Here is a 72,089-nt window from a genome sequence, read left to right on the forward strand (position 1 = left end):
GAGAGGAGGATCCAGGTCCCCTGCAGTGCTGCTTACCAGCAGCAGGGCTAAAAGAAAGAAAAAAAAAACCAAACACCAAACACCCGTGGATTCCCGGTCGCTGGGACTTTGGAGCCGGCGCAGTTGTGGTCCATCCCGGGGAAACTTTGAACTGTTGTCGCTCAGGGTTCCTTCGACCTATCGTGTTGCTTTTTGGACAGGATATCCTCAGGACCCCGAGCTATCCATCGGCACCACAGGATCGCCACCACTCTTTTGGGATCACCCCGAGAATGACGGCTAAACTGATACGGACATTGCGGGGCTCGGTGCCGGACTGTCTGGGCAGGGCGGGGATATGGGGATGTGATTTATGGCCTTTTTCCCTCTGGAACTGTATATAAGCCCGTGTGTTTTCCCAATAAAGTGTGTATTACTTCCCTGGACGTTAGTCTCGTCTAATGCCTCAGCTCGCTGGATCACTCATTGTCCTTTTCAGGACAATTACAGCAGTGTATTCAGCAACGCCTCTGCAGGCTACACCGAGGAGACTGAGCCAGTTCCTAATCCCTTCCTCGCTAGTATCGGCCAGCGTGAGGAGCAGTTAACCCTTGCGGTTCCGGGAGGAAGGAACAAAGAACTGGCGGGTGTACCCAAGGCCCGTCACAATTTTATTTATTTTACTAATCACATTGTGATTAGAAAGCTGGGCTCCATTCACTTGCATGGTTGAATTAAGTACCTGTATTCAACCTGCAAGGGGAGTTCTTGAATGCCTCGACATAGAGGCATTACAGCAACACTGTTTGGGTGAAGAAAGTGAACACCCGTTTAAATTCATGACGGTCCTGGCATGTCAATCGCCATTAACTGAATGTTGTGTGATGTGCCCGGACATATCTACATATATAGATATGCTGCCATCCCCTGCTTCATCCATGTGCAAGGCTGATCTTACTCCTGAGATGAGCCAACCTACTTCCACTGGAAAAAAAGCCTCTTCCAAAATATTGTCTTCTTCCTCCGAGAAGAATTAACTGCCTGAGAAATATTCTGGATTTGAAGCCACAGAGGACTGGGTATGGTTGAGATTGAGGGAAAGCTTGGTGAAGACTGCAGAAGTGCAGAACTCATAGCTTTTCTTGGGTCTGGTGTCTGTAGGGGTATGTGGAGTCTTATCCCAATACATAAAAAGAATAAAAAAAAAATACAAAAAAAGTCACCACCAAGAGCACTAAAACAGTAAAAAAAATAGGTGTCTCGGCACAAAAATCTCTGTGCAGCACAGGCATCCCATAAAAGCCATCCGCGTAAGCTCTGATGGTTGGTGGTAGTTGGCAAGTGGCAGCAAGTAGAGGAACTAATATGGGGGCATAGCAAACGAAAACACTCCTGAGGACCAAGGGTTGGTCTCGCTCCTACCTGCAGTTAGGACAGAAAGAACATTGGATATGTGGGAGAGGAGGTCTTTTTTTATTGTCCTGCTTTAGATGGGAAGAGACTAGATGGGCTAGATGAAGTATATACAGGGATATAGTTATAGCTTATTGATCCAGTGAGAGTTTATACCAGAAAATCCTGAAGTAGAACGCCCAGCCTTTTAGTTTGTGATGTAATGTTCAAGCATAATTGGGTGAAGTGTCTCTAAATGATTAAAAGTTAAAAATATTAAGGTTTGCAGTGGCCTACTCAGAGTACTGACTTGAATCCAAATGACATGCTACACCTTTAAAAAGGCAGTTAATACTCGAAAACTTTCCGTTGTGGCTGAATTAAAACAATTCTGCCAAGAAGATTCTGCCCAAATTCCTCCTCAGCAATGTAAAAGACTCATTGCTCAAATCGTAAACGTTTGATCCAAGTGTGGCAAAACTATTTATTAAGTTTAGGAGGGAATTATTCTTCACATAGGTTATATAGGTTTTGATTAACTCTTTACCTTTAAAATTGATTATTTAAAAGCTGTGTTGGGTATACTCACACTTTCTTTCTGCCAATATTATATTATATTAAAATTAGTTGGATGCACTGAAACATTTCAATGTGCCTCATTTGGGTTATATTGCAAAGCAGTCCCACTGATCCAGCTTCTTGGTAAGTAATATAGCCTCACCAAACTTGTGGTACTTTGACATAGTGGTGGGCTAAGCAATATATATGGCCATATGGTGTAACAAAATCACCAATAATTACATCTTAGATAAGTGTTTTTTGAATGTATTACCTGGGTATGTGTTGAATTCTTGCTTTGTTTTGTGTACTTATTAGTCATTATTGCTCTAGCAGCAACCCGTGAATCTGAATGTTTATGCTTTTTATTTTGTGCACCCCCCTATTTTGTACTGCACATATTTGCAGGTACTGATCAAACCTTAGGGTCATCCCTAAGGTTTGGTTAGTACCTGCAAATATGTCTCTCCTGCCACACAAGAGCCTCATTAATGGTGCCCAGACAAGGTTAAAATGCAAAGCAGTCCAACTGATTCAGCTCTTAGGTAAGCAATATAGCCATGAAAAATTACCTTTTTTAGTTTACCATACCAGACAAGACAGAATTCTTGAAGATCAAAAGCAATAAATGTGTCTTCCTGGCTAGGTTCGCGGGTACCCAGGAAAACAAACCATGTGACTATTTTAGCGTTATTTAGCAGTTTTATCACCTTGTCCTATGTCAGCCTTCACATGATTGCTGCAAGAGTTTTGTAGCAATACTTTGCAAACCCTCAGAAGATTGTAGACGGGTCTGGAACCCTATGGCAGAGGGCAACTGTAAAAGTCAGAAGGCATCAAAATCCAAGAAGGGGCAAGCAGCAAGGAATCACAGGTCCGTAGGAAAATGGGAAAAACACTGGGCTTCTGTGGATGAGGCAACAGAATAACCTGGCAATGAATTGCAGATGTGTTGGGCATAATAGCCCCAGCTACTCCGTTGCTAGGTGGGGCTATACCCTTCCCAGAGTCTTGGAGGGCGTGTCCTCGCCATCCTCCTGAGATGGGCATCACGGAATGTGTGCACACCATGCCCCTAGTGGCTCTGAGCGCCTGCCGGATCGACCACTGCTAGCAGTGCTGATAGCAGCGCAAGTGAGTCTGCTTGCACAGGGCAAGTGGCTGCACCCCTTGCTGCAGGTGTCAGGTGCCGTGACAATGTGGCTACTACAGACCGCTGCTGTGGTTTACCCTGACAAAACAACAGAGCTCCAGTCGCCAGAGGAAGCAGACCAGACATATACATATTCAGAGGTTGAATATTGCAAATTAAAGTACTTACAAATTACTGCATGGGACATTAAACTGTCCCTTTAATTGTTCTTTCATTGGTAAGCTTACCGTATGTCTAGCCAGTAATCAGTTAATACTGGTTTATATGCAGTTTCCGTAAAGAAAGGAACAGAACAGAAAACATGTGAAGGGCCGTGACACAATATGAAAGGAAAAGCAGAGCATACATAAGGGGAAACAAAAAAAAAACAGAAATACAGCACTTACAGATTTCACAGTGATGCTTGGAAAAAATCCATTGATAACAATGTGGAGAGAATCCTGCAGCAAACAGGTCCGGAACTTTTCTATCAGGTTCCTTTTAGAACCCAGGCCAAAGAGGACAATGTTGAATCCTAGGCTGAATGGTAAGACAACAAAATATTTTTTATTACCGTATGTATTACATTTTCTAGAAATTAGATAAAGGTATGAGTCCCAATATCTTCCGAGTTCCTTTCAATGTATTAAACAGGCCTTCAATCAAAATGTTTTAATTTCCACATAAGAATAAAAAAAAATTCCAATTTGAACCAATATATTATGTGGGTTGTGAATTATCTATAGGATAACAAAAGAAAAATGGATAAAAAAAAAGAAACTAGCAAAATTATCTTTTTTCTTCACTACCCAAATAACTTACTGTAGCTGCAGCATCCATTTATAGAACAAAGCTTCATGCTGCTCACTTAACATGTTGATTCCACCAGCAAATGGTGTGGGTGACACATCCAGAAGCTTGTGCAGTGTTACCTATTTGGAGAGACTTCTGAATTAATTGAATGGCCTTGTAATGTACAAGGCGTCTTGCAAACAGCTCCATGGCATCTGCGACGCAGCTCTCTCCCAGCTCAAATTCAACGTTTAATGTCTCTTCTATGGCACTTGTTTCTATGTGCCTTTTGGCTTGCTTTGGGGTCACTAGCCTCCACTAGCTACACCTCATCTCTTGTTTAGATACCACTACCACCTCTATGCTGATGACATGCTGCCTTTGCCAGACTACTAAGCTTACCCTATTGGTCTTAATTAGCTGAAACTTAAACTCCTACTCATCCCAAAACACTGCACACTGTATATCTCTGCTCTGCTTGTACCTGTTGGTACTTTTTCTCTAGGATTACCTGCATCATTCCCTCAACTTTTAAGATTTTACTGACTCCTCCATTGTAACAATCAAATCTTTCTCACCCAAGCAATCCCTCACCTTTGTCTCATCCCCCCTTCAACCTCATAATAGACTTTAAGCTAACAAGAGCGGGACAGACTTTTCCTTGTGTACCAGTATGTGTCTTAGCACACATTATTCATTTTGTATATTGTCTGCTTTTATTAGCAGTTTTGCATTCTCTCTTTTTCCAATGGGGCTATGGAATACACTGGTGCTCTGGATATGTAATAATATTAATACCTGATCTAATGTTGGAGTCTGCAGCCTCTGTAATGTTCTGTCTGAAGTGTAAACCTTTGAACTGCTGTGAGCCTCAAAATATTCTTCCACCAGGATGTTCTGCAAAAGGCATGGAATGGGTATTTACAAAGAGAAAAACACAAACAGATATATCCCAATTTGTCCCAGGGTGAGCCTCTGTTAAATACCCTTGCCTACTTCACGGTGTTTGGGTGGTACTTTTCTGATCTGTCAGAATCAGACCCTAAAAGGACAACAGCCGGTACTTGAGGCGTGGAGAACGAACAAGGGGAAGACTGAGGCATGTTGGCTGTCATTTTAGAAATCAATGTTTCCACAGAACTTGAAAATTTTGATTCCACAGAGCGCTGTAAAGCAGCTCTCCTTCGGATGGACCATCGTTTGGCGCAGTTGGGTTCCAAGGACCTAAGGGCAGTGGCTCCTTCATCAAGGAGTTGAACAGGCATGTCTCCCTTGCCTGATCCCCTTGATAACCTCTTGGAATAAGACAAAGCTGTCCATAAGGAAGGTGTTCCAGACAGGCCGTTTTTCCTTTAGGACTGAACTACAGCGGGGGCAGATCTCCACCTGTTCATCTTTCCAAGGCCCCAGGAGCTTTCCACAGGCGCAGACATCCCATAGAGGACCTTTCCAGCAAGCCGGGGAAGTAGAGGCAGAGGTTTTTCCAGCTTCCCTAGGGGCTGCTCTGGTATCGGTAAGCCCTGATGTTTCCTCTCTTTCTTCCCCTTCAAAATTGGGAGTGGGACTATCTGATGGACTTCATCTCCCCTCCTCAGCAGGTAAGGAGGCCTCTCTCCATGCGCAGGTCGGCCGCCGATCAGGCACTGGTGGAAGAAGAGCTGCAGCCCCTGTTCATAAAAGGGGCTATTCAGACCAATAGATTTCCTCAGCTCCATCTTCTTAGTCGGGAAGCGGGGGGGGTTCCGTCCAGTTATCAACTTACAGGCTCTGAACACTTGCTGGGCTGGGGAGCGGCCTCCATCACAGAAGAGACCAGGTTGCTTTGGTCCTGAGTGTCACAGTCCTGGGTCCCGGCCGGCACAGGCAAGTTATTGCCCGTACACGGCAAAATCCAGGATCCCGGGCTGCATCCTCAGGTCCCGGCAGACACAGGCAGACTGATGCCTGTGAACGCCGGGCTCCGGGGTCGCGTGTCACAGACTCGGATCCCCGCAGACGCAGGCAAGCTGATGCCTGTGAACCACCGAGCTACGGGACGTATAGGGCTTTCTCCGGAGTCAGAGACTTACCTGATCATGGATCCTTTCTCGCGGCGCTGACAGGAGCTTTTCGTTGCCACGTAACTGGAGGCGTGGTTTGGACGGCCGGCTGGAGCTTCAGCGGTGACGTCATCCTGGGGCGGGGTTAGGTTCTGGCGCCAGATTTAAAAGTCAGGAAGTGCTCTAGCCAGTTACCCTGTTGTGGTCTTTGCGTTCAGTTGTGTTTCAAGTTGCTTCCAGTTATTTTTGACCCTTTGCTTGCCTGACATCTCTTTGCCTGCCGATTTTGTACTGTTGCCTTGCTGTTCCTATTGCGGAACCTTGCTTGTCTGACTACCCTCTCTGGATCTCGACCACGGCGTGCCTGACTACCCTCTCTGGATATCGACCACGGCTTGCCTGACTACCCTCTCTGGATCTCGACCACGGCTTGCCTGACTACCCTCTCTGGATCTCGACCACGGCTTGCCTGACTACCCTCTCTGGATCTCGACCACGGCTTGTATAGTTCCTGTGTCCGTGTCCTGACTCGGCTATCCTGTCTTTGCTTAGCCTTTCACCTTGTACTGCCAACTCCGTTCCTACTACCTATACCTACCTTATCTGGCCTCCTTGCTGTTGGGATCATCTAAATCCTGGGGTGCTGCTGCCAGGGGCTCCTCCTTTGGTTGTAGTATTCCAGGTGGAATAACTTCCACGGTGAGTGCCAGTGTAAGGGGGGTCGTGACACTGAGAGGAGCGTACCTGCAGTAAGGTATATCACCCGTTTAGGAGGCAAGAGCTCCAAATGCCTTACAGAGGTGACAAGGGAGATACTCAAGTTTGCATCATCATGCTACAGGTGGAGTATTTTCTGGGGGAGGAAAACCTCATGGTAGACTGGTTTTCGAGGCATTGGAGGGATGGGAGCGTCTGGAGACTTTACAGCTGGGTCCTTTAGAAGATTCACCGCTAGAGGGGGGCCTTTACATTGGGACGTATTTGTGTCCAGAACAAATCACCAGACAAAGGTCTTCTTCAGCTGGCTACTAGATCAGGAAGCTCTAGCGACGGATGCCTTCATCCAGATATGGCTGGCGTCCAGAGCCTATGCTTTCCCTCAGTTTGCTCTTATCTCAAGGGTCACTCACTACCTCCGAAGATCCAGAAAGTCCCTGGTTCTAGTGACCTCGCTAAGGCACTAATAATGATGGTTTCCGGCACTGCTGGAAGTGTTGGTTCAGGATCCGCTAGCCCTGCAGTCGTTTTAAGGGCTCTATTCAGGCCCCACAAAGGCACACCCTTTGCCAGGCTTAAACAACGCTCATAGAATCTTGGGCTCCTGGCACCCATAAGTCTTACCGATCAGCCTGGAGAATTTGGAATTCTTGGTGTGTGGGACAACAGGTTGATCCTCATTCGACCCGTATAGCCTATGTTCTCAACTTCCTAGCGCGGTTGTTCGAAGCGTGCAAGTCCGCTATTTTCCTATGGCCATATGGGATTTTCAGGTGAGTCTATGGGAAGAGCTCCTTTCGTCTGTTGTCTGTTGCATGGCATCCGCCTTTCTAGACCTTCGGCTTTGCGTTATCATACCCTGTGGGATGTGGCGGTGGTCCCGGATTTTCTTCAGGCTTGGCTGGTTCGCTAGAATCTTTCCACGAGACAACTGTCAGCTAAACTCACCTTGCAACTTCGTCTCTGGACCTGTCGCCGGGTTTCGGAGGTCCGGGCCCTCGACGTTAATGTCATCAATTTCTCCCCTATGGGGATACTATTCCAGATCCATAGACAGACCAAATCTCCGTCAACTTCAGTTTTCTACCTGTACCTTCAGGATGACGATAAACTCTGTGTCGCCAGGCGCGTTTGTATGTACTGGCCTGGTTCTTTGAACTAACTCCTTATCTTTTATGTCAGGCCCACGTTAGCTAGGTGGGTGCACTGGCTACTTTCCCTGGCAGGCATCGATGCTTCATTCAGAGCCCATTTGGTTAGGGGGCTGCCTCCGGTGCCCTGACAGCAGGGGAGCCTTAGGAGACTTTCTCCGGGTGGCAGATTGGTCCACCTTCTTTACCTTTTATTTTCAACCTTTGTCGTCAGTGGCATTGGCGTTTCTGAGCATTAAAAACGCAAAATAGCAGCCTCCTGTCTTGTCTTAAAATTAGAAATTATTTTAGACTTGGCGACTGAATAATGAAAACAGGAGGCAAGTATTTTCCCTCCCTTCCCTTTTTAAGTTCTGTGATATTGTCATACTGAGGAGTGTGTGGCTAGGGAGGGGTTGGGAGGGAGGGTTGCTTCAATTTTTTTTTTTACCCTTGGGTTTTTTTCTGCCTATATGTGGTCCTGTTATATCTCCTAATTAATTTAAATCTACTCACATCAGAATTTTTCTTTAATTTCTTGGATGGGATCTTAGCAGGTGTCTGAGATACTTTGCTTGGCGTTTTGGACAAAGAGTCTTTTTCCTCTCCTTCTTCATCTGAGCTGGAGGCAGAGTATTCACTCTCTGTATCAGACCTTGGATTAGGCACTGTGAATTAGACCAGACCGTCATTTAATGAGAACTAGCTGAATTACAATGAAGTAGGGCTGCAACAACGAATCAATAAAATCGTTAATAATCGATTATGAAAATCGTTGTCAACGATTTTCATTATCGATTAGCTGAATCAATTTTTATCAATAATAAAATGCGCCCCCCCTTCTATAATCCAACCTCAAAGAGAGTTCGGATTATAACTCTAGAATCCACATCCCCCAGAAGCCCCAGTGGAAGTGAAGGGGAGAAGCGGAGGTTGTCTGCGTGCATTGCACAGACCCCCACCGGCTGCCAGAGAGGACCCAGGTCCTTAGTTGCAGCCCTACAATGAAGTGCATTTATTTACAGCATGAAGATGAAGTGTGAAATTGAAAGTTCACCATATTTTCTGAATCTTAAAGTATGTAAGATGCCTGCACATAGTTACCATAAGACTTCTAAAGATATTTCTTGCAAGGGGATGCAGAGTTTAAAAGAATGTTTACGATGTGCTTCATGACACCAAAAGACATATAAATTGTTTGGTTTTGTTAATGTTAAAAAAAAAAATCCACTTTCTTGTACCTCTATGGGAGGTTTGGTTGGCCTATATAGCAATAGCACTGAGGACTGATTTTTAATGTCACGTATACACATACTGTACCTGAAAGTCTCTTCCTTAATCGGTGAGGTGTCGTGGAGATAAATTCATTTTTTCTACCCTCAAAACACAAACATAAAAATACTTATTCCTGGCCTAAAAACAATTTTCTTGTTGTGAGCGCCAACGTAAATATTAGTTCTTGCCACACAGATGCACCTTACACAAAACACAACTCCATATGCTGTTTGCTTCATTATTTGCACTAATGGAATGGTTTTTTCTCTCTATTTACAAAGTATTATTTGAATATCCCAAAAAGGCAAATGAAATAGCATTGCTTGCAAAATGTTGTATGAGACTGGGACATACAACAATCTTTTATGCACATCTAAATCATTATCCATCTGAGTATTCCAGGACACAGAAAAACTTTTAGCAAGGGATTTGTTTCAATCTTAACTGAACTATGTTTTATACAGGGCCAGCTCAGCCATTCATGCTGGTGGAAACTGGTAGTCCAGGACACTGTTGATGTTATTTTGGAAATAATATCACTGTGAGATGCATGGACATCATCTCATCTATCCTTCAAAGTTCAGTTGTAATGGGTGGAGAAACAGTCTTCCCTTGTAATCGATGAATCTAAGCAATCTTATAAATTCATTTTTTGTATATGGGGTGGTTTCTGATATTGCCAGCATCCTCCTTTTGTCTTCTTGCCCAAGAAAAAAAATATTCAAAAGGCACCTGCCAATAATAATAATAATAATAAAAAACCACAAAAACAGTCAGTTACCAACCAATGCCATTACGTGCCTGGCAGGTCATGGCATTGATAAAGCTTAGAAAGGGATCTAAGGTCATTTATTTGCTTAAACAGTGTTGCCGATATGCTTCGATGTCGAGGTACACAGCAACAGCAAGATCTGCATCAGGGGCCCCGTGTGGCCAATCCCCAGATGTCAACCTCCACCACACACATGCATGGAAAGGGTTACAATACCAGCATTTGAAATACCTTGGGGTGTCTATTTTTCAAAAATACATGGTTTGATGGAGGTAGATTGCACATTGGCCAGCTTCAAAGATGTCCCAAAGAGCACATGAGACAGAATGACCATATTTGGAAAACAAATGGTTTTGAATTTGCAAAACACTACTTGTATTTATTGCTCTATAACCTGTAAAAAAAAAAAAACCAAAAAACAAAACAAACATTGGGTATTTCTCAGGACAAATAGTAGAATCTATTTAGCAGGCTTTTTCATTAGCTTTTGTAGAAGAGTAAAATATTTTTCAAATAAAAAGTGAGAAAAGAAGTTACATTTTTCATCATATTTTATTTTTATGATAAAAAAACATATATATAACTTGTGTGGTTACACTAAATGGGAGAGGAGGAAATTACAGCTAAACACGAGAAGTGCAAAAGAGTTAAAAAAAGGTTTGGTCACGAAGGATGTAAAAAATAAAAGGTCCTTAAGGAGTTAACATGAAAAAAACATTGTCCTTATTTCAATGTGCTGTAATTGCCACAGAACCTAAAATAACAGATTATACATGGGACATTTTTTCAGTGCTGCACTACCGACATATAGTGGATACAAAAGGGTTTCTGTTTACCTTAGATGGGGTTTTGCTTGCTGATGATTGCCCTGTTGACACAATAAAATAATAAACGTGCGGAAAGTTTATATTTCATGGACAACCGTAAATGTGTATTACATACTGTTGTTGCTTGCAGGAGGACTGATTATTTCCTTAGGAGTATGTGAAGTTGAGAACGTCACACTCTTCCCAGGAGTTTTCGCCATTTCTGAAGCTGGAAAATATTGTATTACTAAAAAGATACACTGTGCAACAGTCACGTTAACTCTGTATCAATAGAGAATATGGAAAGGTAACCAAAAATGTGACAGCAATTCAGCCAGACCAACTGTTCCAGAATATTTTTCTTCATTAAAGTGCTTGATGGTTGATGTGCGTAATCAACAAAATTACTGCAAATCTATACATTTATGAGTTGAGGCACATCAGAAAGATGTGACGGAAAATATACAGTTCTCTAAATAACATGGGTGTCTTACCCACTTGTGCCATCGTGTTTGATCGCTTAATTGTGAGGAAAGAGTACAGTTCACTGCCACCACCACCAGATCCAGGGCCATGTTTTAGAGGATCTACAAATTAGAAAATTCAACAAATCTGCCTAAAAAAACTGGAGCAGGCTCATATGAAATAAGCAAAAAACAAAATACTGTCTGCGCTTCTCACCCTAATAAAGTTGGCAACAAATATATAAACATAATATAAATGAGAGGTTTTGGTTATATGAATTGGCCAAAGCATAATTAAGCTCACCCGCCACGTCAAGGCACACTCTCAATAGGGCGAGATCCTACTCTCACCTCCTACATAGTGGGCACACAAAGCAGTTTATACTGCTACCAAAACCTTATTAATGTGTTGGGGGAGGTGCAATTAAACCTCCTCCCATTTGACCCCTGGACAGCAAGCTGCAACCAGACTGATGAGGAGCCAACAACCTCAATTATGTGCAAACAGGGAAAAGAAAAAATGTTGGTGCGCTAAGCTAGTCTCAGGCTCAAATAATACAAATATATAATATAAGGCCTACCAAACAGTGTGAGCATGCTGCAAATACAGTGTGTTGGCTGTACAATGTATACAAAAAACAAAATACTGTCTGCGCTTCTCACCCTAATAAAGTTGGCAACAAATATATAAACATAATATAAATGAGAGGTTTTGAAGTCATATGAAGTAAGAACAGAAAACAGAAAGAGAATGGTGCTACCTTCAATATCTACACCCAACACATCTACATAATCCTGTTCTTTCCACACATCTGATAGATCATCATTGAAGTCAGCCTTCTTAAATAACTTCTTAACACTGGCCATACGCTGAGTTGCAGCAGTATTTCTCACTTTTACTCCTAAGAAAAACCAAGACAAAAAGAGAGAGAGAACTGCCCCTTTAATAGTTCATAACATTAATAATACATTGTCTGTCACGTCATTCTTTTGTTGTGGAAATGAAAAATGTGATGACCACCAGACTTTGAATATGAAAGTTTACTTTAGATACTAGATACAAATTCACACAATACATAAGTACAGATTGATACAAAGGAAATTAACGTACACACAGCTAACAATTTAAACCTACATAAACATTAATATGTAAAACATAAGTGGGTTTCACCAATTTATATACCCTATGTCCTGAAGGTGACACTAGCACAAAAACAAAAAATATAGCCTCTCATTACTCAATTAACTTGGTGCATGTATAGCCCTCGCACACCCGGTAGGATCCATTAAATATTACATAGATCTATGAATCTTAACAGTTTGTCCATAACCAAACATCCTTTTCCCATATAAAACAACATACAAATTTACACATGACTCCTACAGAACAGGATGATTAAAACAATGTTATGTAAAGGTTTGGAGGCACTAGTCTTAACAAAAATTCCTCTATTTGCATATGATATTCTTCATTTGACACAATCTGCAGTTATTCTAGCAGTATTAGCCTCTTGTATTCCAGAAGGATAAGGACGCTGAATTACAACAAGGTCAAAACTGATAAAATAGGTAATGGAAACTAGGAATTGGTACATAGTTTGTATACCTCCCAACCCCTGGTGAATCAGGGAATTCTGTTTATGTGCAGACCCTGGATAACCAAATCACGGACACGGGATTTGCGGTCACAAATCGTGCTGTCCCGCAGAGGTTTAGCTCTGTGAGACAGCAGGATTGCGTGGCAAAAACAGGATAGTTAGGAGGTATGGTTTGATTATAAAACACCACCATTCCATCAAAATAATAGAAACATAGAGAGTGATGGGAGATAAGAACCATATGGACCATTTAGTCTGCCCAACAACAAAAAAATAATAAAAATAATTATGCAGCGATGTCACCATTAGGGGAACTATTCAGTTCCAGCAAAATGTATCATTATGAGCAAGTGCTAAAAGTGCTAGCAATGTGTCTTCCCACAAATCCTGACATTGAAAGAGTTAGAATAAAGCATTTCAAATACCCAAGGGGTATCTACTTTAAAAAAAATGAATGGTTTGATGGGGGTAAATTAGAGTGCCCGGGTTCAAAGATAGGGCATAGGCACAGACTGACCAAAATGGAAAAAAGTGCACTTACCAATTGTGGTCTTTTAGCCCCCAAACAACCAGACAAACCCATGCATGGGGGTATCACTGTAATCAAAAGATGTTGCTGAACACATACTTCAGTGTTTGACAGTGACATATACCAGGAGCTGTAAATTCACACCTGGAGTACAATTTGTGTGAAAAAGGGTTAAAATACCAGCATTTGAAATACCTTAGTGTGACTAGTTTTCAAAACTAAATGGTTTGATGGGGTGAATTGAATTAGCCGGCTTCAAAGATGACCCAATTAGGACATGGGGGCAGTAGAACCAGATGTCAAAGTTCTAAGTTAAAAAATGTGCACTTCCCAAATGTGGCATTTTACCTCCAAAACAATCTGCCAAACCCATGCATGAGGGTATCACTGTACTCAGGAAATGTTGCTGAACACATATTGGGGTGTTTGACAATGGCATATACCAGGAGATGTAATACTACCACTTCAGGTATGGAGTAATTAATGCATGGAAAGGGCATTTGACATACCTTGGGATGTCTAGTTTTCAAAAATATATAGTTTGATGTAGGTAGGTTGTGCATTGGCTGGCTTCAAAGTTGTCCCAAATAGCATATGAAATAGCAAACGCTACCTGTACTTATTGCACAATAACTTTCGGAAAAAAATCAAAAACATTTTAACACACAGCAAAGGCCCCTGGGAATCAGCGTAGCTAAATGGACAGACAGCATGTATGTGTGTGGGTGAGTGCATGCTTGGGGCATGTGTGTTTTGGATTGGGGTATGTAAATGTAGGGGCGGGAGTCCCTAGGGGATAAAGGGTGCCCTCTGGGTGACCCCGGTCACTGTCACTTCAGAGACGGCTAACACTTTACCTGCTTGAGCTTTGGTGTATCCTCTACGGCCTGGAGTATGGACGTTGATTCGATCCTCGCTGCTCTCAGGGCCGGTGTGGACAAGGATGGTGGCAGGGCAGTTCGTGAGAAGTTTGGCGGGTGCGGGGGCTCTTTACCAGAGCAGGAGACCACTGACACAATACTTTTATAAATAAATACAGGTTTAATCTTCATTGTCCCCAGGATTTAGATTCCCCTTAGTTTGCACCTTTACATCTAACTGCACCTTAAGTTAACCTTATTAAATTAATTAAATACCGCAAAGCATTTTGAATTAGAGAGCTGAATACTCTTAGTCCAAAAGGGTTAAATTTTGATTATGATGTGGCATCTCTCATTTGAATAGTGATGAGTTTTATATTTTTTAGTGAACTTATTGATATTTTTGATAGTAATTAACTTAACCTTTTTATGTTTTTCACAGATTCTTTGATGAAAATTGGTGCTGGTTCACTTTTAGAACATCACACACTCACCTTCGAGCAATAATATGCTTTTCCATTTAGTATTAAGATTTCTTATACATTTTTATAAGTTTTAATTTTATACACTTGCCAAATTTGGTTCACTTTAATACACTGTCACTTTAAATGTGTAACATAGTACACATTATCACTTTATATGTATGATGTAATATAGGGATATTAAGAGGTATAAGAGGACACATGTCTAGCTATTTATATTTGTCTATTTTACATGATTTTTATACTTTCATATATATGTGATTTAATATTTTCCAATCATTTTTTTTGTAGAAAATGTTATACCCCTTTATTAATTGTATTTTTTGATAAACTGCACTTTTTTTAATTCATATGTTTAATATTTTAATACACTTAAATCTGCACTTTGTTCAGAATATGGACTAATTTGGGTATAGGGCAGTATGGGATGTGCTTAATACTTTAATTGCATATTTACTCGTAGTATTTCTATTTTTTCTCCCCATTTTACTTTATTGTTGTGGCTCTTTAATGTTATTAAATGATTGTGTCTACATTATATGTACTTGGTCGTCCTGATGACGGTTCTGCCGATACACCTTCTTCCCCCTTTTTGGGAGATTTGATGACATACGTTTTTAGGCAATACCATCCTGAATGTGCCTGATCTCATCTGATCTCAGAAGCTAAACAGGATTGGGCCTGGTTAGTACCTGGATGGGAGACCGCCTGGGAATACCTAATCTTTTTGTTTTTGTTTCTTTGGCATGATGTCATCATGCAATCATATGGTTTGGTCTGGTCACATGATCAGACATTGGCAGAAGGGCAACAGGAAGGGATTAAGCTATGGAGACACAAGGTATTTACTTAGGATTCATTTAGTATGTGCTATTAATGTCTGATTATTTGTAATATACTGTATAATGTAGATGTAAACATTTTAATTATTTGATGTTTTTAAGTCCCCTCTATACCCGCCCCCCGACTTACCGGACCTTTATTACCCACCCATGCTTCCCTCTCCTCCCATGCCTCCTAGTCTCGTCTCCTCAGAGGCTGAACCCATGCAGATTGGGTTCACCCGTCTCTCGGTAGAGGAGAGGGCTATGCCTGTACTGCGGTAAGCAGGGCCACCCACTGAAGTCTTGCCCTATACGGCCGGGAAAGCGCTTGCACCCAGGGTCCTGTCAAGGACAGATCTTGGGTGGGCTTTCCTCGTCCCCAGAACCTCAGATAGATAAACCTGTCATTACGGTTGCCCTCTCTTGGGTCGGTTCCTCGATAGTCACCCAGGCCCTGGTTGACTCAGGTGCTGCGGGCTATTTTGAGAGTGGCATCCCATTGCAGCCTCGCTCCTCACTATGGTCTATAGAGGTAATTGACGGCAGACCTATACAACCAGTTCTGGTTACCCATGAAACTGCCTCCTTGTCCATGAAAGTGGGGCTCTTCACCATGAAACCCTCCAATTTCAGGTGATCACATCCCTGCACTTTTCTGTGATCCTCGGATACCCCTGGTTGCGTTCCCATAATCCGGTTTTTGATTGGCACTAATCCTTTCATGGTTTCCTCAGTGTGCGGCCACATGTCTCAGTAAGCCAGTTGAACTACTTTGCACTGAATCCCCTGCCTCACTTCTTGTGCAATACCAGGAGTTGTTATGTATTTGATAAGGTAAAGGCAGGTACCTTACCGCCTCATAGATTTTATGATTGTGCCATTGACCTTCAGCCAGGGGCTATTCCTCCTAAGGGCCGCACCTACCCCTTGTCTGTGGCAGAGAAGAAAAACGGGGGGGAAAGTTAAGGCCTTGTATTGATTACAGGGGTCTTAATTGTCTTAGTTAAAAATGCTTATCCCATTCCACTAATCACCAAACTGTTTGACTGCCTCAGAAGAGCTACGGTCTTTACTAAATTGGATTTGAGGGGTTTATAATCTCGTTAGGATTAAGGAGGGCCACGAGTGGAAAACAGCCTTCAAAACCAGAAGTGGACATTAAGAATATGGAGTTATGCCCTTTGGGCTATGTAATGCCCCGGCCGTTTTCCAGGAGCTAATTAACAATGTCCTACGAGATTATTTGCAACAGTCTGTGGCGGACTATTTGGATGATAGTCTGATTCATTCTCCTTCTCTTAAGACTCACTGCTCTGATGTTACCAGCGTCCTACAGAAGCTCAGAGAGAATGGGTTATTTTGCAAGCTGGAGAAGTGCGAGTTCCATATGCAGCAAGTAACCTTTTTAGGATACGTTATTTCGGATAAATGGTTTGCCATGGACCCACAAAAATTGTCTGCAGTTTTGTAATGGCCACGTCCACTGGGGCTGCGTTCCATTCAGCGATTCTTGGGCTTCACCAATTACAATAGGAAGTTTATCAAAAACCTTTCCTCTGTTGTAAAGCCCATCACGGACATGACCCGGTAAGAGGGTAACCCGAACTGTTGGTCCTCTGTTGTCGCCAGGGCATTCGAGTTACTAAAAACCACATTCGCCTCAGCTCCTATTCTGATACACCCCAACCCTGCACTGCCTTTTGTACTGGAGGTCGATGCATCTGAGACAGGAGTAGGCGCCCTTCTGTTTCAACGTCCTAACCCGGAGAGTACCCTGCACCCTTGTGGGTTCTTTTCTAAGAAATTTTCGCTGGCAGAATGCAATTATGAAATTGGGGATAGGGAGTTGTTGGGCATCATTCTGGCCCACAAGGAATGGAGACACTTATTGGAGGGTACCAGTGTTCCAGTCCTCATCCTGACAGACCATAAAAACCTAATGTATCTCTCTGAGGCCAAGAGGTTACCCATTGACATAGTCTCGGATTGCAGGAGCCAGTTTATATACAGGTTTTGGCATACCTTTTGCGCTCAACTAGGCATCAAACTGTACTTCTCCTCAGTCTACCACCCACAGTCCAACGGGGCTGCGGAGCAGTCTAACCAACCTTTGGAGCAATTCTTGGGGTTATGTGTCTGATGTCTCTGATGTTCACACCTCTGCTCTCCGCAAGGGGTTCCACTCTGAGTACCCTCTCCCACGGGGGATGGATTTTTAAGGGGGGGGGGGTACTGTCAGGGTTTCCACCCTACCCCCGATACACTTGCTTCTCACATTTGTTCTTAATTACTTCTCTGGTTTCATGTTCATTGGGCAGCCCCTCCCTGCTAGAGTCCGGCTATTTAAACAGCAGTACTTTAGTGTCTCATTGCCCTTATGTTGGTCTCAGACTCTCTAAGTGCATTCTCCAGTGTTCCTGCAGTTTCCTGTGTATGACTCCTGGCTTGGCTGATTTCCTCTCCGGTTCCCGAATCCTGCTTTCATCCCTGACTCAGTTTGACCACTGGTATCCTGACCTCGGCTTGTTTGACTTCCTGATTTGGCCCCCGACCCCTGGCTTGGATTTTTGACTACGTTTTTATGGACATTATATTTTCTGCACTTTATTATTTTTTGTATTTTGAATAAAGACGATTGCACCGCATTTCTGTCTCCATCTGGTTTGTGGTTCCTGACAAACAATCAGTGCTGCAAATGCAAATACGCCTACCTTGAACATTGCTTACTCACCTGCCCCAAGAAGGTGAGCCTATTGATAGGTGACATGTTAGGTCACAACCCCCTTATTATAACTTTCAAATCTTTGATGGGAGTGTATGATGCATTTAACATTAAGGAGAAATATAAACTCAACTTAATAGATCACTTAATTCTCATAGCAGTCAAAACTATTTTAGACCACTGGCTAAATGCTTCCGTTCTTCCCTTACATCCTGGAAAAACCAAGTCACGAAAACACTGCTTCTGGAATGAATCTTAGTCCTACAAGATAAGGAGAAGCAAGGAGAAAAATTCTTTGACATTTGGGAACCGTACATAAACACACTTTCCCCTAGATTACACTAACAAATTATCTTGGTCTTTACCCACACAGTGTGGTTTTGCTCTCGAGTACTGACATCTTGTTGAGGCTCCTTATGTTAGCTGACGCTTCTCGTAAGGTACCTTCCGTTGGGCAACTCTCTAATCAAACCAGCTACTTAAGGTTTTACGTGAAAATCAAACCAGCGCTTGATGATGTGTGATTTTCTCGGTCACTTTAGTTATGATTTATTGTTACAATTACAACATCCTACCAGTGTTTATCTCTACTACACTGTCAGGTTACCTCAATGGGTGGGAGGCACACACATGCGATGGAATGGTGACAGTCACTTTATGGTTATAACTTGCTCTATTTCATCGCTTTGTTTCTTTTTTTTATTGTTTTGTTTCTTACAAATTATAAAAATGGCAAGAAGGCAACTTTAATTTTTTTTTCAAGCAACCCGGTATGATAATGCGGTTTATTAAATATATCTACTGATGTGAGGCTGTCTTACTCATTCTGTATACTGTTTAATTTGAACATGTAACTGTATACCATGAATTACTGATATATTATACATTCTTTTTCTTTGACTTTTTTACAGTCTGTGCAAACTATGTAGGGTAAATAACAAAGCACATGTCCAGTCTTCAAACAATAATGACATTATGCCGAGCTAAAACTCTCATTCTGCCAAAAAAAAGTCTGCTTCTCATCATTACTCTGGGCTCCAGGTGCCACAGACAAGGCTGTGTGCACCAGATTCTTGTCCAACAGGTATTTCTCCAAGGTCTTTAAAACAAAGGCTTGAAGATGACAGCTATGAGTCACAGCCCAAGGCACCACAAGACAATCTGCTGTCAAATCCATCAAGCCTCAGTCTTCTGATTTTAATGTAATGATTTCTGATAACTAGATGGACAATTTGACTCAAGCCAGCATAAGCAGTGTCCTCTCTGTCCCCAGAGGAAAACTTGAGGTAATACCATTATCTCTAGATTGTAAGCTTGTGAGCTGGGCCTATATCTAATGTATCAGTTTGACTTTGTCATTTCTAATTTTTGTCATACTCTTTGAATATATCCACTGTAAGTAACCTTGTGTATATTATTAGGAGTATGGTTAATGGCAATGTTGATTAAAGTTACTTTAATTTTTCACTTTTGTTAGTATAGTCAGTTGATCTGCCACATACAAATGTGCTGAGACCTTCACATATCTACAAAGACAGCAACTCCTTAATGGATCAATGAAACAAAACATGGATAAGAAATTTCCATCACCTTCTTGTTTGTCACTGATGTGTTCCACAACATCTTCATCAGGCACAAAGTGCACATGCAGTCTCTTCCTCTCTCTAACTGTTTCATAGCTCATGTTCACCTTTCTGAAAGAAAAAAAAAACCTAAAGTTTAATAAATTATATAAAAAGATAATACAGGTAGCAGATTTCTTACCATAAATTCTCCCCCTCCGCCAGCAACAGCAACTCCCCAGAAGTAGCAAACTAGACACAACAAAGAGAGGGAATCATGTGCTTCCGCTTAGTGTTGGGTAAAATACATTTACGGTAAGAAATTTTGTCTTTCTTCTTCCCCCAAGCGGAACCATTACTTGGGATGTAGCAAGATAAGTTAAGAAGGGTGGAAAGAGTGCGTAACTACTGCCTGCAAGACCTTGCAATAGAACTAAAAGCAAAAACGAGGACAGTCTGAGATCTCCTTGATATCCCGTTAGTAAAAATTGTAGAATTTGAGGAACTGAAGCTTGTAGAGGGGATATAGCCAAAGGCAAACGACATCTAGAAAACGCTTCCCAAATCCGGTTATAAATAACGGAAGTAGACAGCTTTCGAGACTGCATAAGAATTTCAATGAGATCAGGCAAGATCCACTGATCAGCTGTCAACAACCTATTACACAGAGGACTTCCGGATATTCTAACAGGGGAAGTCTCAGGGCAAAACCTTCCCTCGGATAGAAGGAGAAGATCGGTGAGCAAAACCCTTTGCTGAGCTCCCAGTCTCTTTAGGAGAGAGCCTCTACTCAAACCGTCTGCCAGGATATTGTGATGACCTGCAATGTGAATTAGGCCAGGAAATGTCTTTCTGACCAAGCCATTATTCTTGATCGCAACTGTCCCAGGGAATTGGATCTCGTTCCCCCTTGCTTTGTTAAATAAGCTACAGCTGTAAAATTGTCTGAATGGACCTGCTCCAGAAGGCCTTTGAGAAATGGACTGAACCGCAGAAGAGCCATCCGCACAGCTTTGAATTCCAAAAAAAATGTTGTAACCGGGCCCAAGAGTCATAATATTAAAATGCACTACACTGTGGTAATGTGACACCATAGGTCTTGATGGATGGGCATACCTTTTTTGAGGTGAGCATGCACTAGCCACCAAGGAAGGATGTCCTTGGTATGTGAATAGTCCTTACCAAAGGACTTACCGTGAGGCCGTCTGTCCTAAGACTTTAGGATTACAGTTTGTAGAGGCCGCATGTGAGCATTTGTCCAAGGGAACCCAGGAATGGCAACCACCATAAGGCCCAATACCGTCGTGGCCTTTCAAAAAGAGCAACAGGAACAATGAATTGGGCTCCAGACTTCTTATTTTGTTGTTGGGAAGAAAAAAATTTTACTCACATAGCTAGAAAACAGATCCTCTGGGAAGGAATGAGAGAAGATTTTTTTGAGGTTTCCAAGGAAGCAATGGCTACTGATATATGTAGACTGAGCAAGAAGCTGAAAGAAGCCTTTAATGAACCAATATAATGGGACAATGTAAACACCTAGTGACTGAAGTAGGGCCGTTAAAATCACCACGACTTTTGGGAAGACTAGAAAGGAAGATCCCAAAATTGGAAGTGTAGAATGGAGGATCCTCTCTGAATTGCGAATTTAAAAAAATCTTCTGGAGCAAGGATGAATAAGGAAGCAGAAATTAGTGTCCTTTAAATCCAGAGAGCCCATATAATATTCTTGATCCAAAAGATGAGCCACTGAAGTGTTCCCTTTTCACAAACTTGTTTACTGCAGATAGATCTAGAATAGGTCGAAAAGTCATGTCCATTTCTTGAACCAAGAAGATTCTGGAATATGTGCCTGTGCCTGTTCCTGTTACTACCCATGGTACTTGCTCTACAGCCTTCTTGTCTAGGAGTTTATGAACTTCTAGCACAATGGCAACTTGGTAAACAGATTAACTTCTTTCTAAAATGAGAAAAACTGGAGGAGGAAGCTGAAGATATTCTATTCTGTAACCTTCTGAAATAATCTGACAAACCCAAATGTCTTTCTTAGTCACCAGTCGTGGAAAACCAAAAGCCTTCCTCTAACCTGCAATCGGCAGTCAGAACACTTTCTCCTTACCGACTGTTTTCTCTCTGAATCTTCCAAAATATCTTTTGGAGGAGCACTGCGATGAAGGGGCCTAAAATTGACGAGATGATCTATCCTCTGTCTTGTACCGGTAAGAGGAGCAAAAAAAGTTAGCATTCCTAGACCTCTTCCCATCCTGTGTGCCACATCTGCTGACCAAGCTTTAAACCATAGGGCAACAACCCCATAGATTAAGCAGCTAGATGAGTAGCCTCAGAAAATTACTGGCCAATTTAATATTCTCTGTTTTTTGTTTTTATAAATTAAAAAGTTGGTCACTGGGGCACAGGAAGTCAAAACATCTTCAAGTTGGGCTAACCAGATCTGTTGAACCCTAGCAACTGTGGAAGCCATAAGCAATAGTTTGCACTGAGCACCTAAGGCCTGATAAGTATGTTTTAAGGCACAATCCACTTTTCCTATCCATGGTGTCTTTTGGCCCTGAGGAATCTTCAATAGGGATCGTTGTGCTTTACTTAAACAAGGAGGACGACCTTTTATTCTTCCTTATCCAACAAAAAATAAAGGTTTAAAATGTTTAAAGTCCAAAGCCTTCTTGTCAGGGCATTTCCATTCCAACTGCATAGTTTCTTTAAGCCCTTCAGTCCCAGGGCTTTATTCCCCTTTCCTGCAAATAGTGTACCCATGTAAACTATATCGTTTTTTTCAAGGAAAGAGAGAGGGCTTTTGATATCATAGTTTTCATATCTGAAAATTCAGGATGAGAAATTTAGTTAAAAACGAGCGAAAATTCTCACAAAATTAGATAAAATGATGGAAAATCCCCTCCAAATCAATTCAGGTGTCCTGATTTCAGAAATACCTCATTTATATAGATTTTCCATACTTTCCCAGCACTTACAGGAAACATACTAGAAGGTGTACATTATTCTTTACAAAGCCGTAGAATTTTTTAGACAAGGTATGATGAAATTGCAACAATTTTTAAACAAATAAATCAAAAATACCAACAAAAAGTATATATTTCTGTAAAGCAGAGAACCCAGACTACTATAAGGGATATCTGGGCACTCTTCATGCAGCTCTTTGGCCAACAATCACAATCAAAGGTGGCCGCAGAAATTATTTCCTGCACTTTTTCCACCGACAATTATGTGTTGCTTAGATTCTTTTGCACATGGTATGTCTTATGATAGAGAAACCCGGGCAAAATTGTTTAGCTGCGTCTCCCGATTACGAAATTACCTCACATCCTTAGTTTTCTTTTCTTTCTAGAGGGCCATATCCATCCCTCACATATAGTAACCTATAGGGTAGGATAGGCTCAAAGGGTTTGGGGGTTGTGAACAGGGGAAGGGGATTATATATTTTAGATGTTGTGCTAGGGCAGTGGTTCTCAACCTTCCTAATGCCGCGACCCTTTAATACAGTTCCTCATGCTGTGGTGACCCCCAACCAGTGTTCCCTCTAAGCTGTGCGCTTGTGCGCGCGCACATAGCTTTCAGAAGGCGCGCACACGAACAATAATTGTGCGCACAACCAGTAGCGTACCGAGGGGGGGGGGGTCCGCTACTGGTTGTGCGCACGGCACCCCTCCAGAGATGGACAGTAATGTCCGCCGCTAGAGGAGCAAGCTCGGTTGGGTCCGATCCTGCTCTCTTTCGATGCGCGCAGCAACTGATGCTGTGCCTCGGGATTTGATGTCATATCCCGGCGCACAGCACTGAAGCCACGCCCACCGCCTCCACTGCAAAGGAAGGAGAGGACACAGAAGAGGAAGAACGAAGACGAGGAAAGGTGACAGGTAGGAAAACATTCTGTGAGAGTGAATTAGTAAGTGTGTGAGAGTCATGGGTGTTATGCTGTAGTTTAAACTGAATGTTTGTGAATGAGTGTGTGTGTGATAGCGTGTAAGTGTGTGGGGGGGGTAGCATGGCATAGGGAGGCTGTAATTATATTCCTATCATGCTCAGGTTCCAGCATGGACTGGCTGCCTTAGCATGATAGGATTGCTGTTAGCAATTACATATTTTTTTGTTCAATTTTGGTGTGTTACTTACTTTTAATAAAGGTGTGGTTAACACACCAAAATTGGACAGAAAAATTCGATAATATTAATATATATATGATTGCTAACAGCAATCCCACTCCTATCATGCCCAAGCAACCAGTACATGCTAGAACCTGGGCATGATAGGAGTGTGATTTCTGTTAATCTATATATCTATATAGTTACAGATTTTTTTTGTCTAATTTTGGTGTGTTACTTTTAATAAAAGTGTTTTTGTTTTTCAAGGTGTGTGTGGGGGGGTCATTTTCGGTTTTAGTCAAGTGTGTGCTAAATTTTCAGGTCCAGAATTTTCATTTTGGTGCTCCCCTATATATATATATATATATATATATATATATATATATATATATATATATATATATATATATATATATACATACATATATATATACATACATACATACATACAGATAGATAGATAGATAGATAGATAGATAGATAGATACTAAGCCAGACACTAAAGTGGTAGGCCTACACCACATCAATGTTTGGCTTAGTATATAGTGATAGGTGTTATGTTGTACCACGGTCAATGTGTGCCTCTGTATATAGTGATAGGTGTTATGCTGTACCACCGTCAGTGCGTGCCTCAGTATATAGTGATAGATGTTCTGCTGTACCACCGTCAATGTTTGCCTCTCTATATAATGTTAGCAGTTATGCTGTACCACAGTCAAGGTTTGCCTCAGTATATAATGATAGCAGTTATGCTGTAACACTCTCAATGTCTGCCTCAGTATATAGTGATAGGTGTTATGTTGTACTACCGTCAATGTCTGCCTTAGTAAATAATGATAACTAAGTTATGCTGTACCCCTGTCAATGTTTGCCTAATGATAGAAGCTATGCAGTTTTAAAGTGTGTGTGGGGGTCCCACGTACAGGATCCACCCCAGGTGCCAAATACTCAAAGTACTCCCAGAGATCACTCACATGTATCCTCCTGTTGTCCCAGGAATCACTTCCAGCACCAGCCAGCATGCGCACCTTGGAACCCTGCTATGTGTACCCAATAAGTAGACACAACTACCTTGAACTGAGTACAGCAGGAATGAACAGTTTATTGTTGTAAAACATAGACTGATATAGCCACAGAACTTCATTAACATAAATCAACATTGATAAACAGGTACATGTAGACAACCCAACCTTTAATCCCCTTTAGCAACTGAATATCCCCCTGGTAGCCATCCTGTTAATGGGATTACTTTACACAATGGAGTTCCTGCCTGTTTGGCAGCCAAGCTGGAGCCATCTCTGACTACCTTGGGCTCCTTTATGACAGGTTATTTTGTCACATAGTGTTATTAACCATGAGCGAGCTATACCAAAAATATAGAACAACTGAAATTTAACATTTGCAGAAGCATATTGTGCACACAAAATTTTGGCTCTGGGAAAATATTTGCACAAGAGAAATTTTCTGCGCACACCACCTAAGAAAAATTAGAGGGAACATTGCCCCCAACCATAAAATTATGTAATTATATATTGTGAAATATGTGTTTTCCGATGGTCTTAGGCGACCACTGTGAAAGGGTCATTCGACCCCCAAAGGGGTAGCGACCCACAGGTTTTGAACCACTGTGCTAGGGCAATGGGATGTTATGTTTTTTCTTTTTTAATTATTTTTACCTTTTTAATGTTTTATTTTTATCAGTGCAGTATGGTTAGACGCCCTCTTAGGGACCTTTTGAGCATGTTATTAATGCCAGTGATGTCACAATGACTTCACTTAGCTCATGTAACGGGTTTTTGGGTAGACCCACCAATATCTCTGTGGTCATTTATCCCAGTTACCTCTTTGTGCTCTGCAGGCCAATCCTGAGCCTCCGCTACCTGGGAGTTGGGATACATAACTGTGGCAGTGCATCCACCCAACGGAGCATCCAGGCAGGGCCGGCCCTACAATGGAGCCGACTGGGGCAATTGCCCCAGGCGGCACTTCAGAAGGGGCGGCACTTTGCCGCCCCAAGCGGTTTGTTTTTTTTGTTTTTTTTTGAAGCGGAGGAGAGAGAGAGGGGCACCGAGTGGTTTTCGCTTACCCGCTCGGCGCCCCTCTCTCTCTTCTCTGCGGCGAGTTTCCCTGTTCGGTCTCGGTGCCGGCTTGTAATGCAGAGCGCCGGAAGTGACGGCGCTCAGCATTACAAGCCGGCACCGTGGCAGCAAAGGGAGACTCGCCGCAGGACTGTTTAAGGGTAAGTACCGGTGGGTGTGGGGGGGCAGATAATGCCGCCCCCCCCGGCGTCGGCGGGGGGTGGCATTTTAAACTTCGCCCCAGGCGGCGTTAAGTCTTCGGCCGGCCCTGCATCCAGGGTATGGATATGAGCTCCCGCTGGGAACATAGCTGAGCGATTAATAAAACTGACACAGGGCTAACTTAAAATTAACTTTGTATTGCACAGCAAAACACTATGCATAAATGCAACAGAAAAACATGAAATATAGTAGAAAAAAATATACAATACAAGGTTCACCCACCCACAACAATCACTACGGTCCACCCTAATCTTCGCCCTAGTGGCCGCTGGGTACCTTTAGTTGGTGCACATAACACAGTTGGGGCCCATGAGTAACTTACTCCACAGTATGGGTTGAATTGTATTGGAAACTTCAGTATGTCAGTGGGGCTGGAGATCAAAAGCTTTTATTGGTGTGTGGCTGAATTCAGGGTGCCCTGTTGTGGAGACAGGGGGAGAGGTTTTAGGCTTACCACTCTACCACCTGCAATCAGGGCAGTTCAGCCTTTAACTTCTTCACTGCCAACTCTGCTGCAAACAGCTCTGTATCTCTGTCTGCTGGAAGATTCTGCCAGGATGCTGCAACTCTCCTCCGAGCATGGATTTCAAGCAGGCCTCTGGTCCTAGGCCTCTCTCACTCTCCTTCTCTCTCAGCAAGGGTCCTTCACCTCTGGCATCCAACTCTCAACTCCTCTCTCCAAACTCCAAGGGCCCCTTTTTCACCTCATCCATGTGCTTTGCAGTTCGCCATCTGCTGGTCACTCCATAAGAACTGCAGGTGAGTCAGTGACACAGCAGCAATCACTAAAATCCCTTGAGGGGTTACACTCACTTTATTTATTTTTTTATTTATTGTATTTGTGATTTTTTTTTGTTAAAAAAAAACAAAAACAAAAACATCATCACTAACTTTTTAAAAATCTTTTCAGCTTGTGAGAACTCTCCTCCCTGCGATCCCCCTGTACCGATCACACTGTGATCTACACGCAAGTCTCCATAGACTTGCATTGGGGATCACAGTGTCCGTGATCAGTGCATCATCGGAGCGATCGAATATCCCAGTAGGGTCTAGACAGACCTGCAGGGGATATCCTGTCCTCTGATGACTTTCCGGGGCGACGCCAGCAGTGACGCGACCTGGAAAGGAATGCCCGATACCGCAGGCACTCGCTTTGTGGCACTCGCACCGACAGCCTTTACAGGAGATACTTTAGGAGAGGTTCAGACCAGCCTTATCTCCTGTGCAAGGAAGTTAGGAGGTACCTGAGGGCTTTACTTTACAGGTACGTCTATAGGGGACTGAAGGGGGTTAAACAATGGATGTAAAGGAAATACTTTAAATACAATTTAAAAATTTAAAAACAGCCCTTAATACATTACACAAGGGCAAGTGTATAAATAGCCCAAAAGGCAAACAAATGAACAGAATACAACACAATGGCAAGGAGCATTCCGTTCATCCAAACACAGCACTTTACTGCTTCAGGGATCACCTTTGGCTTGTAAAGTAAAAAAATTTGCACCAAAAATTGTCTGTTGATGTCACCAGGGTGCGCCCACGGGATGCTACAGTTCATGCTACAGAGTCATGCACGACTGCACATGCGCCTGAACTCCACCAACTACATACAAATGGCGGACATCTTCGTTTAAGACGGGAGTGATCAAGGACTCCTCGCTACAATCGCCGGTGTACCGGTGATAGTGTCCCAGCTGTCAGAAGCAGCTGCGGAGACAGGGGGGAAGCGTTCTCTGGTCTCCACATGAGTGTGGAGACCAGCCCCCACCCTGCCCTGCTGCCAGATTGCTCTGTTAAGAGCAATCGTGCAGTGTTAACACCACTGCGGCATTACAGGGGTTAATATTTGTCCCTAAGCTTGTGGGGACTAAATATCAGTCAATGCTGTGCTCCAATGGAGCATCAGCACTGAAAGACTTTTAAAACATGTATTAAAAATATAACAGCACTGACCTGAAAGTCCAGGGTGCTTCCAGGTCAAATGCTGTGGGTTTGGTAACTGCAGCAGTCAAAAGTGGGCTCATGATGACCAGATCACTCCTGGCCAATAGGAGTGATCTGATCATTATGGCAGCCCCTGGATGACCCTGCCCCAGAAAGAGAGAGGGTCATCCAGTATAATTAATTAATAAAAAAATACATAATTACCTGATCACTTGTCAGTGACATTTTAAGTCACTGATCATTGATTAGTCTCCCTGATCGATGTTAGTGGCCTAAACTTGTCATTTACAAGTGATCTGATAAAGAAATATTTTTTTAAAATTGAAATGCACACGTTCCAGTTTTGACTCCACAATATCGGAAAAACATGACCTATCTATGCATGTGGAGTATCGCTGTACTCGGGGGGGGGGGGGGATGCTACTGAACACAAATCAAGACCTATTTTGTTCTTTCACATATCCAATGTTTTTTGGGGGGTTTTTTGTATTTGGAAGGCACGGTGTGAGACAGGCTGCATGGGACATGTCAATATGCCCCTAACTATATTCCTTGAGTTGTCCAGTTTTTGGAAATATATAGTTTTAGGGGGTTAAATTAAATATTTGACGTCTACAGTGTCTCAGATGAGACCAGGACCCAGCAAACTGATCTGTCAAAATTCCATGTTTGAAAACCGTAATGAGCATTGTCACGGACCTGGCTAGTCCGACCGACGGCTTCCGCTGTCTTGTGCTCCCTTAGCCTGGGACAACACACTTTCCCCGGTTCCCCAGTCACTAGCCGAGACTCAGTGTAGGGTAAAACCAAACGAAGACACACATTAACATAAAACAAGATATTGGGACACAAACCGCCCCCTTAATCTGCCTCTCGGAGACAACAGGGGGAGTAACGGGATTGACAATACAATAGGGGGGAGACTGATTTATACAACATTAAACATCAAAGAATGGTGGTCACTCCCTGGTGGCAGATCCTGGCTGTCTGCTGGAGATAATCCCCTCAGCCAGTGATGAGATGATACTGCTGGGGGTAGCCACAGAAGTCTTTACAAACCCAGGGCCCATAGTCAATATGGAGGAGGCTGGCAGTCAGGCTTCTCCAGTGGCCCCAGTGATGGAGGCTTCCGTCACAATTCTCCCCCCTTCGAATTGGACTGACATAGGATGAGACCCCAAACGGGTTGACTCCGTAGTCAGTCAGTTTATTTGGCCCATTAATGCCCGCCCAAAATTGGTGCTCCTGCTGGGGAGATGGGCCGGCTGCGCCATCTCCCGGGTACCGCTGGAGAGTGATGCCGCCTGCATCCCCTCCCTGGTGCTCCTGTTGCCGTTGAGGAGGGAGTTCCGGTTGATCCGGTCCTAGAATTAGGTTCTGCTGCTGGGGAGGCGGGTCGGCCGCTGTATCTCCCTGAATTCCTGCAGCTTTGGTAGGTGCTGGGCAGAGGCCAGCGATGCTCTGCCTGGTTGCCAGCACTTCAGCTGGGGTTAGGGAATCTTGTGGGTCGGCCTGCCGCTGGGGAGGGAGGGCCGGTTCCTCTGCTCCCGGACATGTGAGCTGCCGCTGGGAAGATGGACCGGCTGTCACATCTCTCGGTTCCTCCCACTGCCGCTGGGGAGGAAAAACAAGTTCCTCCGCTCCCGGACATGTGAGCTGCCGCTGGGGAGAAGGGCCGGCTGCCACATCTCCCTGGATCCCTGTAATCATTGCAGGTGTGGGGCAGTAGCCAGCAGCGCTCTGCCCTGTTGCCAGCTCTTCAGCTGGGACTAAGAGATCTGGGCAGACTGCCCAGCATTCTGAGGCCCCCGGTGTGGAGACCGCAGTGTTATCCACCCCTCTTGGGTTAACATCCTCAGATGTAAAATCAGTTAGATCCACAATCTCTGGATCTGGTTGTGGAGCACAGTCGCACAGCTCCAGTATCGGATCTGGATTAGCTGCCCAGTATCCCTCTGACTCAGGGGTGGAGACCGCAGTCCCATCCACCCCGCCTGAGTCAACATCCTCAGGTGACCACGCAATAACATCCACAAAATCCACACAATCCCTGGACACCGGGGCATTCTGTTGAACGCGGTCAAACAGTTTTTTTATACGCCTTTTCCAGTTCCCACTCCTGCGTAATTAAAAAGTCTAAATCACCTTTAAGTCCTAGCGCATCTGGGAGGTCCCACTCCCTGAAATCCCGGATGTCCTCAATCCGCCACTCCGCTGTACTGCCGAAGTCCGGATCCTCCTGAAGACTATCCCATAATAATCCCGGGCCACCAAAGTCATAGCCCTCTGGAGAACAATCTTTCGCAGTTCCCCAATATGCTTGCTCTGTATACCACTGCAGAGCCCTATAGTGATCTTCCAGATCTACCTCCTGTTGGACCAGCTTGTTCAATTCGGATACCCATTGCTCCTGGGGTTGCTGTCCCAGGAAAGACATCCGTAGTTCCCGCTGGTCTCTAATCTTTTGTTCGGAGCTTGGAAGACACTGACCCCGGCGTCTAACAGCCCTCTGCCATACTGACCGTCGAACCACTTGCCTCAGGTTCTGGTATTGTTCTGTAGGCAAAGCAGTGGTGTAGCAGGAGAGGATGACCCGCAGCAGCCCCTGGAATTCTGATACCACATCCATGTCCTTGTCAAGGCGACCGAAGTCTGCCGTCCTGTCGGTCAATCCCGGTAGAAAGTAAGTGTCCCTCAGACTAAGAAGAAATCCCGCCGCTTGCCACCAATGCCACAGACCTGGCTAGTCCGACCGACGGCTTCCGCTGTCTTGTGCTCCCTTAGCCTGGGACAACACACTTTCCCCGGTTCCCCAGTCACTAGCCGAGACTCAGTGTAGGGTAAAACCAAACGAAGACTGATTTATTTTAGACACACAGAGCTGGATATATCCAGCAAAACACACATTAACATAAAACAAGATATTGGGACACAAACCGCCCCCTTAATCTGCCTCTCAGAGACAACAGGGGCAGTAACGGGATTAACAATACACTAGGGGGAGACTGATTTATACAACATTAAACTAGGGCTGCAACAACTAATCGATAAAATCGATAATAATCGATAATGAAAATCGTTGCCAACGAATTTCATTATCGATTAGTTGAATCGATTTTTATCGATTATAAAATGAGGGGTTTTTTCAGAGCAAACGCTCTGAAAAATACCCCTCATTATATAATCCGTTTAGTTTGAGTCACAGCAGCAGCTCCTACTTACCAGTCCCTCCCTGTAATCACTGTGACAACTGGCCCCGCCCCCTTCCTTCTCCCAGAAGGCCAGAACCACATGGCTGTGACACTCATCTAAGTATAAAATTAATATTTGGGCTACTGAAAGTTAGGGGAGGTGGGGTTTAATTTAGGGGCAGTTATGGTTAATGGGGTGTTTAGGGTTCATTTAGGGGCAGTTATGGTTAATGGGGAGTTTAGGGTTAATTAAGGGACAGTTATGGTTAATAGGGTGTTTAGGGTTAATTTAGGGGCAGCTATGGTTAATAGGGTGTTTATGGTTAATTTAGGGGCAGCTATGGTTAATGGTGTGTTTAGGGTTAATTTAGGAGCAGCTGTGGTTAATGGGGTGTTTGGGGTTAATTTGAGGCAGTTTTGGTTAATGGTATGTTTAGGGTTAATTTAGGGGCTGCTGTGATTCATGGGGTCTTTTAGGGTTAATTTAGGGGATGCTGTGGTTGATGGGGTCTTTAGGGTTAATTTAGGGGCAGTTATGGTTAATGGGGTGTTTAGGGTTAATTTAATGATGAGGACTGAGGGTTAATTTTATTAATTTATTAAAGTTAACTTAAGGTGCAGTTAGAGATAAAGGGGGGCAAACTAAGGGGAATCTAAATCCTGGGGGCAGTGAAGATTAACCCAGTACTTATTTATAAAAGTATGGTCTGTGACTCTATGAGGGGACTATGAGATATCTGGGGGGTATAAGGCATATCTGGGGAGGACGGAGTGACATATCTGGGGGTATAAGGCATATAGGGTATATAAGGCATATGTGGGGAGGGCAGTGTGGCATGTCTGGGGAGGACAGAGTGGTATATCAGGGTGTATAAGGCAGATCTGGGGCCACAGTGGCATATCTGGGGGTAGAGTGGAGTGGCTTATCTGGGTGTAGAGTGGAGTGGCATATGTGGGGAGGGCAGTGTGGCATGTCTGGGAGGCAGTGTGGCATGTCTGGGGAGGATGGAGTGGTATGTCTGGGGAGGATGGAGTGGTGTATCGGGGTATAAGGTGTATCGGGCACAGTGGCATACGTGGGGGTAAAGTGGAGTGGCATATGTGGGAGGCAGCGTGGAGTGGTATATTTGGGAGGCAGCGTGGAGTGGCATATGTGGGAGGCAGCGTGGAGTGGCATATGTGGGAGGCAGCGTGGAGTGGCATATGTGGGAGGCAGCGTAGAGTGGCATATGTGGGAGGCAGAGTGGCATATGTGGGAGGCAGCGTGACATGTCTGGGAGGCAGCGTGGCATGTCTGGGAGGCAGCGTGGCAAGCCTGGGCTCAAATGTGCATAAATTGGGGGGGCTGGTTGCAAAATAAAGGCAAGAAATGCATTTTATCAAAGTTTTTTTATTATGCTGTTTGTATTTAATATAATTTATTACATTATTTTAAATAAATGAAAAATTTACATTCATTTTTTTTATCCGATTAATCGATTAATCGAAAAAATAATCGCCCAACTAATCGATTATGAAAATAATCGTTAGTTGCAGTCCTACATTAAACATCAAAGAATGGTGGTCACTCCCTGGCAGATCCTGGCTGTCTGCTGGAGATAATCCACTCAGCCAGTGATGAGATGATACTGCTGGGGGTAGCCACAGAAGTCTTTACAAACCCAGGGCCCATAGTCAATAGGGAGGAGGCTGGCAGTCAGGCTTCTCCAGTGGCCCCAGTGATGGAGGCTTCCGTCACAAGCATGTTCCAATTTTGAACCCACAATGCCAAAGAGACATGCCCTACCCATGCATATGGGGTATTCCCTCGTGGGGGGTGTTTCTCAATACAAATAACAGTTGTTTCAATAATTTCATGTACCCAGGGGAAAAAATTACTGAAATACTGTGTTTGGATAGAATGAGAAATGACATTTTACTGCAATGTTTAGGACAGACTGGCACTTAAATGGTTAAATGAAAAGTGTACAATACTTTGGGATGTCATCTTTCAAAAAATATATACTTTTGTTTAGCAGTTTTTCTTTTTCTGGCCGCTATTGGCCAGCGTACCACATTTTAAAAAAGACAATTTCTTACCGTAAATTTTCTTTTCCCTAGTATAGTGGCAGTACGTATGTGTTGTTCTTTCCCCTCAGGACAAGCTTCTGAAAGACCAATCAAAAAGTTATCTCCTCCCCTCTTACCAATAAAAGCCGGCAAACTGGTAGAGTCCTCAGTAATAACAAGAAATACTACTCACTCCAAAGTATAAGGGAGGGAACTACGTACTGCCACTATACTAGGAAAAAGAAAATTTACGGTAAGAAATTATTGTTTGTTCCTGCGTATAGTGGCAGTACGTATGGGATATAGAAAGATCCCTTACATGGGTGGGATAGAGGCATTGACCGCTTGAAGAACATGAAGGCCAAAGGCAGCTTCCGAAGCTGCAGAAAGGTCTAGCCTATAATGTCTAATATAAGTATTCCATGAAGACCAGGTTGGCGCTTTGCAAACTTCTTCTGGGGAAGCTAAGGCCTTAGCTGCCCAGGAAACGGATATAGCTCTAGTATAGTGCGCATTAATATGAGTCGATACATCCACTTTACAGGATACATAGGCTAAACGAATAGTATCAGCAAGCTATCTAGCCAGAGTAGATTCGGACACCTCCTGGCCCGCAGATTTCCCATGAAACTTAAGAAACAGGTGGTCTGACGCACGAACTGTTGCAGTACGTTGTAAATAGACATTAAGAGCTCTTTCAACATCCAAAGAATGCTATATGAACACTAAAGGCAGGTTAATGTTAGTCCGCGACAAGACAATAGGGAGGAAAGACGGTCGGAGATGCAGTACTACTTTATCCTGATGAAACACAATGAACTCACTGGATGACGAGAGAGCCTGAATTTCACCCGCTCTTCTAGCTGAAGTGATGGCGACCAAAAAAATGCAGTTGTTAGGGAGAGGAGTTTTAAAAATATCTCCTGTAGTGGGTCAAATGACGCAGAACACAAAGCTTGAAGAACTAGAGATAAATCCCAGAGAGGAACAGACGACCTGGAAAGAGCCCTTAGTAGAGTAAAAGCCTAATAAAAGGGATCCAAGGCCAAGTCCAAAGCAAGAAGTGACCGAGGGCAGACACTTGTCCCTTCAGGGTAGCCACCTGGAGACCTGCACTGAACCCCCTCTCGAGAAACTGCAAGATGACTGGAATAGAGGGAAGATAGCTATGGAAATCTTGATCCTGGCACCATTCCAAAAACTTGCTCCAAGTTCTGAGGTCATTCTCTGATGTAGACCTTCTAACCGAATTTAACAACCGACCGGCCATAGCACCGTGAATACCTTCTCCTATAGAATTAGCCTTGCAGCATCCATGCCATTAAGCGAAACATCTGGATGGTGTGTACATGGACATTGCGGTTTCCCAGTAGTAGAGATTCTGGAAGTTCCCAAGAACAAATCGTCATCTGGAGCAGGTCCGAGAACCAGCCCCAGTTTGGCCAGAAGGGAAGGATTGCAAGCACCCTGGCTTTGTCCTTCTTGATCTTCTGGATACGCAGGATCAGAGCTACCGTGGAAACACATAGGCTAGGTTGATTTGCCATATCGCTGTTCGTCTAGAAAATGAGAATAGTCTATTTTGTAGAGAAATGCAAAAAGAGGGGTTTTTTGATTTGTCTTGTAGCCATGAGCTCTACTTCTGTATGCCCAAACTTGACGAGCAACCTGTCGAAAAATAACTGGGCTCAGAGACCACTCTGTCTGAGAACATCTTCCCCTGCTCAGATCGTCTGCCAGTGTATTGAAGCCCCCCTGATATGACATGCCGATAGATCTCTCAGATGATTTTGGGCCCATAACAAAAAAAATCTCCGAACAAAGACATTGAAGCTTCCAAGCCCTTGTGCCTCCTTGTCTGTTGAGGTAAGCTACTACAGTCGCATTGTCTGACTGAAATTTACGTGGGGGAACATAATCCAAGATTTGAACGCCTTTAGGGCTAGAAAAACTGCATTCAGTTCCCTGAAAACAAAGCTATGTGTATCTTAGAATCTAACTCCTCTTGAGACATAGTGGGTATAACAGAGACATGGTTGGATGATAGCTATGACTGGGCGGTTAACATACAGGGGTATAGTCTATTCAGGAAGGATCGGAAAAAACGAAAAGGGGGAGGAGTTTGCCTTTATGTAAAGTCCAGCCTAAAGGCCACAATGCGGGAGAATATATGTGAGGGAAATGATAATGTGGAGTCATTATGGGTAGAAATATATGGAAAGAAAAATAATAAAATACTGATCGGGGTTTGCTATAAGCCACCAAATATAATGGAAGCAGCAGAAGATCAATTATTAAAGCAAATAAACAGGGCAGCTAATCACAATGAGGTGGTTATTATGGGGGACTTTAACTATCCCGACATAAACTGGGAAAGCGAGACCTGTGAATCTCATAAAGGAAACCGGTTTCTGACTATAAGTAAGGATAATTATCTGTCCCAAATGGTACAGGACCCGACCAGAGGGGGCGCCCTACTGGACTTAATATTAACCAACAGACCTGACAGAGTAACTAATGTGCAGGTCAGGGGGCATCTAGGAAATAGTGATCACAATATGATACATTATAACTTGTCCTTCAATAAGGGAACTCTTAGAGGAGCCACAAGAACTATGAACTTTAGGAGGGCAAAGTTTGATCAACTAAGAGAAGCCCTTAACACTGTAAATTGGGAAAATGTCCTCAAAAACAAGAGTAAAGACACTCAATGGGAGATTTTTAAGAATATCTTAAATTCTCACTGTGAAAGGTACATACCGTATGGGAATAAAAGAGTCAGGAACAAGAGAAAACCAATGTGGATAAATAAAAATGTAAAGGGGGCAATAATTGGCAAAAAAAAGGCATTTAAGCTACTAAAACAGGAAGGCAGTGAGGAAGCACTAAAAAGCTATCGGGAAAAAAATAAAATATGTAAAAATCAAATAAAAGCAGCAAAATTGGAGACAGAAAGACTCATTGCCAAAGAGAGTAAAACAAACCCCAAAATGTTCTTTAACTATATAAATAGTAAAAAGGTTAAAAATGAAAGCGTTGGCCCCTTAAAAAGTAATGAGGGAGAAGTTATAGATGGGGATCAGGAAAAAGCTAATCTATTAAATATATTCTTCTCTGCTGTATTCACAGAGGAAAATGAAATGCCAGGTAATATACAGCAGGATGAGATAAATGCCTCAGTACATGTCGCCTGTCTAACGCAGGAAGAAGTGCAGTGCCGCCTAAAAAAAATCAAAATAGACAAATCACCAGGTCCAGATGGCATTCACCCCCGCGTTCTAAGGGAGTTAAGTAATGTAATAGACAGACCCCTATTTCTAATATTCAAGGACTCTATAGTGACAGGGTCTGTTCCCCAGGACTGGCGCATAGCAAATGTTGTGCCAATATTCAAAAAGGGGACAAAAAGTGACCCGGGGAATTATAGGCCTGTTAGTTTAACTTCTGTTGTGTGTAAACTGTTTGAGGGTTTCCTAAGAGATGCTATTTTGGAGTATCTCAATGAAAATAAATGTATGACTCCATATCAGCATGGGTTTACAAGGGATCGGTCCTGTCAAACTAACCTGATCAGCTTTTATGAGGAGGTGAGCTCAAGACTGGATCGGGGTGAATCGCTGGATGTCGTATATCTTGATTTTTCCAAAGCATTTGATACGGTGCCACATAAAAGGCTGGTACATAAAATGAGAATGCTTGGGCTGGGGGAGAATGTGTGTATGTGGGTAAGTAACTGGCTCAGTGATAGGAAACAGAGGGTGGTTATTAATGGTACATACTCTGAGTGGGTGACTGTTGCTAGTGGGGTACCACAGGGGTCAGTTTTGGGTCCTATTCTTTTTAATATATTTATTAATGACCTTGTAGAGGGATTGCATAGTAAAGTATCAATCTTTGCAGACGATACTAAGCTCTGTAACGTGGTTAACACAATAGAGGACAGCGCACGATTACAAATGGATCTGCATAGGTTGGAGGCTTGGGCTGGGATGTGGCAGATGAGGTTCAACACAGATAAATGTAAGGTTATGCACATGGGGAAGAAAAATCCAGGCTGGGAATATGTATTAAACGGGAAAACACTGGGGACGACTGACATGGAAAAGGACTTAGGAGTTTTAGTTAACAGTAAATTTACCTGTAGCGACCAGTGTCAGGCAGCTGCTGCTAAGGCAAATAAAATCATGGGGTGCATCAAAAGGGGCATAGATGCCCACGACAAGGAAATAATTCTACCACTGTACAAGTCACTAGTCTGACCACACATGGAATACTGTGTACAGTACTGGGCACCAGTGTACAAGAAAGATATAGTGGAGCTGGAGAGGGTTCAAAGACGGGCAACCAGAGTAATAAGGGGAATGGGAGGATTACAGTACCCAGAAAGATTATCAGAATTGGGGTTATTTAGTTTGGAAAAAAGACGGCTTAGGGGGGACTTAATAACTATGTATAAATATATAAGGGGGCAGTACAGAGATCACTCCCAGGACCTATTTATACCCAGGACTGTATCTATAACAAGGGGACATCCTCTACGGCTGGAGGAAAGAAGGTTTCTACACCAGCACAGACGGGGGTTCTTTACAGTAAGAGCGGTGAGATTATGGAACTCTCTGCCAGAGGAAGTGGTGATGGTAAACGCAATAAAAGAGTTCAAAAGGAGCCTGGACGTGTTTCTTGAAAGCAATAATAGTACAAGTTATGGATATTAGATTAATGGGGACAGAACGTTGATCCAGGGATTTATTCTGATTGCCATATTTGGAGTCGGGAAGGAATTTTCCCCCTGGTATGGGGCAACTGGCATCTGCTTCATAAGGGTTTTTTGCCTTCCTCTGGATCAACACAGTAGGGACACAATATGTATATAGGTTGAACTTGATGGACTTTGGTCTTTTTTCAACCTTATGAACTATGTTACTATGTTACTATGAGACCTGGACCAGCTGGAAAGGATCTGCTGTGGGAAACGGATATAAGGGCTTCCATTCTGAAATGTTGATAAGCGATACGATTGACAGATGGCCTTTAAATCGAGAAAAATTCGAGAATACACTCCTCTCCATTGATGTTCTGAGGGCACTTGTTCGATGACCTCTTTCACTAACAATTTCAACACATAAGGCTGCTTTAGAGGCTGTATCTGCCTTCCAAGATGTTAACCATACTGCCCGTCTGGCCATAAAGTAATCTTCCATTTTCTATATCAACAGGGCTTGATAACAGCTGCTCCCGCTGAAGCTGCTTTACTCTGAAATGCAGCTGCCTGAAACATTCTCCTAACGGCTGTTTCAGCTCTCTCTCATCCATAGCGTCTCTGAGTCCTGCTATCTCACCTATAGGAACCTTTGGAAGCTCTTGCCATTTAATATCTTCTTGAAACTTGAATTGCTTAAAACGCTTAGAAATAAAAGCTCGATTGCCGGGGTTATTCCACTCCCTCTGCCTCAATTCCACTAATTTGGGAGGAATAGGGGAAACCCTTCTTAGTTGCTCTCGGAAACTGAAGAACACAGTTAACTTCTTTAATAAACTTGTCAATTTCTGGAGGTGGAAAGCCAAATCCGTCCTCTGAATCATAAGAATTAGTCTCAGAAGATGAGTGAGAGCATTCCCTCGAAGAACGGTCAGACGATGCCGCCTTTAATGCCTTTTGCAGGTGACTCATGTACAGGAGATTTAGCCACATCTTTAAATGCTGAAAGGTCTGGGATAAATTATCTTGGAACCAGCATAAGAACGATTGCATGTCTTTTTGCTTTTCTTTTGCCAAGATGTCCGCAGCACACTGTTGGCAAGTCTTTTTTCTGTAGCCGTCCAGGAGCGGCATATTACACTCTGCAGGTTTGTCTTTTTCTGGAGATGAAGGGTTCAACATGTTTAGATAAAACACAAATTAAACCCGCGCATGCTAAGATTGCGCTACAGGATCACAGTTGAACGAATAGCCACCTGGGCGTGCGTTCCACAGCTACACATGCTCCTCCTCCGTAACTAAAAAGGATAGAATGAACGCTGCCTTTGTAAGCCAGTTACGAGGCGCGCAGCACGGAACTTCCACCCGGGAAGTTTAAACCGCAGCCAAACACTCGCCCCCCGGCAACAACCCATGTGCCGCACCATCAGAAGAATCCACGAAGCTGTTCAACCTACGAGGGACAAGAAAGAACTGAGGACTCTACCAGTTTGCCGGCTTTTATTAATAAGAGGGGAGGAGTTTACTTTTTGATTGGTCTTTCAGAAGCCTGTCCTGATGGGAAAGAACAACCCTGCCACTATACGCAGGAAAAATCTTGTTTAGAAACAGCAATGCGCTGTTTATTTAACCCTGTAAGTGCTCCGTCACAGAAGGCCCGGCGGAAGTGCCAGCAGTAGCGGGGGTTGTCTGCGCCCATCGAGCAGACACTGCCAGAGAAGAAACTTCCCCGCACTGCTGCAGGGAATTCTCCTCTCTGGCAGCCGGGGAAGGTATGCGCAATGCGCTTAGACAACTTATGCTGCTGCCCGTGCTATCACCAGCGCTCGGTGATAGAAGCCCCGGTGGAAGTGCCGGCAGCAGCTCAGGTTACCAGACAGGATTCAGGTCCCCTGCAGCGCTGCGGGGGATCTGGCTCTTATTCTCATAGTCAGACCTCTATTTCAGGTCTGATTAGAAGACGACCTCTATTATAAGACGAGGGGTATTTTTCAGAGCATTCGCTCTGAAAAAAACCTTGTCTTATAATTGAGCAAATACGGTATTTAAAGTCTATCATTCTACAGTGAGATACATTATTCAAAAGTGGAAAATATTCAGGAAAGTTGCCAATCTTCCCGGGAGTGGATGTCCAGGAAAATTCACACCAAGGTCAGACCATGCAATGCTCAGAGAAATTGCAAAAAAAAACCAAGAGTTGCATCTACATCTACAGGACTCAGCATGTTAAATGCTAAAATTCATGACAGTACAATTAGAAACAGAAGTATGGTTTGTTTGGAAGGGTTGCCAGCAGAAAGCCTATTCTCGCTAAAAAGAACATGGCAGCACGGCTTAGATTTGCAAAGTTGCACCTGAACAAACCACAACACTTTGGACAGACAAGACCAAAGCGAAGATGTGTGGCTATAATGCACAGCACCATGTTTGTGCTGATATGCTGCATTTGATTTTCACCAAATACCTCATACCAACTGTCAAGCACAGTGATTGAGGGGTGATGATTTTTTCCATTCTACCCTAATGACTTTTTAGTTAAGTTTCTCATGTTTATCATAATCAGCACTGTGGATTTTTGAATATCTCATTTTCAATATATTCTGCTGCATTCAGGGGGAAGTGGAAGCTTCCAGTTAGAACCCTAATATTAGCTATAGAACAGGGATTGTGTTAATTAATAAGCCAGAGAGTATGTCTAACAGTGCATGTTTATAAATTTATCCTGGATAAGTGTAGCTATTGTAGGAAGGAAACCACATTAGACTTTAGTAGATATATCTGAATACATATCTGGGTTTCACTTGTATGTGTTTGGTTTTATTTGTGGATAGGATCAGTTGTATCGTATTTGCTCGATTATAAGACGACAGCCAAAATCTGAATATTAATTTAGAAAAAAGAAAAAAAAAAGCCTGAATATAAGACGACCCTTTAGGAAAAAAGTTTTACTAGTAAATATTAATTCATGTAAAGCATTTTTTCGTATTTAATAAAAGCTATGATTGAGAAAAATATTTTTTTTGCTTTTATTTCCTTTTATTTGCCAACCTTCCCCCCTAAGTTATGCACATCTGCCTCCAGGCTTGCCACTCTGCTTCCCTGATATGCCTTATATCCCCCTATATGCCACTCTGCCTCCAGAAATGCCTTATATCCCTTATATGCCACTCTGCCTCCAGAAATGCCTTATACCCTATATAACCCACTCTGGCATATAGAGCAGGGCTCGACAAATCCCAGGCGCCAGGTCGTGAGCCAAACCGGTGGCCACATCTTCAGTAAAATGCAGAAATAAAAAAAACGGCTGAAAATAATCCCTGCAGGGGCCGAACTGCTTAACTGTGTGTTGCTCTTACTGTGCAAGCTGCGTCTCTTGTGCTGGCCACAGGAAACAGGAAACCAGAGGAGTCACATAAATTCATCTCATGTCACATAACTGCTCCATTCCTCCTCCCAGTGGGCGGGACAAGAGAAGTTCGTGCAGAGAGACAGAGAGAGAGAAGCAGCAGGGCCCCTATGGAAGTCTGCATGTGAGAGATCTGCAGTGTAGGTAAGGGGGTGAAGGAGGGTGTATGAACAAGTATATGAATGAGTGTGGGTGCTCTAAGTAATGTGCAGCATCAATACACAAGGGGGGGCAGCAAGCCAGGTTTCAGCATGTACTCCTACCATGGAAAAGAAAAAATGTCGGTGTGCTAAGCTAGTCTCAGGCTCAAATAATACAAATGAGGCCTACCAAAACAGTGTGAGCATGCTGCAAATACAGTATGTTGGCTGTACAATGTATACAAAAACAAAAACTGTCTGCTCACGAGGCGGGTGAGCTTAATTATGCTTTGGCCAATTCATAACCATAACTCATTTATATTACCGTATTTTCCGGCGTATAAGACGACTGGGCGTATAAGACAACCCCCAACTTTTCCAGTTAAAATATAGAGTTTGGGCTATATTAGCCATATAAGACTACCCCTCTACCCAGTATACAACAACCAGCCAATCACGGCAAGCGATGTACCTTACCGGTGATTGGCTGGTTGTTGTATACAAAGCCTGCTTGGATTGAGTGGGTCAGCTCTCCCTAACATATGCCTGTCCACACACACACACACACACACACACACACACACACACACACACACACACACACACGTATAGACATACACTGCCCTCACACATCCCTTCCTTTACACACATATACACGTACACACCAGCTTACAAACATATATACACATAGTAACATAGTAACATAGTAACATAGTAACATAGTTCATAAGGTTGAAAAAAGACCAAAGTCCATCAACTTCAACCTATATACATATTGTGTCCCTACTGTGTTGATCCAGAGGAAGGCAAAAAACCCTTATGAAGCAGATGCCAATTGCCCCATACCAGGGGGAAAATTCCTTCCCGACTCCAAATATGGCAATCAGAATAAATCCCTGGATCAACGTTCTGTCCCTATTAATCTAATATCCATAACTTGTAATATTATTGCTTTCAAGAAACACGTCCAGGCTCCTTTTGAACTCTTTTATTGAGTTTACCATCACCACTTCCTCTGGCAGAGAGTTCCATAATCTCACCGCTCTTACTGTAAAGAACCCCCGTCTGTGCTGGTGTAGAAACCTTCTTTCCTCCAGCCGTAGAGGATGTCCCCTTGTTATAGATACAGTCCTGGGTATAAATAGGTCCTGGGAGTGATCTCTGTACTGTCCCCTTATATATTTATACATAGTTATTAAGTCCCCCCTAAGCCGTCTTTTTTCCAAACTAAATAACCCCAATTCTGATAATCTTTCTGGGTACTGTAGTCCTCCCATTCCCCTTATTACTCTGGTTGCCCGTCTTTGAACCCTCTCCAGCTCCACTATATCTTTCTTGTACACTGGTGCCCAGTACTGTACACAGTATTCCATGTGTGGTCTGACTAGTGACTTGTACAGGGGTAGAATTATTTCCTTGTCGTGGGCATCTATGCCCCTTTTGATGCACCCCATGATTTTATTTGCCTTAGCAGCAGCTGCCTGACACTGGTCGCTACAGGTAAATTTACTGTTAACTAAAACTCCTAAGTCCTTTTCCATGTCAGTCGTCCCCAGTGTTTTCCCATTTAATACATATTCCCAGCCTGGATTTTTCTTCCCCATGTGCATAACCTTACATTTATCTGTGTTGAACCTCATCTGCCACATCCCAGCCCAAGCCTCCAACCTATGCAGATCCATTTGTAATCGTGCGCTGTCCTCTATTGTGTTAACCACGTTACAGAGCTTAGTATCGTCTGCAAAGATTGATACTTTACTATGCAATCCCTCTACAAGGTCATTAATAAATATATTAAAAAGAATAGGACCTAAAACTGACCCCTGTGGTACCCCACTAGCAACAGTCACCCACTCAGAGTATGCCACATACACTGCCCAAACACAGACATATACATACACTGCCCTTACACACACACACACACATATATATATATATATATATATATATATATATATATATACACACACACACATAAATGTTAACTATTTTTCATATTTAATAAAAACTGAGAAAAAAGCCTTGTTTATATTTTCTTTTATTTACCAAACTGCCCCCAGTTATGCACATCTGACCCCCAGCTTGCCACTCTGCCCCATGTATGCCTTATACCTCATATGCCAGAGATTCCACTGTGCCCCTGATATGCCACTGTGCCCCCGATATGCCTTATACTCGTTATATGCCAGTAATATCCAACTAAGCCCCCGGATATACCTTTTACCCCAGATATGTCTTATGCCCCCCTGATATGCTTTATAACTTCCAATATGCCACTCGCCCCCACTTATGCCTTATACCTCCCTATATGCCACTGTGCACCCTGATATGCCACTCCGCTCCCCATAAATGCCCTGCACCACCCTGAAATTCTCCCTGATTCACCACTCTACCTCCCCTATACACCACTCTAACTCCCCCAGATATGCCATTCTGCCTCCCTGAAATTAATTATACCCCCCATACACCACTCTGACTCCTCCCCCCTCCCATACACCACTCTGCCTCTCTCCCGACTCCCTGGTATTTTGTGAACCTCCGTTGCTGACAGGCACTTACGCTGAGGCTTCTACGAAGCTGCAGTGTAAGTGAAGGGCAGTAACGGAGGCTGTCTGTGCGATGCAGACCCCCACCAGCTGACAGAGAGGATGATCCTCTGCAGGAGACCTCGATTCTCTGTCAGCCGGTGGGGTCTGCATCGCACAGACAGCCTCCGTTACTCACCTTCACTTACACTGAGGCTTCTATGAAGCTGCAGTGAAAGTGCCTGTCAGCAACGGAGGCTCACAAAATATCAGGGAGTCGGGAGAGAGGCAGAGCAGTGTATGGGAGGGGGGAGGAGTCAGAGGGGTGTATGGGAGGGGGAGAGAGACGGAAGTGAGAGGCCGGCCGACAGTGAGGGGAATCCAGGTCCCCTGCAGCGTTGCGGGGGATCTGGATTCTAGTGTTATAATCCGATTTCTGTTTGACGTCGGATTATATAAGGATAAAATCGTTAAAAATCGATTCGACTAATCGATAATGAAAATTGTTGATGATTTTCATTATCGATTAGTTGTTTCAGCCCCACACACACACACACATATATATATATATATATATATATATATATATATATATATACACACACATATGTATGTATGTGTATATATATACACATATGTATGTATATATATATATATATATATATATATATATATATATATATACACACACACACACACACACACACACACACCTACACGGTAGTGAATTAGGGGTAACGACAAATGAGAAGGATTTGGCAATTGTTATAGACAACAAACTAGGCAACAATGTGCAATGTCAGTCTGCGGTTGCTAAGGCCAGTAAGGTATTGTCGTGTATGAAAAGGGGAATCAAGTCGCGGGATAAAAATATAATTTTGCCTCTGTATAAATCAATGGTAAGGCCGCAACTTGAATATGCTATGAAATTTTGGGCACCTATTCTAAAGAAGGATATCATAGCACTAGAAAGGGTGCAGAGGCGGGCTACAAAATTAATAAAAGGGATGGAGCACTATAGTTATGAAGAAGGGTTAACAAATTTAAATCTGTTTAGTTTAGAAAAACGGCGCCTCAGAGGGGATATGATAGCATTATATAAATATATTCGGGGCCAATACAAACCATTGTGTGGAAATCTATTAATAAACAGGACTATGCATAGGACACGTGGTCACGCGTTTAGACTGGAAGAAAGGAGATTTAGTCTAAGGCAGAGGAAAGGGTTTTTTTACAGTAAGGACAATAAGGATGTGGAATTCTCTGCTTGCAGAGGTAGTTTTATCGGAGTCTGTACAGATGTTTAAACAGCAACTGGATGGATACTTGGAAAAACATAATATTCAGGGATATAATTTTTAATTATGGGGAAACAGCTTATTGATCCAAGGAGAAATCTGACTGCCATTTTGGGGTCAAGAAGGAATTTTTTCCCTGGTTAGTGCAAAATTGAAATACCCTGGGGTGTCTTGTCTTCAAAAATATATAGTTTGATGGGGTAAATTGCATTGGCCCACTTCAAACATACCCAAAATGGCACATGGGGGAAGAATTACCAGATTTGGAAAAATGGTTTTGAAATAGCAAAATGCTACTTGTATTTATTGCCCCCTAACGTGCAGAAAAAAGCAAAAAAAAAAAAAACAAACCCATAAAAACTGAGTATTTCTAAACTCAGAACAGTAAAAATGTTCAAGTAAAAGTCAGAAAAAGTCCTTTTTTTCTAAATGTTTCACTGTATTTTATACTTCATGTCATTATTTTGATTGTATCATATCATCTAAAGAAAGCCCTTTTTGTCCTGAAAAAAACAATATATAATTTGTTTGGGTTCAGTAAATGGGAAAGAAGAAAGTTACAGCTAAACACGAGCACCGCAAAAGTGTTAAAACAGCCTCGGTCCCAAAGGGTACGAAAAATAAGTCACTGTCACGAAGGGGTTAAAAGGAGGGTGGTGCTTGAAATTACTGTTCTTCCTCTGTTAACCATGGTTACCTGCAAGGAAACGTGCTTTTATCATTGCTTTGCACAAAAAGGGCTTCAAAGGCAAGGATATTACTGCTAGTAAGATTACACCTAAATCAACCATTTATCGGATCATGAAGAACTTCAAGGAGAGAGATTAAATTGTTGTGACGAATGCATCAGGTCGCTCAAGAAAGTCCTTCAAGCGCCACCAGTGCAGAGTTTGCTCACAAATGGCAGCAGGCAGGAGTGAGTGCATCTGCATGCACAGTGAGGACTTTTGGAGGATGGCGTAGTGTCAAGAAGGGCAACAAAGAAGCCACTTCTCTCCAGGAAAAACATCAGACAGACTGATATTCTGCAAAAGGTTCAGGGATTGGACTGCTGAGGAGTGGGGTAAAGTCATTTTCTCTGATGAATCCCTTTTCCGATTGTTTGGGGCATCCGGAAAAAAGATTATCCGGAGCAGACATCAGTCCTGTGTCATGTGGGGTTGCTTCTCAGCCAAGGGAGTGGGCTCACTCACAATTTTGCCTAAGAACACAGCCATGAATAAAGAATGGTACCAACATATTCTTTAAGAGCAACTTCTCCCAACCATCCAAGAACAGTTTGGTGACGAACAATGTCTTTTCCAGCATGATGGAGCAACCTTGCCCCCCAGACCTTAATCCCATTGAGAACTTGTGGTCAATCCTTAAGAGGGTCGGTTGGACAAACAAAACCTCACAAATTCTGACAAACTCCAATCATTGATTAAGGAAGAATGGGCTACTATCAGTCAGGATGTGGCCCAGAAGTTAATTGACAGCATGCCAGGGCGGACTGCAGAGGTCTTGAAAAAGGAGGGTCAACACTGCAAATGTTGACTCTGCATAAACCTAATGTAATTGTCAATAAAAACCTTTGACACTTACTAAATGCTTCTAATTATACTTCAGTATACCATAGTAACATCTTACAAAAATATCTTAAAACACTGAAACAGCAAACTTTGTTATGTCATTCTCAAAACTTTTGGCCACGACTATACAGTACTGTAATCTAACCCTAACATCTAACCGTACCTATGACTAACAGGACCCTAAAGTTAACTGCTATCCACTAACACCTAGGTATTTTTACTAAACTGTTATGTTTAGGGCTGCAACTAATGATTATTTTAATAATTGATTAGTTGGCCGATTATTTTTTCGATTAATCGATTAATCAGCTAAAAATGATTATTATTTTTATTTAAAATAATGTAATAAAAAAAACTTACAATTTACACTTTCATCTCTTTATCGCAATGGCATTTCTCTATTCACCTTCTTATTTTACTGACATAATAATAAAAGCTACAAGAACCCAAACACAGTGTTTCTCAAACTAGGTTTTAATACAAAGTTATTAGTAAATATTAATTCATATGTTAACTATTTTTCATATTTAATAAAAACTGAGAAAAAAGCCTTGTTTATATTTTCTTTTCTATTTACCAAACTGCCCCCAGTTATGCAGATCTGACCCCCAGCTTGCCACTCTGTCCCCAGATATGCCTTATACCTCCTATATGCCAAAGATTCCACTGTGCCCCCGATATGCCTTATACTCCTTATATGCTAGTGATATGCAACTGAGCCCCCTGATATACCTTTTACCCCCAGATATGTCTTATGCCCCCCTGATATGCCTAATGTCGAAATGCCTTATACAAGGGCTCGACAAATCCCAGGCACCAGGTCGCCATGGCGACTCAGAATTTTGTCCTGGCGCCTAGGTGTTTGTCAGCCTGTGATCGTGGGGCACTGCTGCTGCTGTCTGCCCAGGAGTCTGGGCAGACAGCACAGCCACTCAGAGCCCGCCCCCGAGCCTGAGATCACTCCCACGGAGTGATTCTGTAGGCTGAAACCACAGGCAGCTTCAGGAAAGGGGGTTGAGTGTTGATGACACAACATCCCCCTGCTGCCTGATCGCTCCATGAGAGCGAAAGTGCAGCGTTAACCCGGCATTTTAGGGGTTAATTCCCATTTTGTACGGGGCTATGCTGCTGGTGGTCTGCCGTGTAATGCTGTCACCACCACACATGTGTGGTGTGTCAGGTATCCCAATGTGAAGCACCTATCCCAAAACGTGCATGACATTTGAAAAGATAAAACAAAAACCTCAAACTCCTTTGCTCCCATTACATTTGTGGTTACAGTGGGCCATCTAGAAATATACGTAGGGTGCGATTTTAGGGAATATATAGTTTTATGGGGATAATTTGATATTTTGAAACTCTACTGTGTCTCAAATGAGACATGGGCCCAGTAAAGTAATATGTCAAAATTCTAAGTTTTGAATCCACAATGTCTGAGCAACATGACTTATCCATGCATGTGGGATATTGGTGTACTCGGGGGGGGGGGGGGGTACTGAACACAAATCAATACCTTTTTTGTTATTAAACAGATCAATACAATCCTATGGAAGAACCTCATTCAAGGTAAAAGAAAGAACGGATTTCAACTGCTCACACTCTAAAGGGTATCCACCAATACCTTTAATAAAACAAGTAAATCAGCTGGCGCTTGAGAATTAACAAAATATCAGGATGGAATAAACATGTATAATACTCAGGTGTAGATATCTCCTCAATAGCGAAAAGACAGAGCAGCAGATCGAGTAGGACCAGCTTTTCCCTGCCTCTTCCACGAGTTTGCTACAAGGTGTTATATCCAACTGTTCAAGCTTTTTGGCTGCCTTGTTTATGACTTTTAGGACTCAAATTAAAAGACTATTTATCCTGTTTTTAACAGTTCTTCTTGTTGATCCTCATTTTCATTTATTTATTTATTCTTATTTATCTATCTTTAATATGGCCTAATATATTTTAGTCGGTCTGTGATCTACTGATTTATCCATGGACTACTGATTTATTTATGACCTATTTAGGATTTATGGATTTTTATGTAAAAAACATCACCTAGTTATCTGCTAATCTAACAATCTATTTAAAAACCAATCAATTCATCCACTTAATCAACTCATTTATCTAGCCCCAATTATTACCGCTGCGGGGAATTCTCTCTGACAGTCCGGCGATGGACACAGACAACCCCCACTGCTAACCGCACCTCCTTCCGGCTGCAGCAGAAGTTGCCTACGCGAATCGAGTAGACGTCTACCCGCACAACACACCGGGGAGTCAGAAGCACTGGTAAGTTTTGGGGGGGGGTTAAGGGGGGGGGGCACAAGGCATTTCTGTAGGCAGAGTGCTATATGATATGCCTTTTAACCCCCTTAATGCCACTCTGCCTCCAGATACGCGTTTTAACCCCCTTTATGCCTACTGAAATGCCTTATACCTCCCTATATGCCACTCTGCCCCATAATCTGCCTTTTAACCCCCTAACTACCAGAGTGGCATATAGAGGATTAAAAGGCATATCATGGACACAGTGGCATATAGGGCATATAAGGCATTTCTAGAGTCAGAGTGGCAAGCCTGGGGGAAGATGTGCATAACTGGGGGGCAGGTTGGAAAATAAAAAGGAAATAAAAACAAAAAAATATATATTTTTCTCAATCATAGCTTTTATTAAAAAAAAAAAAAATAGTTTACATGAATTAACATTTACTGGTAAAACATTTTTCCTATAGGGTCGTCTTATATTCAGGCTTTTTCTTTTTTCCTAAATTAATATTCAGATTTGGGGGGGGGGGGGGTCGTCATTAGCAAATACGGTATACACTAATACTCTACTGCATCTCAAATGTGACATGGACCTAGCAAACTGATGTCAAAATTTCATGTTTGAAAACTGTAATGAGCGTGTTCCAATTTTGAACCTGCTGGACCAAAAAGACATGCACTACCCATACTTGTGGGGGTACTCACGTACTCAGGGGCAGGGTCGGCCCAAGGCAAAATGCCGCCTGGGGCGAATTTTTAAATGCCGCCCCCCCTTATCTACCCTTTCTCTCCCTCCATCCCTGCCGCCCCCCCATTATCTACCCTTACCCCCCCCCCCCCCTTGTACTTACCTTTCAGCAGTCCTGCGGCAAGTCTCCCTGTTCGGTCTTGGTGCCGGCTTGTGATACTCAGCAAAAATAGTGGGCAATTGCAGCTGAAAAGAATGTCTCTGGGTCTGGTAAGGATGTCATGGATGTCATGTGGGAGGTGGGAAGAGTCATAGGAGTGATTTATGGTTGATAGATGTGATGGGATTAAGTTGTGTTGTGTGATAAGTGTTATGGGAGTCATGTGCAAAATGTGGTGTATGTGAGGTAGTGGGGTGTAATGTGTGATAGGTGTGAGGGGTTAGCAGTAACATGAAAGTCATATGTCACGGGGTCAGGTAGAGAAGGAGGATCCAACTATGCAGATATGCACTGTAGAGAAGTCCGGTAAACAGTCCGCGGTCAAGGGCAATAGCAGGCAGCGAGGTCAAACGTATCTGAGGTCAAGGCAGGCAGATCTGTAGCAAAACGATTAAACAGGTCCGGGGTCGTAGGCAGGCAGCAAAGATTCGTGGTCAGAAAACAGGCAAAGGTCGGTACACAAGGCAATAGAGAAATAGCAGGAAACAGCACACCCAAAAAGCATAACACTGTGAACGGGTAAAGACAGGGGATTTAAATGTGGTTTAAATAGGAGATGGTACTCACATACAGGCCGCGGCGGTGCGTGCGTGCGTGGCGTGCGTTGCGTACGTCGCATGACGTCATCGCGGCCCGTCGGTGTCCGCAGCGTGTAGGCGCGATCCCGGCCGAGGGTGTGGAGGCGGGGTTGCCCTGCCGGCGGCGGGTCGCGGCGGAGGCGGAGCCGCGACACGGACGCGTGCGCACTGCTTCGGGGGCAGTGATGGAGGTGCCGGAGACAGACGAGCCGACACGAGTGCCAAGGGTACGAGCCGCGGCGGCGCGCGTGACATCATAGCTTGTATATAGTCCAAGATCAGGAACAAAAGTAGAATAGACCAAATGAGACACATTCATTAGTCAATGAGGTGAGTCTGATTACAGGAGATAACAGAACCCAGGCTCTATGAACGAGGGTTGTGTTGGTCCTGCCCGTTTAGAAACACAAGTAACCATTAGCAGAACTGGGAAAACTTTGGGACACACATAAATCCAGCTGAAATGAAACACAACTTGTGAACAAACAGCTCAAGCATGCCCAGGTTTTGTGCAAACATTTAAAGCCACCAATCTTCATCTGATGTCCTCATAGCTACATCCACAATCGTAACAACATGTGGGGTGCGCATACAAGAGTTAAAAATGTAATAGAAACCCTCCTTGTATTTTATGATGTGTAATTATCATGCTGATCAGCAAGCATCACAGATTTCATTCAGATATTTTTCATCTGTCAAAATCTGATCAAGTAATGGTTGACTATTCATGTAGTATGAAAACTTTAAATAGGGTTTCTACCTACTCTATCTATCCTATCTATTCCATCTATGCACAGGGAAAAAAAGTCTTTAATCATGCAAAAATTCACACCCTTTACTTTACCTCCCTTATCACTTTCTACCCTCTCTCCCTTCCCTTTCCCTACTACCCTCTTCCTCAATATCTACCCCCTCTCCCTCCCTTATCAATTTCTAACCCCTCTACCTCCCCTTTCCCTACTCACTATCTACCCTCCCCCCTTTGTAGTTCGCTCACCTTTAGGTCCAGCGACGGGAGCATGAGGCTTCTGTCTTCCTTCTCTGCTCCGGTGCCCGCTGCTTCACTGATGAGCGCCGAAATATGACGTCATATTTCGGCGCTCAGCATGAATGCCGGCACTGCGACGGAGGAGAATGGGGGGCGTCGAGCGGTTGCTAGGCGCCCCTCTCTCTCCTCCGCATTAAAAAAAAAAAAGAGAAAAAAAGAAGGGATCTATCACCTTGGTCTCTAAGGGTCAGTGGAGAAGATAGGTTACAGAGGGTGTGTCCAGCAGAAGGAGGGGGACTTATTGTGTTTAAAAAGTCCTGCTAACTGCCTCTCTCTCTCTGAGTCTGCGATGGAGATGAACAGAAGGGAGTGGTAATTGTATCACATGTTTACAGTCTTGTACTGCTGTTTATTTCCATTCAATCAATGGATAGTTTGTTAACCTCTTAATGACAATTGCCGGTTCTGGCACGACACGTAAAAACAAGTCTAGGGCTGCAACAACTAATCGATAAAATCGATAATAAATCGATAATGAAATTCGTTGCCAACGAATTTCATTATCGATTAGTTGAATCGATTATTATCGATTATAAAATGAGGGTTTTTTCAGAGCAAACGCTCTGAAAAATACCCCTCATTATATAATCCGTTTAGTCTGACTCACAGCAGCAGCTCCTACTTACCAGTCCCTCCCTGTAATCACTGTGACAACTGGCCCCGCCCCCTTCCTTCTCCCAGAAGGCCAGAACCACATGGCTGTGACACTCATCTAACTGTAAGTATAAAATTTTATTTGGGCTGCTGAAAGTTAGGGGAGGTGGGGGTTAATTTAGGGGCAGTTATGGTTAATGGGGTGTTTAGGGTTAATTTAGGGGCAGTTATGGTTAATGGGGTGTTTAGGGGCAGCTATGGTTAATGGGGTGTTTAGGGTTAATTTAGGAGCAGCTGTGGTTAATGGGGTGTTTGGGGTTAATTTGAGGCAGTTGTGGTTAATGGTATGTTTACGGTTAATTTAGGGGTGTTGTGGTTGACAGGGTCTTTAGGGTTAATTTAGGGGATGCTATGGTTAATGGGGTGTTTAGGGTTAATTTAGGGGCAGTTATGGTTAATGGGGTGTTTAGGGTTAATTTAGGGGCAGTTATGGTTAATGGGGTGTTTAGGGTTAATTTAGGGTAGTTGTTTTGATGGGGTGTTTAGGGTTAATTTAATGATGAGGACTGAGGGTTAATTTGATTAATTTAATAAAGTTAACTTAAGGCGAAGTTAGAGATAAAGGGGGGCCAAACTAAGGGGAATCTAAATCCTGGGGGCAGTGAAGATTAACCCAGTACTTATTTCAAAGTATGATGTCAGTGTGATGTGAACGGGTCTGTGACTCTATGAGGGGACTATGAGATATCTGGGGGGTATAAGGCATATCAGGGGAGGACGGAGTGACATATCTAGGGGTATAAGGCATATACATTATATAAGGCATATGTGGGGAGGGCAGTGTGGCATGTCTGGGGAGGACGGAGTGGTGTATCAGGGTGTATAAGGCATATCTGGGGCCACAGTGGCATATCTGGGGGTAGACTGGAGTGGCATATGTGGAGAGGGCAGCGTGGCATGTCTGGGAGGTAGTGTGGCATGTCTGGGGAGGATGGAGTGGTGTATCAGGGGGTATAAGGCGTATCAGGCACAGTGGCATATGTGGGAGGCAGAGTGGCATATGTGGGAGGCAGAGTGGCATATGTGGGAGGCAGCGTGGAGTGGCATATGTGGGAGGCAGCGTGGAATGGCATATGTGGGAGGCAGCGTGGAGTGGCATATGTGGGAGGCAGCGTGGAGTGGCATATGTGGGAGGCAGCGTGGAGTGGCATATGTGGGAGGCAGCGTGGAGTGGCATATGTGGGAGGCAGCGTGGAGTGGCATATGTGGGAGGCAGCGTGGCAAGCCTGGGCTCAAACGTGCATAAATTAGGGGGGGCTGGTTGGGAAATAAAGACAAGAAATGTATTTTATCAAAGTTTTTTTTTATTCTGCTGTTTGTATTTAACAATTTGTTTATTCAATTATTTTAAATAAATGAAAAATTTACATTCATTTTTTTTATCCGATTAATCGAAAAAATAATCGGCCAACTAATCGATTATGAAAATAATCGTTAGTTGCAGCCCTAAAAGTCTTTAAACGGGTGCAGAAAGCGATCTACGTTCGCTTTCTGCACCCAAACGGCGTTGCTGTAATTCCTCGACCTCGAGGCATTCAGCAACGCCACGATCGGCACCAGGGGCCATCTCTGGCCTCTCCCCGGGGCGTCAACAACCGCCATACATTGTATGGTGGCGGACGCCCGTTTTAAAAGCGTTTAGGAGGCGATCAACAATCACCTCCTAAACTTAAATGGTGTCGCTGGAATGCCTCGATCAGGAGGCATCCAGCGACACCAAACACTTACCTCTAGATAGCCGCAGCTGCCGGTGATCTTCGCCATCAGCAAGATGGCGGCGGCCTGGGAAAAAAATAATAAAGATGAAAAAGTTCGCTAGACGGTCTCCAGACCCTCTAGAGAACTCTGGCTCCACTTGCAGGTTGAATACAGGTACTGCATTCAACCATGCAAGTCAATGGAGCCCAGCTTTCTAATCACAGTGTGATTAGTAAAAATAAATTAAAAAATAAAATTAAATTAATAATAATTAGAAAAAAATAGTAAAAAAAACAGTAAAATGTAAAAATAATTTCCCACTGATGTCACTATCAGGGGAACCTTCAAGTTGAAATTTTTTTTTACATTTTTTTTTAAAAAAAAGGAAAAAAAAATTAAATATATATATAAAAAATAGCACATTAGCTTAAAACAATTCTCGCATGGAAAGAGTTAAAATATTGTCATATTAAATACCCATGGGGTGTCTACTTTAAAAAAATGTATGATTTGATGGGGTAAATTGAATTTGCCGGGTTCAACAATGTCCCAATTAACACGGGGGGGAAGGATGGCCACACATTTAATTTCCAATTAGAAAAATGCACACGTACCAAATGTGGCCTTTTAGTTCCCCCAAAAAATGACAAACCCATGCATGTGGGGTATCACTGTACTCAGGAGATGTTGCTGAACACATATTGGGGTGTCGTGTGACAGCGGCATATACCAGGAGCTGTAAATTCATACATTACATAGGTGTGTGGGGGAAAAATACACACAAAAGAATACTACTGCAAACTTTGAAAAAATTCTGGTGGTAACATGTGTGCATGCAAAGAGTTAAAATACCAGCATTTAAAATACCCTGGGTTGCGTCATGACGTAGGAGCGTACCTGCGTGCTCTCTTCTCCCTCCTCCCTTCTTCCTTCTATGTTCCTCTCCTAGCCGCCGACTTCTTCCCGGGGACGCCGCCGACTTCTTCCCGAGGACGCCGCCAACTTCTTCCCGGGGACGCCGCCGACTTCTTCCCGGGGACGCCGCCGACTTCTTCCCGGGGACGCCGCCGAATCTTTACGGGAAACGACGCCTCTGCCACCGACTCTCTCCAGGAGACGACGTCGCTGACCCTTCCTGGGGACGACGCCGCTGAGTCTTTCCGGGACGCCGCTGATTTTTTGGCGCTCCGGCTTGTTCCTGGCGGTGACGGCTGCTCGGTGCCTTGGCCCTCCTGTTCGGCAGTCTGACTGTTTGGCTGGCCGCTTTGTTTTTTTTTTTTATTTTATTTTTTTTGCTGCCTGTCGCTACCTCCTCTGACTGGGTCCTGTCATCCCTGCCTGGCGGAATCCAGCCAAACGGGAGCCCGAGAATCTAGCGGGCCGGTGGTCTAGTGGCTTGGCGGTTTTGCGGGCCTCCCGACGGTGCAGGTGGCCTGGCGGCTCTGCAGTCCAGCGGCCCGGGTGTTCAGCGGTTCGGGAGCCCGGGAGTCCAGCTTTCTAGCGGCCCAGCGGTCCAGCGGTAGTCTTGTGGGTCGGCATAAGACAACCAGAATAACGCTGTTACTGAAGCGCGGTAGGACACTGGATTGTGCACACCATGCTAGGCTGTGCCATGCTCATGCAATATAATATGTAGATGGCTTGATATGCCTGTTTATTAATTTGGTGGTGCTTCAATACTTTATGTTACTCTATAGGCCTTGTACAGTGCCGTGGTACATCGACCTACTGATGAAATAATACGCGGTCTTCTGGGGCCTAGTCTGGAACGATGAACTATATGGCCTGATAGGCCTGTCTATCAATTTGGTGGTGCCTCAATACTTTATATTACTCTACAGGCCTAGTACGGCCTATTGGTGAAATAATACGCGGTCTTCTCGGGCCTAGCCTATTCTGGAATGATGGTTTAGTTAGGTGTCCAAGTTACCTAGTATGCCATTGCTGCGACCTAAACACGGAGGAAATAGTCTTTTGGGCGGTTTGGAGGTTTGATTTGGGGCCACATCGAACTAATTTGAAGAACCCGGAGGAGCTACCCACTAACTTTTTGATTGAGGTTTAACCTTTTTGAACTTTATTTTTAACTATTAAACTCTCCTTGCTGAAGCATAGACATTGGTTGAATATTGGTGATATACATCATTAGGAACACTGATTGGAAACCGCATGGTTGAAGTACTGTATTTTAATATTCTAATTACATCAGTTAAGATCAAAGTAACAGCATTAACATCACTAATTCTTATTAAGACGAGCAAAAGAAGAGGATGCCTCCTAAAAATCTTAATCGGAGATCTGCAGGTATTAGCTCTCCTAAGGGCAATACCACGGCACCTAAAATTGATAAATTTCTGAGGATGTCTCCCGTGGCAACGAAAAGCCGTTCGGCTAAAACTGCCTCAGCATTGGATGGTAGAGTTGATATGGAGGAATTGGTTTCCATACCTTCACAAGTAACGGGTGACCTAGGTGAGGCTCATGGTCGCCAATTCGATTCAGAGCTTCTTGCTAATATCTTTAAAGAAGTACAAAACTCTAATTACGCCTTAACTCAGTTAAATCTCAAAGTGGAATCTTTGTCAACTGAAGTTTCTCTTATTAGAGATGATCTACATAAGATACGGGACAGACTACTTAAGCTTGAAACAAGTATTCCCTCTCTGGATAAGGAAATAATTAAGATAAAATCTAATACAACTTCCCTAACTGTTGATATGGAGAAAATGAAAGCTAAAATCTCTGAGATGGAAGATAGATCCAGACGAAATAACATTCGTATTCTGGGTCTACCAGAAGGAGCGGAGGGATCTGACCCAAAGATGTTTTGCCAGAAATGGCTTAGTGAGATTGTTGGGGCTCAATTACTTTCACCTTTATTTTGTGTGGAAAGGGCCCATAGGGTCCCGGCAAAAACTCCTCCACCTGGTGCTTCACCAAGAACTTTGATGATCAGACTTTTTAATTCCGGTGATCGTGATGTAATCCTGCGACGGGCTAGGGAAATGGGGTCAATTCTATTTAATTCAGTAAAGATTGCCATGTATCCTGATTTCTCTAGGGAAACTCAAATGCAGCGTGTGACCTTTGTTGAAATCAAAAAACGGCTTAGACTTGCTAATATTCGTTATTCTTTGTTGTTTCCTACTAAGCTGCGAGTGCAATATAAGTCTAGTACTTTATTCTTCTTAACCCCGGAGGAAGTGTCTAGGTGGCTTGAAGGAGAGGGGCTTTAATTCATATTGTATAAAGATATGTTTTTTTGAGGTGAGGTTTGGTGAAGGAGTTAGCATGACGATGTTTAAGAGATACGTGTGGACAATGTTCCAGCACGCATCATCAGAGGGAGGGTCAAGGCAATGGTCTGGGGTCTTTTTTATTTTTTTTTTTGATTTTTTTTTTTTTGTGTGTGTTTTGAATGCAAGTTAAAGTTTTATTCTGGAATGTGAGGGGAACTGGAGATCGTCGTAAGAGGGTCGCTATATTTGATCGGCTTCAGAAACATCTCCCGGCTATAATTTGTTTGTGTGAAACACACACAGTAAGAGAGACGCAAAAAAGGTTAATGAGAAGATGGGCTCAGGTGGAATTACATTCCTCTTTCTCCAATTATTCGGCAGGTGTCTCCCTTTTTTTCCATCGGAGGTTCCCGCTAGTAATTTTAAATAAGAAGATTGATGAAAGAGGCAGATTTATTTTTGTACATTTAACAATATATAATCGGGAGATGATTCTTGCCTTTTTTTATGTCCCCCCTCCTTTTACTCCACAGCCAATTAATAGTTTAATACTATTTATACGAGGTAACATCTTCCGCTTTTTTTGTTTGGGGACTTTAATTGTATTTTGGACCCCGAGAAGGATATGGTACGGGTGGTTAATAAATGTCACCTAAATGTAAATAATCAGTCCCCTTTGTTGAGAATAATTCAAGAATTTGGATGGAATGACCCATGGCGGTTAATGAATCCTTATTCCCAGAGATATTCATGTTATTCTGCCACGTATCAAACTGCATCTAGGATTGACTTAGTAATTTGCAATGATTTAGGGATCAGGCTTATTCATAAAATAGTTTACGAGGAGCGGTCGATATCAGACCACGTACCATTAGTAGTAGATTTGTCTTTTGGAGATGTGAGGAGAAATGAGGGGAAGTTGTTTAGATTTAATCCCCACTGGTTGACAATATTCGAATCTAAAGAAATTAATATACATAAATTAAAGGAGTTTTGGGAGCTTAATAAATCATCTGCTTCTTTGTCTGTTGTCTGGGATACATTAAAAGCATTTTTGCGAGGATTGCTTCTGAGAGAGCTGATTACTAAAAAACGAAGCTTTTTACAGAAAGAGGATATCTTGAGAGGTAAAGTAACTGGCACCGAAGCTAATTTTGCAAAAAATCCCTCAGAGGACAATTATAAGCTTATGAAGGAAGCACAAGATAACTTGGCAGCGTTAATAACAGAAAAAGCCCAACATAAGTTATTCTTTAGAGGTCAAAAGAACTTTGTAGAAGGAGGGCGGCCGGGGAAACTATTAGCAGATTTGGTTAAGGCACAGAAAGATAAAAATGAGATTTTGGCAATTGAAGACGAAGATGGTAGAGTAGTTAATGAACCGAATAAAATACAGGCTGCAGTTGTCAAGTTTTACTCTAATTTATATCAAGCAGCCCCAGCAGTAAATCATGGGGACATAGTGGAATATATAAAGAACTGTGCATTGCCTAGGATTACAGATGAACAGAGGATTGCATTAGGAAAGGAAATTTCAGTGGAGGAGTTGAAAACAGCTCTTTTTTCTTGCGCACCGTCATCTGCCCCAGGAGGAGATGGACTCCCTTTTGGGGTTTATCGGGAATACGCCGATGCTCTCCTACCTATGCTATCTTCTGTTCTCACTGAAAGTCTGAAAAGAAAACAACTTCCAAGCTCTATGCTTGAGGCAATAATTATTCTTATTCTCAAAAAGGATAAAAACCCAGTTAAAGTGGAATCATACCGGCCTATATCTTTGCTTAATGCGGATGTGAAAATTCTTGCTAAAGCGCTTGCCAACAGATTGGCAGACTGTGTTGCAGATCTGATTGGAGAAGATCAGTCAGGTTTTGTACCAGGAAGACTCTTACACTCTAATCTCGAAAGAGTTTTTGCCAATCTTCAGTTGGGGGGGAATTCTTCCCATTCCATCCTGTCCTTGGACGCTATGAAGGCGTTCGACAGGGTGGAATGGGGATTTTTGTGGCACACATTAGGAACTTTTGGTTTTGGGGAGGATTTTTTGAGGTGGATTAAACTTATTTATAGTTCTCCAGTAGCAAGGATCAATTTAAACGGCACTCTCTCAGAGGCTTTTTTGTTAAGCCGAGGTACTCGGCAGGGCTGCCCACTTTCGCCCCTCTTATTTATACTATATATCGAACCATTAGCTCTAAGTATTAGGAGTAATCAGAAAATAAGAGGATTTGGGCTTAAAGGCAATGAAGACAAAGTTTTACTTTATGCAGATGACCTATTATTATTTTTAGAAGATACTGAAAAAATGCTCCCAATAGTGATAAATACGGTAGAGAATTTTGGTAGATTCTCAGGTCTTAAAATCAATTGGGATAAATCAATACTCTTGCCCCTGAATTCAGCAAAAATTCCTAAGGTTGAGGGTGTTAGGATTTTGAGACAAGGAGACCCTATGGATTATTTAGGGATTAAAATCTCGAGTAAAATCAATCTGTTTATGAAGCAGAATCTTATTCCCTTAGCCACTAAGATTAAAAAAAAAGTAGCGATCTGGACTAAACTTCCACTCTCACTAGCAGATAAGGTGGGTCTTGTTAAAATGATTGTTCTCCCTCAGGTGCTGTTCGTTCTCTCTGCCTCACCAGTATGAATTCCAGATAAATGGTTTAGAGGCTTAGAAGCCTCATTGAGTAAACTCTTGTGGGGCAGAGGTAGAGTTCGTATGAAATATGCTAAGTTTACTGCACCTGAAGGGGAGGGTGGTTGGGCATTGCCTCATTTTAAATTTTACTTTTTGGCTTCAAAAGCTCAGAATTTGAGAGCTAATCGACCGGGACCTCTAATACAATTTCTCTTAAATTTTACTGGGATCTCTAATCCTGCCGAAATGATGGAGACAGATTTACAGCTGGAAGGGGATTTGGAAAACACACTTTCGGTGAAATTATACAGAAAAATATGGGTTGAAATTAAACATATCTGTAAGATTGAGGGGAGTTTACCCTATACACGAATATGGCACAATGTAAAATTTCAGGAATTTCATAAAGGATTAGGAAGCGATTTTTGGGAAAAAAAAGGGATTGGTTTTGTTAAACAATTGTTTGTTATGGGACAGATTAAGGACTTTAACCTTCTTAAATCTGAATTTGAATTAGATAATAGACATAAATTTTGGTATAATCAATTAATACATGCACATAACTCCACGAAAAATAAGAAGATTTTTGATGTTAGGACACACGATCTGTTTGAATTTTTGCAAAAAAATGCTAAAAGGAAAAGGACACTTAGTTTTATTTATAAAATTTTGATTAGAGAAATCGAAACAGAGTTTCGTGGCAATATCAAGAAGAAATGGGAAGAGGATATTGGTACTATTGATGAGGCCTCTTGGAATCGTATACTAAAATACACAGGGTGTTGCACTATAAATAAACAATACCAATTTACACAACTTAAAATTATTTATCGGTTATATTACTCCCCATTTCAGCTATGGAAAATCAAGTGTAAAGAAAACGCAGACTGTCCTAGATGTGGCTACTCTGATGCGGGTCTACTCCATCTTTGGTGGGAATGTCCTATGATAAAAAAATTTTGGGAAGATGTATTTACTTTTGTCAAAACAAAATTCAGATGTAATGGTATAATGGACCCAAAGGTTGTGATCTTAGGAGATGTGGAACAGTTTGGCAGGTTTAATAAAATTTTTAGAAAGATTTTTTTCTTGGGGAGACTATTGATCCTTAGGTACTGGTTTAATAAAAAAGCCCCTTGTCTTGCTCAGTGGCTAAAATTGATAGAACGAATTATAAAATACGAACATTATAGAAGTTTGGAGTCGAAAAAGAAAAAGAAAGAGTTCTACCTCACTTGGAGTTTTTGGTGAAATTTTTTTTTTTTCCCCCAGACCTTGCCTTGAGGGGGTGGGTGGGGGGTGGGGGTTTTTTGTAAAAGGAAAAGAACAGTTACAATAGCCTATGTTTTGAGATAATTGTCGCTGTTCTGTAAATTATGTATTCAATAATGTATGGTATGATAAAAAAAAAAAAAAAAAGAAAATAAAAAAAAAACCATGTAGTATGGTAGCTCTGTAAAAGCCAACACACTCTTTTCAACCTTGTAACCCCTCCGCTTTTCTCTTCTAATTTTTTCCCTCTTTTTTCCCTTCAAACCTTTTACACCAAACTTTTTTTTTTTTGCTCTTGGACTTTTTATCACTCTCTGTTCATTTAGCGAGTGATTACTACATTTTTGTTTCTTCATTTAAACATGATATTCCTTAATTTTCTTTTTTTCGTTGTTCACTAGAACCCCTAAATTTGCCATGGGCGACTGGTGGTGGTTTTGTCCTCTAGCATGTGCGTTGTTACAAAAAGATCTCTGGCTGCAGTATGGTGTTAGATCACAACCATAATCTTGTGCTATGTAACAAAGCCTACTAAACTCTACAGTTATTCTGCCTTATCAGAAGAATCTTTATGGAACATGCTACAACATGTTCCGACTGTTTATTTTGCAAATAAATCAGAAAGTTTTAAAAAAAAAAAAAAAAAAAAAAAAAAAAGTTGCAAGGGTTCATCACACAGCAAGTTACAGCTCTACACGCCATACAAACACAATAGACCATCATGTACCATAAATGTCAACTGTAGAGAACCTATAAGCATGACCTCTAAAGTGCATAATGTATTTTCATATTTCACCGATTTCCTTAGGCTTCCGATAAACCTTAAGCAGCCTAAGCAAACACAAAATGTATTCCATACACAAAACATGACATGATCATACAGTTATATATATATGTATATATATATGTATATATATATATATATATATATATATATATATATATATATATATATATATATATACACACGTTTCTTTTGTTTAAAGACTGAAAGTTTGAGTATGAGGACCAATTCGGCCAAGGCATTGAACATATTCTGTTTGACATTTCTGAAAATATAAATCCAGGCTACTAAAGAAAGGATCTCAGGGAGCCCTATGGCAATATTCAAGACAATCTTGAAAGTTTTGAAAGCAGAGTTGTTGATAAGTAGATAGATTGGAAGATCAAAAAACCTGTCCTGACATGTAAATGCTTTGAGACCTAAAAAGAGGCTAATGTACTATAGGTCACGTCAGTGGCAGGACTACTGCAGTTATCATTTAAAAATGTGTTCTTGGCTCTAGCACAGTGCGTATACACAATATACACAAACAGAGACTTTTAGGGAAACAAATATGGTAGGACAATGTTAGCTGGAACGATACCAGTTTCACGACCATAATCCATATTTAAAGGAGGCGAAAGCTGTCTAGCTGAGCAGAGCATGCATTCAAGGGGAATTATATATATATCTTCTATTTTTACAGGTTACATACATATTTGAATACAGATGTTTATTTTATTAATCAGTTCTATTGCAGTGATGACTAGTAATTAAAGAAAACTCAATGTTTGAGTTATGGTCTGCGCTTCTAAATATAAAGAAATGTTTGAATGTGAACCAGCATTGCAAACTGTATTGGGAGGTTTAGGACATAATTGCAATAGAAATGTTGTAGGTAATGCCTAAGGTCTATTTGGCCCAACCTACACAGGCATCTTTGTTGATCGCATAGGCTAGGACTCTTTCATGGATATTTGTGACAGTTTTAATACACTCGTAGCGCCCTGTAGATGATGGAAGAGTTTTAATTTGACATATGATTCAAAGCTGATTATCTGTCATCTTGCATACATCAATAATACATTTGGATAAAACATCAAAGATCAAATTATACTTTTTGGAGTGGAAATATATTCTGTTGCGGTGAAATTGCAACGGTTGCTCACCTAACCCCTATCAGAAGGGGTTGGGGTAACCAATTTGAAATGTGAGTACAACAAAACTTGCCTGTGTAGCTTAAAATAACATACATCCCGAAAAAGGTCATACCATGTTATTTTTACACAGAATTGGTTGACTGCAATTTCTGTTTTTTTTTATTCTATAAGTATGTTTGAGAATGTTTGTGGGTTTTTTTTAAAGTTTTTTTTATTCATCCTAAGGTTATTTTGTGTATTTGATTAAAAAACAAAAAACAAACTTGTAATATTGTTTAAATGCCAATATTCCAGGACTGTTTAAATTTACCAGAACTGCCTTTTGTTTAAAACCTGACATTTCAAGTTTTAGGTATGTTATTAAAATTTAAAAAAAAAAATACCCTGGGGTGTCTAGTTTTCAAAAATATATGGTTTTGTTGGGCACACTGAAATGGCCCGGCTCAAAGATGTACCAAATAGGGCATGGGCAGTGGATCCCCATATGCCAAAGTTCAACATTGAAAAATGTGCATGTCCCAAATGTGGCCCTTTTGCCCCCAAACAGCCAGGCAAAATCATTCATGTGAGGTATCGCTGTACTCAGGAGATGTTGCCGAACACATATTGGGGTGTTTTGTGATAGTGACATATACGAGAACCTTTTAATTCATACCTGAAGTAAAATGTGTGTGACAAAACAAATGCAAAAAAATGACTACCACAAAGTTTGTCAAAGGCTGATGGTAGAATTAGTGCTTGGAAAGGGTTAAAATACTAGCATTTGGAATACCCTGGGCTGTCTAGTTTTCAAAAATATATGACTTGATGGGGTAAATTGCATTGGCCGGCTTCAAAGATACCCGAAATGGCACATGAGGGGAAGAATTACCAGATTTGGAAAAAATGGCTTTGAAATAGCAAGACGCTACCTGTACTTTTTGCCCCATAATGTGTAAAAAAAAAGCAAAAAAACATAAAAACATTGGGTATTTCTAAACTCAGGACAAATACCGTATTTGCTCGATTATAAGACGACCCCGATTATAAGACGACCCCCCAAAATCAAAATATTAATTTAGGAAAAAAACAAAAAGCCTGAATATAAGACGACCCTATAGGAAAAAAAGTTTTACCAGTAAATATTAATTCATGTAAATATATTTTTTAAATTTCCTTTTATTTGCCAGCCTGCCCCCCCCCAGTTATGCCACTCTGCCCCCAGAAATGCTTTATACCCCCCCTATTTGCCACTCTGCCCCATGATATGCCTTATACCCCTATATGCCACTCTGGCATATAGGGGGTTAAAAGGCATATCATGGGGCTGAGTGGCATATAGGGGGTTAAAATGCATTTCTGGAGGTATATATGCATATCATGGGGCTGAGTGGCATATAGGGGGTTAAAATGCATTTCTGGAGGTCCAGAAATGCATTTTAACCCCCTATATGCCACTCAGCCCCATGATATGCCTTTTAACCCAGCATGTACTGGCTGCCTTGGCTTGATAGGAGTGTGATTGCTGCTAACAGCAATCACACTCCTATCAAGCCAAGGCAGCCAGTACATGCTGGAACCTGGGGATGATAGTAGTGGGATTACAGCCTCCCTATGCCATGCTACAACCCCCACCCCCCTTACACATCCATGCTATCACACACAAACACACATTCACAAACATTTAAATACTCATTCATTCCATTAATCACACATACTTCACACATTAATCACACATACTTACCCCAAAACCCTCCCCCACCCCCTTACCTGAACTGCAGATCTCTCACTCGAAGACTTCTGCAGGGGACCGGCTGTACCAGCAACTTCTCTGGCCCCGCCCCCAGAGGAGGGAGGGGGAGAAAGAGTTCTGTGAGGAAGCTACAAGCTTCCTGTCCTCCTGCTTCTAACGGAAGAGACGCTGCTCGCGACCGGTAAGCAGCATGGCCCCAGCCATTTTTTTTGGGTCTGATTAGAAGACGACCCCGATTATAAGACGACCCCGATTATAAGACGAGGGGTATTTTTCAGAGCATTTGCTCTGGAAAAAACCTCGTCTTATAATCGAGCAAATAGGGTAGTAGAATCTATTTAGCAGGTTTTTTCATTACCTTTTATAGATGAGTAAAAGATTTTTCAACTAAAAGTTAGAAACAGTCATTTTTTTCTAAATTTTCACCATATTTTATACTTTTTTTAATAGTAAATAATATGATACAATCAAAACAATGTCATCTAAAGAAAGCCCTTCTTGTCCTGAAAAAAACAATATATAATGTGTGTGGGTTCAGTAAACGGGAAAGAAGAAAAACACAAGCAGCGCCCATTGTCACGAAGGGTACAAAAAGTAAAATCAGCCTTTGTCACGAAGGGGGTAACAGTATATACTAACTAGCAAATTGTATATATATTGTTAGTTTGTTTAGTCTCGCTTAATAAATCTTGTTATTTGCAGAAATTGCAGAGTGTGGACTCTGACTTTATACTCAATAGTTAGTGGTTATTGATGGCATAACAGTGTACATATATATATATTCATACAGTAAATGTTATTCAATAATATTAATTAATACAGTAAGATTCATAAAACACTCATCATCATAGTCATAGAAGCCCCAGCGGAAGTGCCGGGCAGCAGCAAAGGTTGTCTACACACATCACGCAGACATCCACCGGCTGCCCCCACTAGATACCAGGGAGTCTGGAGCAAGAGAGGGCAAGTCTGGGGATGCATTGGTAAGTCTGGGGGGCAGAGCGGCATATCTATAAGCAAGGTGCATTATGAATTAAGGGGGGACCTTAAAGTGGCTATTGGTTTTACCAATTTCTGTTTGTATATAACATATGCTGTGAAAAGCAAGACTAACTGCGTAATAGATACCAAAAATGTTAAAGTACACAAATTCCTGTTCATTAAATAAAATACTGTTTTACCATTCAACTGTGTATTTTTTCTTTAAGAAGAAAATTAAATATATATATATATTTTTTTAATAGCACCAAACTATAAGGGTGCGGCCTATAATCGGACCAATACGGTATATATATTTCAAAAGAAAGCCCTAATAATAATTTATTAGGGTGGACTAAATGAGTTTATGGGCAACCACAGTTCAATAAACACATAGCAAAGACTGCTTTCGTCATTAAGTGCAAAAATGGCGGTCCTGAAGAAATAATATGAACTTCTAGCTATCAAACAAGAAATTATCAAATCAACTGTTTTATTATTGCATCCAGATACTTAACCCCTTCAGCTCCCTATGTCAGGTACCGGTACGTCCAAAAAAAGGCATCCCAAGAATCCCCTATGGACGTACCAGTACGTCCTTGCCCTTCTTGTCGTTTGACAGCCTGGACTACCCCCCTGACAGCAGAAGCCAGCATCGCTGGCTTTCTGCTATCCGATCTCATGTAACAGCTTCCGGCACGAACACTGGAAAACTGTTACATTTTTAAACGCCGGGTCGCATCACTGCGGACGTTGCCCACAAGGTCATCGGAGGACAGGATATCCCCTGCAGGGTCTGTCCAGACCCTGCTGGGATATCCGTTCGTGCCGATGAGGCACAGACACTGATCTCTATGCAAGTCTGTGGGGACTTGCATAGAGATCACAGTGTGATTGGTGCAGGAGGATCGCAGGGAGGAGAGTGAGAAACCATGTTTCTTGTGGCCCCCAGCTATTTTTTTCACAGAGGTTATTTTATTTACACAAACATCTGCCCATTAACACGCATATGCGCATATACTGCCTTTACACACGACTGCCCATAAACACCCATATAGACATACACTGCCCTTATACACATCTACCCATAAACACACATACACTGCCCCTACACACACCTGCCCATTAACATGCATATACACATACACTGCCCTTACAAAACCCTGCCTTTACACACACACACACACACACACACACACACACACACACACACACACACACACCAACTTACAAACATACTAATTCCTACACTGCACTTACACGCAAACTGTACATATATCTCTTTGAAGTAAAGACCGCGATTGAACAAACTGGCAGTTAGTTTTCATTATTTAATATTAGATTCTGCGGCCGATGTACATAAATGCTGACAATATATAATAATATTAGCCCATGCTGACAATATATACACTAATATTAGCCCCTGCTGACAATTTTATATTGAAATAATTGGACCCTATGCAAGCATTTCTTTGGTCCCCACTACACACTCCCTAGCATGCAATAATTCCCTCCACTACCACACCATAAAAAATATTTGCTACACTAACTACAAATTACGGGAAGACTGTGAGAGTCAGTGCAGTCTTCCCCCCTTCTGACCCTACCATGACATACAGAGGTCCAGAATCATCCCCAGAATCTCTTTATCCCCTTATTCACTAAGCCATACCTCTCTTTTAGTAACTCCCTGTAGTTTAGGTATAGATCAAATAAACACAAAACAGCACTTGCATGTATAGATCAACTGAAAAAGACATAAAAACCCCATATTTGCAGGTGTACATAAATAATATATGGAAACATTTCCGGTACAGATCAACACATGAACACACAAACCCAGCTTTGCATGTATAGATCAACTGAAATTCTCATGTGAACTCTGCATTTAAAGTATAGATCAATTAAACAGAATCAGACATACAAATCCTGTATTTGCAGGTATACAATAATAATAATGCATGGAAACATAGCATTGCAAGTCTTGATCAATAGAACACACAAACCCAACATTGCAGGTATAGATCACCTGGAAATCACATGTAAACTCAGCAATGCAGGTATAGATCAAATAAAAAACACACGGAAACAGTTTTGCAGGTATTGATCAACTGAATATGACATACAAACCCTGTATTTGCAGGTATACATAAATAATGTATAGAAACATAGCATAGCAGATATGGATCAACAGAATAACACACAAACCCAGCTTTGCAGGTATAGATCAATTGGAATTCACATAAAAACTTAGCATTAAAAGGTATAGATAAACACCCTAAATTACAGGTATACCTCACAGATTGCACACCCCAAAGCCAGCCCTGGTGTCCATGCTGCCCACACAGAACCTGACCAGCACCCAGATTACACACATAGGACTTGCTATCGTTGTCCCCAAACATCCCATCATGAGTTAACTTTTTCCCCAAACAGCCCGCCCTGTGCCATCTTGGTCCCCAAGGCTCAAACAACCTGCATGTGTGATCTTTGCCTTCCTACAAATCTATGATACATACAAAACCTTTTATAGTCACTCACTAATTCACACTTTCATTCACATAATTTATTCTTTCACTCATTCACTATTCATCCACACATTCATTCCTTCTCTCACACACTCTTTATTTCAGTATTCTTACGACCCCCTTTCTCTCTAGCTACCTCTCCTCCCTTTTCTCACTATCTACATACTAATAATATATATTATACATACCTTATTGGCTCGATTATAGGCCGCACCCTAAAAGTTAGATGCATTTTTAAAGAAAAAAAATTAGATTTTTAGAAAAAAATACACTGTGGAATAATAAAACAGTATTCTAACTAACACACTGTATTTTAACATTTTTGGTATCTATTATGCAGTTAGTCAACATATGTTACATACAAACAGAAAACCAATAGCCATTTTAATGCACCTTACTTATACATACGCCCCTTTGCCCCCAGATATGCCACTCTGCCCCCCCCCCCCGAGATATGCTGCTCACCCCGTGGGAAGTCCCGGCAAGGGGTATTGTTAAAGCACATCGTGCAGACGTGCCGGCAGCGGAGGTTGTTTATGCACACATCACCGCAGCCGGTGAACGTCTGGACGATGCGCTTAGACAATTTCCCATGCCGGCACTGCCCCCGTGGAAAGTGCTGGCAGGGGAGGCTGTCTCAGCGTATCCGAGAGTAGGATGCTGGTCCCCTGCAGCGTGCCCCGAACTGCATGTCCCGGGCGTCGGAGATACGAATTGCGCATTCCTGCACTAAACCCCAAATATAGGCCGCATCCCCCACTTTAAAGACTTAAAGTGTGGGGGGGGGGCCTATATTCGGGCAAATACGGTATATATATATATATATATATATATATATATATATATATATACACACACACACACATTTACACACACACACACCTTACAACCCTTTCTCCTTATGTCTTACCTTTCTCATCTTCTATCATCCTGCATCATACATTATCTTCTTTCTTCCATGCTGTCATGGGAGCCTCACCCTAGGTATGGCCCTGCCCTAACACAACATCTAAACAGTATAACCCTCCTGCCCACGTTCACAACGGGGGTTAAGCCATAAAGATAAAAATTCTACCAATAATGTACACCTTATAGTATGTTCCCTATAAGTGCTGAGAAAGTATGGAAAATCTATATAAATTAGGTATTTCTGAAATCAGGACACCTGAATTGATAAACTTGAAGGGGATTTTCCATCACTTTACCTAGGATGCAGATGGAAAATGTATTTTATAAAAAAATGTGGGTTTTTTTTCTAATTTTCGCTAGTTTTTACAAAATTTCCTAAATTTTTAGCTAATCATCTAACTATGGTATCAAAAGAAGCTCTCTCCTTGAAAAAAGTTTTCATGGGTACACAATGCACAGGAACGTAGAATAATCGCTGAACCGACATACTGTAAAAATGGCAAAATTGCTCCGGGACTTGAGGTACCAAAAACCCCTAGGACTGAAGGGGTTAATATAGTTAAGGTAATAACTGGAAACATACATGCATTCATAGACCGACAACAGTAGATAAACAAAAATATTTTAAGCGCGAGCAAAATGGCAGCTTTGTTTTACTGCCTTGTGGAAAAAAATACGTACTTTGTATATTAACTAAGTCTTAAGCAAAGATCTTACTCTGTATTAATGAAATACAACAATGGAGCAAATACCAATATTACCGGTCTAGACGTGTAACACTGCCGCCAAATGCTTTCCTAATCTATTGTGACCATACCTCTGACGTTAAGGAAGGACCGCTTAAACCGAAACAACGCGATGGCAGACGTTAGGGAAGGCGTGATTTCGTACTTCCTGACAAAATGCAACAAGCGTTCAGGCTGATGTAACGCGCTTGCCGTTTTTCATAGATATCGCTACGTTGAATGTTGTGGAGCTCACAAGGTAAGCGGTACCTATGAATTTGTATTGATTGGCGGCAGGCTGCTAAAATAATCTACTGTAAAACCGTATATAGGTGTAGTTTAACGTATTGCATGGCACTGATACCCAGGTGAAATTCGCTGATATCACATGTTTGTAAAGTATTTGTTTCCGTTATTTACCCAATGCTCATCTTATAAAATAATGGAAGCTGTTTACATGAGTGGTTCTAGCGAAAAGCTTAACCCTTTGAGGACCTGGAGTTTTACATACCATAGAGTTTTTGGTGGTTTTTATCATGTTTTTTCATCCATAATTCCCCTTTCCATATTTGATGTACCCACGCGAATTATATATGTAAACATTTTAAAAACCTATATGAAAATAAAAATAGTATTGTCCCACATACATAGCTTTTTTGTTTGTATTTTTAAAGTTGAGGGGGGCTGACATATTAATATATATATATATAAAACATCCAAAAATACTTACTGGCACTCCAGGGACTTCTTTAAATAATCACTCAAGAAACTGCAGTTTTCTAATCAACGTTTCAGTCTATTTATTAGACTTTCATCAGGACATCATATATATATATATTTAACACTACTAGCTTTAAGTATTTCGGTTAGTGATTTTTTTCAATATCATTTCTTACTTGTGGTAGGGCTAAAGGATATTGGGCCGCTTTAAAAAAATTAACTAAAATATATATATATATACCGTATATGACATACTAAACAGCATATTGGGATGATTGGCTGCAATGCTCATAACTAGGTGTCAGTACACTTTTTACACTCATACATGGTAAATCAAAATATGTTCTTTTCTGTAGCTTTTGATACTAAGTTGCAAAAAGAAGCTGCAAAGTTTAACTAGTCACTTGCTGAAATATATATAGTTTTATAACAGAATCATAGCAAATTCTATAGAAATAGAAAAATGTTATTCAATCAAAATATTGATTTAATATGGTTCATGTATGTGCAAACACCACATTTTATATAAACATTGGGATTATGGGTGGCATATTATGGTTACACATACCAAGGAACGTATTTTATCTTTCTGTTAAGAATATGGTTCTAATTATTTCTTACATGGGGATTATGGGTTGAATATTATGGTTACACATGCTAAGTAACATATTTGACCTGTTTCTGATACGAATATGCGTATAATATTTTTTTTACGTGGGGGATTATGGGTGGAATATTATAGTTACACATGCTAAGTAAGATATTTGACCTGTTTATTGTAAAGAATTTGGGTATAATAATTTTTTTACATTGGGATTATGGGTGGAACATTATGGTGCCCAATGGGAAGTCCAGGCAAGGGATATTGTTAAAGCGCATCGAGCAGACGTGCCGGCAGCGGAGGTTGTTTACGCGCATCACCGGTGAACGGTGAACGTCTGGGCGATGCGCTTTAACAATCTTCCTTGCTGGCACTTTCCACGATGTCCCCCGCTAGACACCTGGAGACTCTATTGGTGGAAAGTGCTGGCAGTGGGGGCTGTCTCAGCGTATCCGAGAGTAGGATGCAGGTCCCCTGCAGCACTGCATGGGATCTGTATCCCAACCCTGCTGCCTGCCGGCGCCTGGAACTGCATGTCCCCGGCGTCGGGCGATACGAATTGCGCATTCCTGCAGTAAACCCCGAATATAGGCCGCACCCCCACTGTAAAGACTTAAAGTGGGGGGGAAGTGTGGCCTATATACGGTATATATATATATATTTAGGACTGCAACTAACGATTATTTTAATAATCGATTGGTTGGCCGATTATTTTTTTCGATTAATTGGATTAAAAAAAAGCAATTTTTTTTATTTAAAATAATGTAATAAAAAACTTACAATTTACACTTTCATCTCTTTATCGCAA

The 72,089-nt window shown here is 42.2% G+C and overlaps 1 protein-coding gene and 1 pseudogene across 1 annotated transcript; one reads left to right on the forward strand and one right to left on the reverse strand.

Moving 5' to 3' along the window:
- Positions 1–3,468: 3,468 nt before the first annotated feature.
- Positions 3,469–19,755, reverse strand: LOC149275955 (origin recognition complex subunit 2-like; the record flags this gene model as incomplete). The annotated part of the gene is made up of 10 exons (XM_089504083.1): positions 19,662–19,755; positions 11,818–11,955; positions 11,087–11,179; positions 10,738–10,821; positions 10,623–10,654; positions 9,060–9,117; positions 8,256–8,407; positions 4,652–4,750; positions 3,884–3,993; positions 3,469–3,601 (listed from the first exon to the last, which is right to left on the reverse strand). Coding segments are annotated over exons 1-10 (993 nt in total), but the record flags the coding sequence as incomplete, so codon positions are not given.
- On the forward strand, positions 15,140–15,259 carry LOC149275956 (5S ribosomal RNA; annotated as a pseudogene).
- Positions 19,756–72,089: the final 52,334 nt, after the last annotated feature.

This window comes from Sceloporus occidentalis, unplaced genomic scaffold (genome assembly GCF_023333645.1).
Source record: "Sceloporus occidentalis isolate IW3139 unplaced genomic scaffold, rSceOcc1.0.p SCAF_255, whole genome shotgun sequence".
Taxonomy (NCBI): Eukaryota; Metazoa; Chordata; class Lepidosauria; order Squamata; family Phrynosomatidae; genus Sceloporus; species Sceloporus occidentalis.